Below are 72,089 nucleotides of genomic sequence, written 5' to 3'. Positions count from 1 at the left end.
CTTGGTCACTAGAGGTTTTCTTTGCAAGAGGGCCATGGTTGGTGCTCAACCTTTTATGTAGTGTGAATTTTCAGGTTTTATATAATTCTCTCTCGGTCTATTTCTTATGGTTTTCATTTATGTTTGGTTTTAGATTCATAGGATTCAAATCTATAGGTTTCACGAGCTCTTGGGTGGTAGTCTTAGTTCAGGGTCTAGTATCAATTTTCTTTTGAATTTCGGTCAGTGGTTTGAGTGAAATTCATAAGCCTGGGGTTGGGAGTCCTGAATGAATAAATCCTCAAGTCCTTTGTTGGGTTTGGTGCGGTCCTCAGGGGGATAAGCTATGGTGTATTAAAATTGGTGTGTGGTTGTGCTGATGTAGGTTATGTACTACATTAGTCCCTTATTCATAATTTATGGGTTCAATAGTTAATGGGGAAAAGTTAATGGAGGAGGTAATTTCTCCTATCTTAATTTGTGGACCATATGTTGAGTCGAGGTCAAGTGCTTGGAGTTACTGTGATGAATTAGCTTGTTCATTTCCTTGTTGTGTTGGTTTTGGGTCTAGTTTAGTATTTTTCTCTTTTGCAGGTAGAGGATGTCATAAAAATTGTTGGGATATTAATCTTGATTTAGCCATGCCGCTCAGATAAAGGTGGAGGAGTAGACGGGGGTTTGTGGCCATGCCCAGCAAGGGAAACCTTGTGCTTGTATTTTTTCCCATAACTTGGCTGCCACCTTTTTCAATGTTGTTCTACCATAAACATGTAGAGAAATATGAAATCTTGAGACATAGGCAGGGGTCAAAATATAATCCTTCTCATATTCAGTTCTCATGGAGGATATGTCGACTTGGGTCTCTGAACCTCAACTCACCAAGGGTAGGAAGAAATAATACCTCAACTATGTTTCTCTTCATTAATGAATACCCTTCTAGGCTTGGTCCTGAGGGATAAACAAGTGGAAAAGTAAAATATTTTCGCATTCATAGAAGATTTCAAGAGAATGACCAAGAACCAGTGGTTTTGTTTAGATAGAATTGACTCTATTCTAGCTCATGTAGAAAGCACCATTGTGTGTGAATCTGATGGATCCTCCTGGCTCTATTATGATGGTTCCAACAAACATATTTTCTTCTCACAATGGTTAGAGAACACAATAGGGTGAGGTGCAATTTGATGATTCCTTATGTTGGCTCATGGATCATTTGGTTGGGCATGTGGCATTTATTTTAGCTTCTTGGTTGTAAGGTGGTGTGCAAGATTTTTCCTGACACATGTTGTTTGTTATGTGGAAGTTTCCCTGGTTCACATGCAGTTTGTCCATTAGCTGGCTACAACACTTAGGCCTTCAATGAGGACCTTGGTCTAGGTATTTTGCAATTATGGTTCGATATCTATGTATGGTGTCAAGAATTTTCGGTTGTCCCTTCGCAGTGATAATGCCATGGATGTTGTTGGTTATTTTATGTCTCTATGGGTTGGTGGGGTTTTCTCATAGGCCAGATTTTGTTCGTGGATCTAATGAAGCTTGGATTTTTGTTTTTGAGTTATTAGTGGGATAATGGGATTTGCGACTCCTCTATTTGGGTTGAACGATGGGTTGGTTAAGGATACATGCGTCCTCTATGATTATTTTCGAAATATCTATAACTCCATGGAAGGTGTGGGATGCAATGGCCCTGAGCTCACTGGTATGGTAATTAATCATCTCCTTTATGTTGATGATATCATTTTTCTAGATGTAAGCCATGATGATCTCGACAAACAACTTAAGACACTCCATGATTTCTTCTCCAAGATGGGTATGATAGTTAGTACCGATAAGACTAAAGTCATGATTATTAAATCCAAAAAGACCAACCATGATACTTTCATCTATGATAAAATTACTTCGAGTAGGTTTCTTCGTACAAATATTTAGGTATTTACATTCATCATCACCTGAACTGGAATCATAGCATCAAGAAAAGGATCATTCGAGTCTAGAAAGCCTATTATGCACTTGAAAACAATTGTAAGTATGTTGATGTGTAGATTTGGAGCAAACAAATGTTCCTCTTTGTGAGTGTCGTCACTCTTGTTATTTTATATGCCTTTAAGGTTTGGGGTTGCAGTATATCCAGAGAATCGTGAAGGAATATTTAGACGATTCAAAAGAAATTTATAATCTATAACCTCAAGATTAAAGGAAATATTCCCTATCATTTCTTGTCGATTGAAGCTAGCCTTTCCCCCATTAAAAACATTGCTATGTTTAGGTATTTTATGTACAACATGGAAGGCACAAAGTTTCCCAAAATTTACTCTAAATCTTGCCAAAACCTAGCCCTTGCCTCAACCATGGATGGCATAAGGATGCCTAGTTTTTTCTCAACCATTTGTGTATAAAGGAGGAGATCAACTTGGGGAACAAAGATAATATTAAAAATATTATTACCTCCAAATTTAAGAATAAATTATGGGATGAGAAGGAGATAGAGGGAAAAATGAATCTAAGCTATTATAAGGAGTAATCAACCCCACCCTTTTTAACCAAAATTATCTCTCTTTCTTTACTAGTGTTGAGAAGAAAATGAATAGCAAGAATATGCATTGGTCTATTCCCAGAACACCCTAGGATGAAATAATATAACACCTTTGCGATACTAAGAGGGTTGAAGATGGAACACACTTTCTCTTAGATTGCTTGGCTCTTACTCACATCTGTTCTTGGTTCCAAAATATTTGTCACACTTACAACCTTCTTGACTTGTTAAGTCAACAAAACTATAGTGATCTTGGAGAACTTCTCTCCCTTCTTTTTTATCATAGAAATAAAATATTAAAGAGTCGCAATTAATCTCCTACTTTCTTAAGGTTTGATAGACAACATGAGTCTTAGTAGACATTAATCGTCATCATCATCATCATCGTAATTTCCATGTTAAAGATTTTTAATCAATAAAATGTTATATATATGTGTGTGTGTGTGTGTGTATTTTTATATATAGTATATACATAGATGACATTAAAATATTTTATTTATCATTCACATTCTACACATTAAAATTTCCATACATGCTCCAATCATATTTGGAAGTAGAAAATATATAGTAGAAAACATATATCCATAAGACCCTCTCTTTATATACAGATATTTTTGTTATAGATATTTTTTAACTGTGACATATCAACTCCCTATTAAAAAATGAATAAATTACAAATATATATATATCTATATATATATATATATAAATATATAAAATAGGGTATAAGCATAGTTGATATTAAAATATTAAATATTTTATTTATGATTTCACATTCTATACATTAAAATGCTAATATATGTATATAATCATTTTTGGAAGTAGAAAACACTTTCTCAATAAACATTTTCTATGAAAATATTTTTGTATGGGGATTTTCGCAGTGCATTATATTAGTTATCATTTTTGGGATTCAACTGCGTTAAGTAAGTCATTCAAAGTATGACCATTTCCATGAGAGGTAGTCGTAAAGTGACTAATTTCTCATGATTTTTGAATAGTTCACTTAGCACTCATTGCATCGGGTGATGCTCACAGGGGTGAAGAAGTGGGATTGAAACTAGTGAAATGTGGAGAACGAATCACATAGCATCAATCATCACTTCCGGGGCTTGCACCCGGTAACCAGGACTTCCCAGGAGGTCACCCATCCCAGAACTCCTCTGGCTCAAGCGCGCTTAACTGTGGAGTTTCTCCCCACAATCAAGCCCACTTAGCTTGCTACCCCATTTGCAAAACCTTAGCAAGTATTGTGCCTCATGAACCATTCAGGTAGAGATCCCTTGACTCTTTTTGAATTTAAGTATGGGGGATTTTCGCAGTGCATTATATTAGTTATCATTTTTGGGATTCAACTGTGTTAAGTAAGTCATTCAAAGTATGACCATTTCCATGAGAGGTAGTCTTAAAGTGACTAATTTCTCATGATTTTTGAATAGTTCACTTAGCACTCATTGCATCGGGTGATGCTCACAGGGGTGAAGAAGTGGGATTGAAACTAGTGAAATGTGGAGAACGAATCACATAGCATCAATCATCACTTCTGGGGCTTGCACCCGGTAACCAGGACTTCCCAGGAGGTCACCCATCCCAGAACTCCTCTGGCTCAAGCGCGCTTAACTGTGGAGTTTTTCCCCACAATCAAGCCCACTTAGCTTGCTACCCCATTTGCAAAACCTTAGCAAGTATTGTGCCTCATGAACCATTCAGGTAGAGATCCCTTGACTCTTTTTGAATTTAAGTATGGGGGATTTTCGCAGTGCATTATATTAGTTATCATTTTTGGGATTCAACTGCGTTAAGTAAGTCATTCAAAGTATGACCATTTCCATGAGAGGTAGTCGTAAAGTGACTAATTTCTCATGATTTTTGAATAGTTCACTTAGCACTCATTGCATCGGGTGATGCTCACAAGGGTGAAGAAGTGGGATTGAAACTAGTGAAATGTGGAGAACGAATCACATAGCATCAATCATCACTTCGTTAGCCCCGGAAGTGATGATTGATGCTATGTGATTCGTTCTCCACATTTCACTAGTTTCAATCCCACTTCTTCACCCCTGTGAGCATCACCCGATGCAATGAGTGCTAAGTGAACTATTCAAAAATCATGAGAAATTAGTCACTTTACGACTACCTCTCATGGAAATGGTCATACTTTGAATGACTTACTTAACGCAGTTGAATCCCAAAAATGATAACTAATATAATGCACTGCGAAAATCCCCCATACTTAAATTCAAAAAGAGTCAAGGGATCTCTACCTGAATGGTTCATGAGGCACAATACTTGCTAAGGTTTTGCAAATGGGGTAGCAAGCTAAGTGGGCTTGATTGTGGGGAAAAACTCCACAGTTAAGCGCGCTTGAGCCAGAGGAGTTCTGGGATGGGTGACCTCCTGGGAAGTCCTGGTTACCGGGTGCAAGCCCCGGAAGTGATGATTGATGCTATGTGATTCGTTCTCCACATTTCACTAGTTTCAATCCCACTTCTTCACCCCTGTGAGCATCACCCGATGCAATGAGTGCTAAGTGAACTATTCAAAAATCATGAGAAATTAGTCACTTTACGACTACCTCTCATGGAAATGGTCATACTTTGAATGACTTACTTAACGCAGTTGAATCCCAAAAATGATAACTAATATAATGCACTGCGAAAATCCCCCATACTTAAATTCAAAAAGAGTCAAGGGATCTCTACCTGAATGGTTCATGAGGCACAATACTTGCTAAGGTTTTGCAAATGGGGTAGCAAGCTAAGTGGGCTTGATTGTGGGGAAAAACTCCACAGTTAAGCGCGCTTGAGCCAGAGGAGTTCTGGGATGGGTGACCTCCTGGGAAGTCCTGGTTACCGGGTGCAAGCCCCGGAAGTGATGATTGATGCTATGTGATTCGTTCTCCACATTTCACTAGTTTCAATCCCACTTCTTCACCCCTGTGAGCATCACCCGATGCAATGAGTGCTAAGTGAACTATTCAAAAATCATGAGAAATTAGTCACTTTACGACTACCTTTCATGGAAATGGTCATACTTTGAATGACTTACTTAACGCAGTTGAATCCCAAAAATGATAACTGAAAATATTTTTGTTATAAATTTTTAAATATAATATATATAGATATATTAAAAGTTAAATTTATTAATGAAATGTGAATTCTATCTCTCTTCACACATATACATTTTTTTGTCTTATAAAATTTATTTATATTTCACATTAAAATATGATATTTATGATTCACATTTAAATATTAATACAAAGTCCAATAACATATAGAAATAAAAAAATATGTATTCATAAAACTCGCTCTTTGTACTTATCTTTGTTGTGAAATAAATGTTGTCTTGGGTGGGTAGGGGTAGTAGGATATACCTACCCTCATGTAGATTATTTCGTAATGGGGATTGGCTAGATTTATCTAAATAGGGAGCGTTGATAGAGATATAGTTTCTATCTTTCCCCTTTACTATTCCCTTTATATGAATAGTAAGTGCGTTGGGAATAATTCAAAACTTATAAGAAATCCGAATCATGTTGATCGAATTATTTCTTTCGTTATTTGAAGTATGTATATGTATATGTATATCTATATGTATATCTATATCTATATATATATATATATATATATATATATATATATATATATATATATATAATTTAAAATCTGATGTTATATATGAAGTTTATTTTAAAAATTGAAGAAATTATATTTTTTTTGGTTATTATATTTTTTTTGGTTATTAATAGTTTTGAAATTTTGTATATTAATTTCTTATTAATAAATAAAAAATTATGTGATTTATATGAATTATGTGATTTATTTTTACATATAAAACTATTTTATTTAATATAGATATTGAAATATTTTATTCATTGTTAAGAATAAAGCACTTTTTTGTTATTAGTATATTTTTATTTTAACTATAACATGTTAACTAAACATTGAATAAATTGCATATCATATAATATAAATTATTTTTTTATATAGCACATGTCAAATTCATATTTAGTAAAGGAATTACACATCTCTTTAATATTAAAATGGTAAATTCATTTTATTTCTTTACTTTCAAGTATTGTATCTCTATATAAAGTTGATGTAAAACTAAGTTGGAAATTGAAGTATTTTATTTATGGCTTGACTTTTTTTTTGCTATTACTATTTTTTAAAAATTGATATTGTTGTATTATTATTATTTTTTAAATGTAATGTTATGTGAAAACATCTCCCTCATACTAAGATTTAGAGAACCTCTCAGTGCAATAATATAACAAGACCGGATGGGACAAGACAACATCTCTTCCATACTAGGCTGGAGAGTGCCTCTTGATGCAATAATATAGTTTCCTTAATTAAAACAATATTATTTTCCTTAAATAATAGCATCCTTAATTAAAATAGTATGATTTTCATTAAATAATGGTATATCCTTGCACTTGTATTGATGCTTTCTAACTCATTATGGCATAGATGTTGTAATATTCCTTCCTCCCCTGTAGGCAAAGTTAATCTAGATAAAAAAATCTGCAACAACATTCTCCTTGCTAAGATTATCAATAATAGTTAGATCAAACTGTTGTAATAAAAGTAACCATCTAATAATCTGGGAATTTACATCAGGTTTATTCATGAAGTATTTATTTGCAACATGGTCAGTATGTACAAATGTTTGGTAACCTATAATGTAATGCTTAAATTTTTTCAATGAATGCAAAACAGCTAGCAGCTCCTTCTCAATCACTGTATAGTTCAATTCAGCCTTTGAAATATTCTTACTCATGAAGTAAATGGCATAAGGTAACTTGTCATCCATCTGGCCTAGAGCTACTCCTATTGATTTGTGAGAGGCATCAACATGTATATGGAAAGGAAGGTCCCAATTTGGGCCTTGGAGAATAGGTGCAGTGGTCAACATGTCCTTCAAGGTGTCCAGGGCCTCTTGACAGCTTTCTGACCATACAAATTCAGAGTCTTCGGCCATTAACCAAAGAAAAGGAGAAGCTAACTTGCTGAAGTCTTCTATAAATATCTTATAGTATCCATCTAAACCTAGAAAACTTTTGACATCCCTCTGTTTTTGCGGAGGTGGGACCCTTTGGATTATAGGTATTTTATTTGGGTCCACTTGTAGTCCTTTCTTGGATATTTAATGACCTAGAATAGTCCATGCAGTCATCAAGAACTCACATTTTTCGGGACAAAGGGACAAGTTCATTTAAATTCATTTGTTCAACACCTTACCCAAGTTGGACAGAGCCTCCTGGAAATCACACCAATAGGGTATAAAATCATCCATATAAATTTCTACTACATCATGGACTAGCCCAGCAAAGATACTTAGGACTTCCCTCTAGAAAGTGGCAGGGGAATTGCATAGGCCAAAAGGAAGGACCCTATAAGCGAAAGTACCCCAAGTACAGGTGAAGGTGGTTTTATCCTGGTCTTCTAGGTTGACCTAGACTTGATTGTACCCAGTGAACCCATCTAGGAAAGAGAAAAACTTCTTCCCTGCTAGGCCATCTAGCACTTGGTCAATGAAAGGTGGACGGAAATGGTCCTTCTTTGTTTCTTTGTTTAACTCTCTATAATCGACACAAATCCTCTACTTCCCATTTTTCTTTGGAACCAACACCAAAGGATAAACCCAGTCACTGTCCGAGATGAGGTAGATGAATCCTTTGTCCTTTGTAAAACCAACTGTGCAACCACCAAGGAAATCAACAGACTATAAAAAGATTGAGTTTCAGGTATTGGCAAGGGATATTCATCCCTTAGACCAAATTGAATTCCATAAACAGGCTAGAGAAATGATTTACTCCACCCTTACAGGTAAAGCCATAGTTTCCCATCAGTTGCAGAACTCATTGAACAATATCTCAGCCCAATATTAGCTGGATAAGGCCTCCTTACATGCCAAGGATACTATAATTAAGTCTTTGGACGACTTAATGATTGAATTGGGACATGATCCCAAAAACATCAAAGCCACTGAGCAACTAATTAAGAAAAAGAATTATGAGATTGCAACACTTAAAAATAAATTAAAGATACCTTAGCTGCAACATCCGCATACACAGGAAGTCTTGGAGAACCAAACCAGGCATGAAGAGTTGATGGACTTAGTCTTCAAACTCAATGATCAGTTAAGGGAAACATAGAAGGAATTGGACACTTTAATTCAATCGAAGCAATGTGATATTCCCACTACATCTGTAAATGCCATCCCAACAATCTCAACTATTGTTCCTTCTACATTAGCAGCCTCATTTGCTCCCACAACTCCTATGGCCACAACAGAACATATTTCAACACAATCTACATCAACAACAGGTACATCAGGGGAAGAGGCAGCAAAATTGGTTAGAGCTATGGAAGAAATGTCCATACATGCTCCAAAAATGAATAAGCTAAAAGAAAAGGTGACAAGATTGGAAATTGATTGCAGGCTTTCCAAAATCATGCACAAGGAAGAAGTGCAAAAGGCTACCAAAATGACTGAAAGAATAAAAGCCATGGAAAATGACCTAACACTCAAAGAACCTCTTTAACAAGCTAAGGAACTGCTATGGGCCAATATCATTGACTCTATCAATGATATTTTTCCATCTATTCAGGTAATTTTTGAGCAGATAGATCTACTAAAGATGGCTACAGATGCCATCCAAAAGGTAAAAGAGGAATTAGGAGAGATGCCCAAAGATGCCACTAGAATCATCCAATTTCTTAACATTAAAAATAGATATGAGGTTCAGGAATTAGAAATTGAGGACAGAACTGAAACAATTTTGGAAGTAAGGAAGGTCCTTTCCAAGAAAAACTTGATGTTAAACATGGAGGACAAATTCTAGAATATGCAGGTAGCCATTGCTAGATTTACGGCTAAGTTTCAAATTTTGAGAGAGAAAGGGTTACCGAGTCCCTTAGTCATAAATGACAAGCTCGTGACACAACAGGATTACAACAACAAACTCAGAGATCCTGAAAAAGACCAAGTGAGCACATCTTCAATGAGGGCATTACCAACAAGCAAAGTACTTTACTAGACATTTGAAAACTTGTTTGACCTGCAGCATGAGGTAAGACACTTGCTTGTCAATAAGCCTACTTTTTCCAAGTACAGTGAGGCAGATGAAATATACAAAAGGATGTTGAAGATCTAATTACTTGATGCTGAGACATGGGAGAAATTGACTGATTTACTGTGAGAAATATGTAGTAAAAAGGTTAGTGTACAGTAAAAGTAAAACAACCAGGTGAAAAGATGAAGACAGGTTAGCAGATTCAAAGAGTATTAGATGAAAGCCAAAAGTAAATGAAGATTCCAATGTGAAATATCAAATAGCAAAGCATCACAAAGGGCTAAAATCAAACCATAAAGGCCAGCAGTACCAAAAAAATGGGATAGCATGAAAGCAGTTCAATAGTTGTCCTTAATAATTTTTGTATAAATACTTCACCATTCAAAGTATGTAGGGTGGATTCTTAGACATATCTATAGAATTTTGATCAAAATACTATAAAGATATGGTATCATTGACTGAGCCAGCAAGCTGGATTGATGAATAAAGACAAGATATTTCACAGGATTCATGTGTTGAGTGAAGTGTAGACAAGTATTTTCATATGATATTGTTATCCATCTTAAAGTTTTTCCACAATCTTTAATGTAGTTCCTAATATAAATGCTATAACTGGAACAATATCTCAGAATTTGTTTAATTACACTATGTTTTAACAGTTATGCATATGAATGTTTTCAACTGATATCTAAGTTAAGGAATTCTTAATTGCTCCTTAGTTTAGGTTGTTTCTTGCTGATCCAGATCAAAGGATTCTTAATTTCCCTTTGCTTTTTATTACCCTCTATTCCTCGTTTATATCCTGGTATGATAACCCTTAATTGCTCTCTCATCATGATTAAAACCATTCCACCCCACTGTCCCAAAGACCTGCACTTTACTCTGCTAGCTTTCCCTTTGAACATTCCCTTTAGTGAGTTGATATAGTTCTGTTTCCCTTCTGTTGAATCCATAGCACAATGGCCTAAATACATCATTCTATCCATCTGTTTCAAGGATCCCACCACTCAAACTTGAATATAAATAAAAAACCCCCAGAACATTCATAACTAGCCTAAATTCCCAGCAAGCAAAGCTAAATCATATAGAGAGAGCCCTCTCTGAGCCTAGGTTGGCTAGAGCCTATGCTCCAAAGTTGGTTTGTGGTTAACTCGGTCAATTTCTTTCTTCTAATAACTTCTAGAGAAATCTCTGAGTGATAACATGCTCAAAAGATAGTTAATGAGAGACTCATGGACTATTTAGAAATTAGTATTAGCATATGAAAATGATTGAAAAAACGCCCAAAGAGTCCATAGGGACATATGTTTTTGAAAGTAATTATTTTTTTATGATTTTAGATTATGAAGGTAATAAATATGGACATTCACTAGATTTCCCTAAAGGTTGAATAATATGGAAGTATGCTTGCAAAAGGTATAGATGAAGAACATAATCAAAGTTATGTTATAAAAGAAGATGAAGAAAAACCATTAAAATATGTTACAAAAAAATAAAGATGAAAGATTGGCTCATGAAAACAACCATATGAAGGATGTAAGACAATATTTAGATGCAATGCCGTCAAAATTTTAGGAAGAATTGGAATTGCTGGAAGAAATACTAAGAGAATCTGAGTTAGAACAAGTGATTACAACCAATCTTGAATAATGTTTAGTAGTATTTAACAAGAAAGAGATGTTCAAAAACATCTAAGGAGATAGAAGAGTCTTCTAGTTTTCAAATTAATTATATGATTATAGGTCCAAATGAGGATGATGAGAATGATGTTTTAATTAGGGTGATAGAGCCTAAACTATATCTGAAATATGAAATTAGAATTCAAGGAGAACATCACGGTGTAGAAAAGAGAATTTTCTTGAGGACAAATGAAAGATTGAATATTAAAGAGATTAATGAAATGAGAGGAAAAAATTCAAAGTTAATGTTGGAAAATTTTGATGAAGAGAAGAAACTACTAGAAGAGTGGTTGGTAAATCCAAATAATAATGAGTGTTTCACAAAGATTGAAGATGGTAGAAATATAAAAGAAAATATTCTTACAAAATCTAATGAAATGAATCTTTTGAAAAATATTCATGTGTAGGTACGAAGGAAGATGAAATATCTCATAGGAATAAAATTGTATTTAATTTAGAGTAAGAGGTTACATGAAAAGAACTAGAGGTTAAATGGAATAATAATGCACACGAAGACTCGATGGAAGACTCATGCATAGGAAGAAGTAGCAAAATATATGTCTTCATCATTTTATGCATATGTAACATAAAGAAATGGAAACAAGAGAGATATGTTAGTTTTCATCTTTTATTGATGATGGTTTTCAGAACTCGAACAGGAAAAATATTTGTTGTAATGAAACTATTTAGTCTATAGATGCAAATAAAAGAAAGAAATTGGAACATGGAAGTGAATATTTCATAGAATCGCCATAGAGGAGGCAGATAAATTCCTTAAACATTTTCTTAAAAGTATCTGATGTAGAATGGAATATGGATTTTCAAACTCTTGTATATGAAGAAATGAACCAATAAAATTGTAGCAACCATATGCAGGGTAACTACTTGCAGTGACCAAAGACACATTTGGATTGTGAAATTCATAAGTTATTGGAATTTATGAGAAGTATTCCCAAGTGGAGATATAATGGGAAAATGAAGACAATCCTTAGTAGAGTGTAGATGACTGAAAATAATTATTAAGACGAGGAAAATGGATAGTAATAAAGTAAAATATGGGATCCTAGAAAACTTAACATAGTAGTAAAGTTGCAAAGCATTAAAATAAATGCACAACAACAATAACATAAGGTTTGGGATCCTGGAAGCTTCCAAGTAACAACATTAAAAAAATAGAGCATACACGCAAGTGGAAAACAACAAAATTGAGATTGGGATCTAGAAGGACCTTAATTGACATACACAATCAGGAGGTCATGCAATTTTTTATACCTTAGGATTCTGATGTAGGAATGTAGTCTCTCAAAATCAACATTGCTGACTAGACCTAAGGGGATCTTAGAATTTACCAAAGAGAATTTTTTTCCCTTAATAAAAATTAGGATAAGTTAGGAAATTTATATTTCTCATGTCCTTATAAAAGAATATATATTTGTTATGGAGGTTTTACTAAGATAGCATTTTCTTTCCATATAATATTTCTATTTATAAATATTATTAAAGAGGTTACCTAATTAATTGGGTTTAAGGGTGATTACCCCAAAAATGGAAGATTTGATTCAATCCATTGGGAAGAAAATTAGTTCTCTTAGAAATTTTATAGATGATTATGTAAAGACATACTTAGAGATAGAGAATAGACCACGAAAGATAAGAAAGTAAACAAAATACCCAAGAGAGGTCTAAGAGATGGGGAAGAGCCAATTATTTGTCTAGTCATGCAAAATTTGTAAAAATTTTACTAATGAAGATAGTGCGAATATTCTGCATGATCTGTTCATAGATTTTTGTGGTTTTGAGTTAATATGTGGTGATGTTAAATGTTTGAACTAGGTTTTGGAAGCATTAATTATGCAATCAAGTGATGCACAACTTTGAAGTTAGAGTTCCAACTTCATAACCTAACCTTTGGCTTTATTCATCTATCAGAGTTCATGCTAAGTCTATTTAAAAACATAATGAGTATTTAGCTAATCTATGAACTAGTCATGGGTCCATGAAACATTCTAATTTGGGGTTCACATGTTTCAAATTAAGGATACAGTCGATATAGAAAAAGGGAATCCATATTTGGATAATCCCATATAGGATACAAACTCATATAATGCATTTCTCCCACAAACATCATCTTTTTGGAGTGTCATTAGTTGATGGAAATAAGAATTATCCATCAAATTTTGTCACCTATCAGATTGTTGAAGCTCAGATTATGTGTTCCTTTATTTAAATTCGATATCATTATGATTTGATAATGTATAAACTCCAACAAAAAGTTGTTAATTACCAAAGCACTTGACAAAATCCTTATCGTCATCTGTATTTAATATTATTGGGTCATATATTCTCATACCCAGTGTCATTGTCCCATCCATTCATGGTTGCACCTTAGTCTTGTTGTGTATGAATTAATCCTTTGTATCAAGTTTCAACCAATAGCCAATATCTTGATATTGATTAAGACCTCACATCTTGTTTGTTGAAATCTATCACTTTCCTGTGATAGAAAAATGGGATGCATTAAATGTTATAAACATTTTTTATGGGAAAATCACCAAATTAGGTTTTGTTCATGGTTAAAGTGAAATACACATATTTTTTTGAGTGCTATGACACCTGATGTTACTTGACACCATTTTCAATTTACTCTCAGTCGTGACCTTTGTTACATGCACTACAAAATAACAGAAGAACCTAGTGTGTTAGATATTACGTTTGATAATTTTTGTTTTAATATGGAAGCACTGATCGACCAAGGTTTGATAGGCCTTATTTCATTTGGGGTTAAGCTGGGATTCATGTTTTAATATGGTTAAGCCCTATTGTTAAGGGTTGTTGAATTTGGGGATTTTTCGTAGTTTTGCTTTGTTGATTGTCTTGCATACGAGAATTGGGAAAGGACTAATAACACCATATAAATTTGAACATCAATCCATATTCATGATTAAACAAGGATTGAAGGGATCCTCCAAAAGGATATAAAAGCACAATCAAGAGAAAGTGATCAAATTTTTTATTTGGGACACCATGTAATGAAAGTGGGATATGTTGACATCAATCCTCCTATTCAAAGGTTTAAAACTGAAGTATGCAAGATTATTATCCAAGATGGAGTTACTATCATTGAATTTACATTTATTATTTTTCATCTCATTCATGCATTGTAGGATATGTAAATGTTTAAGTAAAACTTTACCCTTGATGGTATTTAGTTGCCAGTAAATATCTAGTTTCCACATATATATAGTTCTATAGTACATAATGTTTCTTGTGTCAAGGATCCAACCTCCAATCTCCTCCTCCACCTTAGCATCTATGATGAATCTTATCTTTATCTTGGTCTTCCTTTAGCATCATGTATCTCTTACCTAATTTCAGGTGGGGTAGAATGCACATAGACAATTATTGAGCATTTTATAGAGAGTTCATCCTAAGAGAAAAAGGGAGGATGATGCACTTTTCTTCCTACAACCCATGAATCAATTTGGGAAAACCATATTAATAGGGGATAAAAATGAAAATTGCTAGGCTTGAAACCTAGTATGATGTAAGGATTACAATGTTTGCTAGGTGACTATGCATGAGATAAGGAAGAGTCAAGTTCGCTTAGGAAATCTAAGAATAAAAAATAAAAAATGAAGACCACATGGATCCAAGGAAATGAAGGCCAAAAATATCCCCCCCCCCCCCCCCCCCCCCCTCCCCCACCATACCTAAGCTCAATCATAGTTCTATCAAATCTAGTCACCATGTAGATAGAAAAATATAGTAACCAAGGAAAAATTTTAAACGAAGATTTTAAAGGGAAGGTAGATTCATTGAAAGAAAAAAGCCCATATATAACTAGAACCCCTTTTAAAATATAAACTAAACAACATAAATTCAAGGAAACAACTATAACACATAGACCCACTTTTTATGGTATATATAGAAAGAACAAACATAAGACTTGGAGATTGATGGAGATTTTGTTGTCACCAAATATCTCAAAACCAAATTAGTGTCACCAAGAACCACTATCGAATCTTCCACTGACCCTACTAAATAGTCTTCCCATTTGTAGAAATGAGGTACCAAACTTAGTTCTAGCCAATGCCCAGACCTATTAAAGCTTAAAAAATAATCAACCAAGGAGAACCAAGATAGATTGAAAACGAATTAGAAACAAAAAATGAATAGTTCCTAATTCCAAAATTCCTGAAATATACATATAGCTAACAATCAAATTCATCAGGTGACATTACCACTTTCTTGTAGTAAATTCCATTTCCTTTTATTTTCACCCCTTCTTCTACCATGAAAACACTTTTAACATATGTTCGCATGTCAATATTATGGTGCATTGATGGATATGTCATTGTCTTAACCCACTACCATGTTCCTACTATCTCCCTTTTCCTTCCCTCAAATTCATGGGAACCACTTACTTACCATTTCCAACTAGGAGGTGGCATAGATCTCCACCACCTCTAATCTTCTGGTCACATCAATACCCCATGTAATTACTCCATGATCGCTTGCCATGGGTAATATGCTCTATTGGATTGTTGGGGCTTGACCCAGGTTCAAATTTTAATTAACCAAACAAATCCCTGTACTACTAGCCCTTTCGGCAACAGTCTGCAGGGTGCGGACTGAGGTCTCACTCGAAGTAGTATGGGAGGGTGCTAGAACTGGGTTTCCACACCCTTGAGATGTCTGAGAGGTTCTATTGGTCCCACTGTTTGTCCCTACGCACAAGTCACTTCACGCATTTCTCTGTTCCTCACGCCCTCATACACTGCCTTCGCACAGCCGTAACTAGGGGTTGTGGAGCTCTGCACTGCTAGAGCCATGCTCTACGCTATTACCCGAGATCTTACTTATCTTCCTATACCAGTTAACTACCTTCGTGTACTTGGATGTCTTATGTTATAATTAGTTATGAAAAACATTCATATAAGTTCACGCAGAAAATAAATAGTATACTTGCAAATTATACCCAATCATATATTAAAACAGGAAAATATGCACAAAAATATGGTAAAATTCTCTTTATTGATTCTTCCAACGGTTACAAACTCAACCTGCCCTGCGCACTCAGTTGTATGGGTCCGCGCACTTAGCTGCAGACTACTATGCCTTTGCGCATTCAGCGATAGAGCCTTTCCCTATTCTACGACCCAAAGACACACTTTACACTTTTACTCAATCACTTTGACTTCTCATGCTCTTCTCCTATTCTCCATTAGTTATCTTATACACTTAGAGCCTCGCTCTATTTATACAATCCCATGGTCTGCGGACCATGGGTAGGTCTATCTGGCTGACATTACATTACAAAAAATAGGGCGGACAACCCTGTGACTCTATTATGATTTCGCACTCCATGCCCGCAATTCGCGAAGCTTTAAAAAAAGGATTTTGTCAAAACTTTGGCTTTAAGCCCCAAAACATGCCTTGGGGGGATTCCATGCCCAACATGGTCCTACATTACAATGTATATTGAGAGGCTCTTTAATTATATCATTCCACCTGTAATCTCAAGGTAGATTGCTAAATTTATTTTCATCATTCACCATCTTGTTAGCTAGCTTTTCACATGTACGTCTTACATGCTCCATTATAGGTAGTTATACCATAAAAGTTGGACTAGCACAACTTGCTTCTTCTAACAAACCCTTTACCTTGTTGGTATATGTGCCACAAAGTGTAGGAGATAAGGGACAACCTTTCTCTCCTTTTATCTAAAGGAGTCAATAATCTGGTTAGTCTCATTTACATGTCGCATACGGCCGACTAGAACTGCTACCACTATAATCTCTACGAGAACCCATACACGCCTAACACATGGAATACATGGTATATCAGGGGGGATTTTAACCTCAAACCACATACTTAACAGAAAATTCATATCACACCCATCAACAATCAAGTTGTCCCCTAAGGATAAGGGAAAACCTTACTTAAATTCTATATTACAATTAATTCCTTTCAACCAACCTTTACTGTTATTAAACTTGGAAACATTGATTTGTATAAACTTCTTTGATATCCTTACCTTTCCTTTTCCAATGAACTTAACCCCAAATAGTTTTAATTTTTTCTACTCCATGAGTGAATTAATAAAGAATTTTAAGGTAGGAATTCTAATTCCTTGAGAAAATGATATTGTTTTTCTTTACTTTTAAGAGTTGGAATTTTCCTCCAACTTTTCTTAAGATTTAACTTACATAGCCCAACCACTAATGAATTTTTTAGCAATCTTACACCCTTTATGTTATAAAATAATATTATATTTTAACATATTAATAGGTTAACGTACTCAATTATTTCATTTACAATAAATAATATATCATAATCAATATCTATATCAAACTTTATATTGTTTAGATTTAATAATTGCATCATAGTAATATCATTTATAGTTTATTATAATAATTGTAAGAAACAAATGCTTTTAACCATTAGGCCCACTTATTAATAAAATATAATAGAATATTAAAGTTTGAAAATTGATTTAGCTTACATTTAGTATAACTTCAATAAAAGTTTAAATGTGAATGTTAATTTAATCTTCACTTGGTAATAGAGTAATTCATATAACTTTGATTCTTGCATTTAGTATGACTTCAACTGATTGTTTCCTATTTGGTAACCCATGATCTTTTTTATGGTGTTTGAAGTGATGAAGAAAAAAATGAACTTAGGCTATTTAAGAATACAAAATCACATTATCTAAAAATATGTAGAATCAAAGACTATCTCTTTTATGGTCAATGGTGAATAGAGCATTATTTTCCCATTTCCAATATCTAAAAATATATACGTCTAATAACATATTTTATCAAATTAATTTAAACATTATAAAAAAATAAATTATTTCATATATAACATTTAATAGAAAAATATTTGAAGTCAAAGACTAACCAATTTATAGTCATTGATGAATTGAATGCTATATACACTACTTTGTAGCAAGGATAAAGAGAACATAGTAATAATACCCATCATAATGAAGTTTAGAAATTGATTTTGTTTTCATATTTGAACTAGGTAATATTGGTTTAATCTTAACTCACTAAAAAAATTAATTAATATAATTTTGATTTTGTTATTGACGAGTTTAGCATTGTTAATTTAGGATTTTTAGACCCATAATATTAGTTATCCCGTGATATTGGATATGATAAAGTCAAACCTTATCCATAAAAATTCAAACCTATTAACTAACTTATTTAATAAAGTTTGTTTATATATATATATATATATATATATATATATTATATTATATTTATTTATTTTTATTTACATCATATTTAAAATCAATTTTGATTATTTAGTCTTATTATATAAATATTATTTCTTACTAGCAATTGCATTAAATGTTGTAAAGGAAACACCATAAGTTCATAGCATATGAAAAAAAAGTATAGATCAAGAGTGATGTGATAGGTTATAGACCCTTATAAACACATGCAACATAACACATTGTAATACACTTAAGTTGTAAGTCATAGCATATGAAAAAAGAGCATAGATGAAGAGTGATGTGATATGTTATAGACCCTTATAAACACATGCAACATAACACATTGTAATACACTTACTGATAGCATATAAAAAATATCATAGATGAAGAGATGTGATATGTTATAGATCCTTATTATCAGATGCAACAGAACACATTGTAATACACTTATTCATTTATCAGAATTATATTATTTGAGATTGTTAATAATGTAAGTGTTTCACATTCAAGTAAAGGAAGAGTGTTGTGTTAGATTGTTATTACTGTACTTGTTTTGTTTTTTATCACCTCTCTATCATTCACACTTTTACTTTAAAGTTATTAGTAGGCTCAATTTATGCATAGATAAATGCAACCACCGTCTATACATAAGAACCACAGAGCTATCCATTATATTTCACTATAGATCCCTACTTTTTCTTACAAGAAAGTAGTTAGTGTATTACTCGTTTATGTTCCAAGATATATGTAAAAATGCATTGACAAAGCTTCAAAATATGCAAAGGAAATGGATATTCTCATTTCCACTTTCTATGGCGCCAAAATTTCTAGTTAACAAAGGGGCTAGGTAGATGTTAATGTTCTAATTGTGTTATGTTTCTATAAACATACTTGGAAAAACTAGGTGTGGCCATTTTAATGGGTGTTCTCATTTTAACTATTCATGGCATCAAAATTTCTAACTAAGAAAGAGGTAAGGTTGATGGTAAGAGCCTAATTGTGTTGATGGAAACATCCTAATTGAAATGGATATTGCATGGTGGTTTCTTAATCAGATTTAGGGTATTGGAGTGAGTTTGATCTAAATTGTTTAAATAAACCTTTTGATAAATAATCATTCATAAGGTATTGAAGTGAGTTTGATCTAAATTTTTTAAATCAATCTTTTGATAACTACTCATTCATATTTTTCTTTTTCCTATTTTGAAAAAACAATTGTACCAAATTTATTAATGAAAATAAATCCTCTTTTTAATTTTATGCAATTTCTAATTCTAAACTTCTTTCCACTTTTCAATCCAATCCTTAAACTATACTATACCACTGATTAGAACCATTTTAATCAATATAAAAATGCCACTTAATGTAATAACTATAATATTAAATGAATAAATAAATTATTAACATAATATGATCCCAAATTTCAAATTTACCAGCATGACAAATCTAACTCTCAACTTCTTTCCACTTCTGAATCCAATCTTAAAACTATGCCACTAGTTAAAACCATTTTAATCAATATAAAAATGCCACTTATTGTAGTAGATATAATATTAAATGAATTATTAATATGATATCAACCTAAATGCCAAATTTAGCAGATGAAGGTAATGTTCTGTCCACGCGACAAATCTCATTCTGAGACATGAACGATGATCGACTATGCCCGGATAAAACCAGCATTGTTCCAGAAATAATACTTAGTGAGGCCAATTGTATCCTATAATAATAAATGATTGGGACCACAGTTGAAATATACTTCACTTAAAAAAAATATTGGGCTACTAATTTTGATGCAGGAGCATCCAGCTCCGAGGAGACGAATGGCAGTTGACTGTCTCATGGAAGGAGAACAGAAACAGGACAAAGATTACATGCTTAGGTGGACAGGTCATTAGGCTTGTTGTTGTTTTCTTTTTAATTATTGTTTATTTCATTTTCCCAGAAGGTCGTTAGAGACCATAGCATTATAATTGTAAGTTGTTTTAGCTTAGGAGATAAATAGCATTTAGTTAACTTTTTATTAAAAGAAACTGGATGGCAGTTATAAAATTCTGGTTGAACAGTTCAACTGAAAAAGGGGAAGCAGTTATGCTCTCCATGTATTTAAAACAGAGAAAAAGGCAATGAAGAAAAACTCTCCAGCACAAGAGAAACAGACAGCAAAACAAAACCTCTGTAATACAAATAATGAGATATATTATTTTTGCCAACGAAATAACCTACTGTTAATAATTTCACATGTATGCATAAATTCTTTCTGTATGTTCTAAGAACGCAATTGGAACGACCAGCCATTAACTGTAACAGGAATCGAGACAACAAAAGGAGTTCTACAGACATACATTTCCAGCAAGCAAAAGTACAGAACCTTTCAGCTATTGCAATGACAACCAGGTACCAAGAAATACGAACTATTGTTTCATTTCATTTATAAATTAACATAAGCACTGTATGCAGAAAGGAAGGATAACTTAACATGATTCACCACATAATTGTGGTTGTTACAAGCAAAATAAATTACAAACTTTCTGAGCACTTGCCAAATACCAAACGCCTTCAAAAACAAGACCATACAAATTATTACATTAGAGCAGGGACATACGAGTCACTAAACGCCGGAAGAAGCACGACCGACACATTGCAACCACAACAGAACTAGCACCAAAATACCAAACCCTCCATAGCCTACAGTTACACTAAGGTCGGAGCAAACCCTACCAGTTTGCGAGATTAGCCGGGTTCGAGTGGTAACCGAAGGTTGAATGTGGACAAACCCTCGACAGCCAAGCCACCAAGGCAACCTGCACACAAAACAGAGCAAGGGTTAGAGCAGAGCTTGGAGCAACAAAAGGTAAGTTAACACAAAAAGAAATGGAAATGTGGAATAATGGAAACTCACGGCACTTACAGACAAGTTGACAAGGAGACCGGCGGAACCAAACCTGATAACCCAAGCTGAGACAAGGAACAGAAACCGTGAGAAGTTACAACAGGAGCAGGGATAGAGTAAAACAGAGAACCATAGGTTACCTTTGGAGGCGAGGACGAACACAGCCAACCGGTGCTAAGGTTGTGGATAATCTGTACAATGCAAACAACTAATTAACAGAACAAGAAGAAACCAGGTGACAGAGAGCGCCCATAAAAACAATAACTTACCATTACACACAGGAGAAGACCAGCAAGGTAACGCGCGCCCAAGAAACTCATTATCAAAGCAGAGAAAGCCCGAAGGCACAGCAAACCATCAGGAACTGCAACGGAGTAACACTCAGGACATGGGTATAGTGAATCGCCAGTAAAAACCACCGTGGAGCAGAACCAGGACCGAGCCCGGAGAATCGCCAACAAAACTCATAGAGCAGAGCTCGAGTTGAGCACGAGAGGAAGTAAAGTGACCCGAAAAACAAAGACTAGGGTTTAACAAAAGGCGGGAGGCGGATAGACCGGGAGAACCGGCAGGTGGCAACCCTCAACCGGGGAGGAGGGACAACAATTAAGACATACAGATTGCAATCAAGTCGAGCCTACGGAGAGTTGATATCAACACCCTTAGAAGTGACAGTTAGCCTACCCAAGTTGATTACCGAAGGGTCGAGAGGCCTGTAAAGTGCTAGCATGGGTCAAGTTATCCACGTCACGTTTTCCACACGTTGGTTAACGTTGGGTTGGGCCATCAAAAGTGGTATCAGAGCAGGTTTGTTGAGTAGGAGCAAATGGAGGTTGGCAGAAGAGGAAGAGGAAGAGGAAGAGCGGTCCGGAGGATAGCAGAAGAGGAACTCCGTGAGGAGATTCGCGCTTTGCGTGAGAGATTGGCAGTGGTGGAAGCTGGGGGAAGGAGAGACCCAGCAGATGATAGTGACGAAGATGTAGCAGAACCAGAAGATGAGTTTGAAGGGGTGACACCGGAATTTCGGTTATTAAAGTCAGTTTTGCTGTCTAGTCATAAGCCAAAGCATGAGCTACCCACTTATGACGGAAGTCTGTCTACAGACGTGTTACTGGATTGGTTAAGTGAAGTAAAAAAATATTTTGAATTTGAGGAAACTAGTGAGGACAAACAGGTGAAGTTCGCCGCCACCAAGCTGAAAGGACATGCGTCCTTGTGGCGGGACAACGTTCAGGCTGAAAGGAAGAGGCTACGCAAACAGCCTATAAGGAAGTGGGCCAGAATGGAGGCAAAACTGAAGGAAAAGTTTCTGCCGAAAGATTATCAGATTATGTTGTATAGACAGGTGCAGAACTTAAAACAGAGAGGGATGACTGTTAAAGAATTTACAGAGGAATTTTATAAATTGAATTTGCGAGCAGGTTATGTGGAAGATACCCCAGAAAAAACAGCCAGATATGTGAATGGTTTGAGGGGGGAAATACTGGATGAAATCGGTATCCTCTCACCCAGAACTTTGGATGAAGCATACCAGTTTGCACTGAAGGCAGAGGAGAAAATTAACCGGAAGCAAAATGCCAGGAGAGGAGGTGGAACTGGCAGAGGCAAGGGTAAGGCTTTTGGTAGAGGTAGAGGTACAGGTTCAAGTGAAGAAGGCAGCAGTTCTAAGTCTGCTGGTACAGCAGAAAAGGACAATAGCACTAGAGGAGGATGACCAGCTCAGCGAGGACGAGGAAATGGTCGGGGCAGGGGAACTGTCCAGTGTTATCGTTGCCACAAGTTGGGACACAAGTCGTATGACTGTCCTGAAGGTGAACCGGTAGGTGGAAGAGGAGCTTATGTTGCTCAGCCAGAGGATGCTGAGACAACACCTCAAGAAGTAGAGAACGCACCAGAAACAGGTGAAGCTTCGGTGTTGAATAAGGTGTTGTTAAAACCAGCAAAAGGAGTTGCAGAGCCTGATCAGCGAAAGGCTTTGTTCCGAATTGTTTGCAAGTAACAGGGTAAGTGCTGCAAACTGATCATCGACAGTGGAAGTACTGACAATTTAGTGGCTGTAGAGATGGTGGAGAAACTGGGATTGAAAAAGTTGAAGCACCCCACCCCCTACAAAGTGTCATGGCTGCAGAAAGGACATCAACTGTTAGTTGATGAACAGTGTGAGGTAGAGTTTCAGATAGGCAGGTATAAGGATAAAATTATCTGCGATGTTGTGCCAATGGATGTCTGTCATATATTGCTAGGACGACCCTGGTAGTTTGACAGAAGCGCAGTTCTTGACAAAAAAACCAATTTTTATAAGTTTGTCAAAGATGTGATCAAGCACACGCTTGTACCCATTAAGGAGGAAAGTACAGCAGAAACCAGTGGAGTGAAAGCATTGCTGATGGGCGGAAAGGAATTTATAAAACAAATTGAGGACAGTGATGTAAATTTTGCTGTCATACGAAGACCAAAACCAGTGATATTGCATACACAGATTTTAGATTTTCCCGAGGAAATCCAAAAGATGCTGCAGGAATTTGGAGACATCGTGGTGGATGACCTTCCAGATGAACTACCACCCAGGAGAGGTATTAGTCACTGTATTGACTTTATACCAGGGGCAAGTCTGCCAAATAAAGCAGCTTATCGTATGAGTCCTAAGGACCATGAAGAAATCAGGAAACAGGTCCAGGAGTTGTTGGACAAAGGGTTGATTAGAGAAAGCATGAGCCCCTGTGCAGTACCAACCGTTCTGGCTCCAAAGAAGGGAGGAGAATGGCGAATGTGCACAGATTCCAGAGCCATAAACAAAATTACTGTTAGGTACAGGTTTCCCTTACCAAGAATGGACGATATGATGGACTGTCTGAGCGGGGCGGCTTATTTCTCGAAGATTGACTTGAAGAGTGGATATCACCAGATTCGAATTCGGGAAGGAGATGAGTGGAAGACAACTTTCAAGACGAATGAAGGCTTATATGAGTGGCTGGTAATGCCATTTGGGTTGAGCAATGCTCCCAGCACGTTCATGCGCCTGATGAATGAGGTGCTGAAGGAATTCATTGGGAAGTTCGTAATAGTTTATCTGGATGATATTCTGATTTTTAGTAAAACTAGGGAAGAACATTTCAAGCATGTTCGGAGTGTGTTGAGGAAGCTGCAGCAAAACAAGCTGCTGATCAATCTGAAAAAGTGTACTTTTTTTCAGCGGGAGTTAGTATACCTGGGTTTCGTAATTGCAGAAAATGAATTGAAGATGGACCCAGAAAAGGTGGCAGCTATAGTTAGCTGGCCCTCTCCAAAAAGTTTATTTGAAGTCCGAAGTTTCCACGGACTAGCAAGTTTTTACAGGAAATTCATCAGGAATTTCAGCGAGATCTGCGCACCTATGCTGGATACAATCAAGAAAGCAAATCAGCCTTTTCACTGGACTGAGGCAGCGGAAGGTGGTTTTCAGAATTTGAAAAAGAAGATCACCGAAAGACCGATATTGAGGCTACCTGACTTCAACAAACTCTTTCAAGTTCGTTGTGATGCCAGTGGAACAGCCATTGGGGCAGTACTTAGTCAGGAGGACAGACCAGTCGCGTATTTCAGTGAAAAGCTGAACGAGAGTAGGCAGAAATACTCAACCTACGACAAAGAGTTTTACGCAATTATACAAGCGTTGAAGCATTGGAGGCATTATCTGTTAGGTAATGAGTTTGTTTTATTTACGGATAACTCTGCGTTACAGTACATTATGCAGCAACATAAATTGAACCATAAGCATGCAGCATGGGTTGAGTACCTACAGAATTTCACATTTGTACTAAAACATATTAGTGGTCAAGCAAATAAGGTGGCAGATGCATTAAGTAGGAGGACCCTACTCTTACAGGAGAGTACGATGCAGGTTTTGGGCTTTGAGCACCTGAGGGAACTATATCAAACAGATGCAGAATTTAAGGAGGCCTATGAGGCTTGCCAAAACCCTCTGTTGAGGAACAATAGCCTATGGTTAGACTACAATTTACAAGAAGGATTGATGTTTAAAGGGGGACAATTATGTATTCCCAACTGCTCTATGCGAGAGAACATTATTCAGGAAAAACACAGTGGGGGTCTGGCTGGACACTTTGGTATAGACAAGACGATTGCTCAGGTACGACATTTCTATTTTTGGCCAAAATTGCAGCGGGATGTGCAGAGGTACGTGAGTAGATGCAAAGTTTGTCAACTGGCAAAGGGTCACAGTCAGAACACTGGTCTTTATTTACCATTACCTATTCCAAGCCGACCATGGGACTCCGTCAGCATGGATTTTGTTCTGGGTTTGCCTAAGACACAACGGGGCTTCGATTCAGTAATGGTTGTGGTAGATCGATTTTCAAAGATGGCACACTTTGTACCTTGCAAGAAAACCAGTGATGCTACTTATATAGCACATCTGTTTTTTACTGAGATCGTTCGATTGCATGGACTTCCAAGGTCCATTATCTCTGACAGGGATGTCAAGTTCACCGATCATTTTTGGCGAACTCTGTGGAAAACGTTGAATACCCAGTTACAGTTCAGCTCCGCTTATCATCCGCAGACTGATGCTCAGACGGAAGTTGTAAACAGGAGTCTGGGAAACTTACTTCGGAGTTTAATAGGTGAAAACTCCCAGACGTGGGACCGTGCACTCGCTCAGGCGGAATTCGCATATAACGATTCACCTAATCGCAGCACTGGTTATAGTCCTTTTCAGATTTTGTATGGCATGCATCCACGTGGAGTGCATGAATTACGAGATTTGGGGAAGCTCAAAAAACGAAGTGCTGATGGAGAAGATTTCGCTCAAGCAATGAGTAATTTACATGAGCAGGTCAAGCTGAAATTACAGGACAACAGTCAAAGGTATAAACAGCGAGCTGATTCAAGGCGTCGGGAATTTCAGTTCAACGTTGGGGATGAAGTCCTTGCGTATTTACGTAAGGAGCGGTTTCCAAAATGGGAGTACAACAAGTTAAAATTTAAGAAGATCGATCCCTGTAAAATCATTTGCAAATTTTCTGCGAACGCCTATGAGCTACAGTTGCCACCAAGGATTGGTATTTCTCCCATTTTTAACGTGGCAGATCTGTTCCCTTATGTCACTGATTCGGAAGACGATACAACAACAAGACCACCGTGGGACACCAGTTATTAAGAAAGTTCATGGATGAGACAGATGCCAACGGCACCACCCCTTGAGATCGAAAGGATTCTGGACACACAGGTAGCTAGGCGCACACATAGAAAGAAATATATGCTGTATTTGGTCAAGTGGAAGAACCGTCCGATAGAGGACAGTTCTTGGCTTAACGCAACGCAGAGTCAGAAATCCGGCTATTCTGTCGACGACCTCATGGAACGGAGCCATGACTTTTTGCCATGACTTAGTGAGGTCTATCGTAGGTATAATAAAAAATGATCAGGATTACACTTAAACATATTTTATTTGAAAAAGAGAAATATTGACCTACTATTTTCATATATAGATAAAATTTAATTTTTTTAACGTTTTCTTTTAATTACCAGAATATTATAATCAGCATGATTTTTTTTAATAATGTTAATGAATGAAATTACATTTGAGAATGAAAATTAGTGATAACTCTCAATATTATTAATTTGACAATTCAAATATGATTTTAACAGCTGAATTACCATAAATTTTCCTACCATAAACAAAAATCCATCTTTATATCAAAATTAAATAAATAATTGGAAAACAAACCCAACTATATCAACAGATTCGGAAGTCCCATTCGTTGACAATTTTCCATTCTCAATATTTGTCACGATGCACGCAAACTACTCACTAGCAAGGGATACAACATGACCGAGTAAACGGCCTGTCAGGCCAGGGTAACTCCACATTGAACGAGCGAAAACACTGATTGATTTTATTCATTAGCTAACACATTATTTATACATATACAAAATGGATCAGTTCATCTTCTAGATGACTGTCCAGCTTCACCTCATCCGTTTCGGATTAGGTGTCAACATTCCCCCCTTAATCTGAAGGGATGTTGGTGAGTCCAAGCATCATTTTGAATCTTTCAAGCTTTTCTCTTCCAAGCGCTTTGGTGAAGATGTCTGCAATTTGCTCGTTTGTGGAACAATGATGGAGATGGATTTTTTTGGCCTCAACATGATGTCGGATCAGATGATATTTAGTATTGATGTGCTTAGTATGATCATGGAACTTTGGGTTCTTGGCCAACTTTATTGCAGATGTGTTATCAATCATGAGTGGAGTTGATTGTATTTGTTTTACCTGCAAATCTTCAAGAATTTTCCTGAGCCACACAATTTCTTTCGTTGCTTCAGCTCCTGCCACATATTCTGCTTCTGTTGTGGAATCTGCTGGTACTGATTGTTTGCGTGATCTCCAGGAGACAGCTCCTGATCCAAGACTCATAGCATATCCTGAAGTAGATACCCCAGTTTCTTTGTCTCCATCGAAGTCTGAATCAGAGTATCCAATCAAGTTGAAGTCGTCCACCTGTGTATACTTGATTCCAAGGTCTTGAGTTCCCTTCAAGTACCTTAGAACTCTTTTTGCAGCAGACCAATGTCCTTCACAAGGCTTTTGCATAAACCTGGAGAGGAGTCCAACAACAAATGAAATGTCTGGTCTGGTAGTAGTGAGGTAGATGAGACTTCCTACAAGCTGTCTATACTTTGTTGCATCCTCAAATTCTTTTCCTTCAATAGATGTGAGCTTCAAGTTTTGTTCCATTGGAGTAGAAATGGGATTGCACTCTGTCATCCCAAATCTGTTTAAAAAATCTCCAATGTATTTCTTTTGAGAAAGAAATATGGACTTTGGATGTTGGGTTACTTCAATGCCAAGATAGTAATGAACATAGCCCAAATCAGTCATTTCAAAAAATTTCCTAATTCTTTCTTTATGGATGCAATATAGCTTTCATTGTTCCCTGTCATTAAAATATCATCTACATATACCACAAGATATACAACTGTTTTGCCAACTTTCTTGACAAATAAAGTTGCATCATCAAGATCAAAATGTTTGAAGTTGAGTTTCAGAAGATGCTCAGTTAGTTTTTCATACCAGGCTCGTGGTGCTTGTTTGAGGCCATACAAGGACTTCACAAGTTTGCATACTTTGTGTTCATGTCCTTTTACAGCAAATCCTTCAGGCTGGGACATAAAAACATTCTCTTTTAGATCTCCATTCAAGAATGCAGTTTTTACATCCATTTGATGGACTTTCCAACCGTTATGAGCAGCTAGTCCAAAGAGTGTCCGGATGGTGGCCCATTTTGCTGTGGGAGCAAAAGTTTCCTCATAATCGACCCCTTCCTTCTGTGCAAAACCTTTTGCCACAAGCCTGGCTTTGTGCTTGTCAAGTGAGCCATCAGCTTTGTACTTGTTCTTGTAGACCCACTTGCAGCCAATTGGTTTGGTTCCAAATGGAGGATCAACCAGCTTCCAAGTGCCATTCTTTATGAGGGCATCATATTCCTTCTGCATCGCTTCTTTCCATTCATCATGAGAAGCAGCTTCTTTGAAGGAATTTGGTTCAAAATCTGTAGACAAGTTCAATTCACAATCATAAGTAACATCCATATCAACAGGTGAATTAGAGTTATCTACATCACCTCCATCTTGTCGGTTTGAATTTCTGGTTCCTGTTTTTCCAATTTCACTAGGATGAACACTTTCAAGTGTCTTTTTCATCCACTTTGGGGGACCTTTCTGAGATGGTCCAGGCTATTCTGTTGATTGAGTTGGGCCTGAATCAAGATTGAGTCTCCCAATTCTATCAATTACATCACTTAAAGCATCATCCGTTGTTGGAGTGTCATGCAGGGGAGATTGTTCTTCAGAAGAAGATTCCACATGTTGATCTAGTATAGGAATCCCCCCTTCAAGATGTGGAATCTGATTATCAAACTCTTGAAATGATTTCGGTTTTGTGAATCTATCCAAGCGATCAAGTTGCCGCTCAACAACACTGTCAGATTTGGACGATTCAAGAAAGATGACATCTCTAGATAAAACAAACTTTGTATTTACTTCATCATAAAGGCGGTATGCTTTAGATGTGTTTGAATACCCAGGAAGATACACTTACGACTTCTAGCACCAAGTTTGTTTCTATGTACCTTTGGTATTAAAGCATAACAGGTGGAACCAAATATCCTGAGATGTTTTACCGAAGGAACATGTCCATACCATAATTCATAAGGAGTCTTGTTTCTTATAGCACTAGATGGACATCTATTCTTTATATATGCAGCACATAGAACAACATCAGCCCAAAACATTGTCTTTACATTTTTGAAGAAAAGCATGGATCGTACCATATTCAAAATTGTTCTCTTCATTCTTTCAGCTACACCATTCTGTTGAGGATTATAAGGCACAATTGTTTGATGTTTAATCCCATGTTGGCGAAGATAGTGTTCAAATTCATTTGATGTATATTCTTTTCCATTATCAGTGCGAATAGACCCAATATGAGATTGTGCATCATTTTCAATCCACTTATGAAAATTCTTGAATGTTTGAAAAGCATCAGATTTGTTCTTCAATAAGTAAACCCAACACGTTCTGGTGTAATCATCAATAAATGTCATGATATATTTATTTCCATTTGCAGAAGAAACAGGCATTGGACCACATAAATCTGAATGAATAAGTTCAAGCTTCCTATGTGCTCTTGAATGTGAATCATGAAAAGATTGTTTGCTGTGCTTTCCTAGAATGCAAGCATCACATTGTTTATGTTTTCTAGGAATTGTAGGCAAACCAGCAACACCATTTTTCTTCAACAAGCGGAGACTATCATAGTTTAAATGTCCAAATCTAGCATGCCATAATAAACTTGATGGAAGTGCACCTTCTTCATGATGAGAAATATATGAGAAATGCTGTGCATGAGCAGAGGTTCCTTGCAGTTTAAGGAGTCTTTCTTCTTCTATACCCCTCATGACAAGTGAGTGGTCAGATGCCTTTCTTACCTAAAGCTTGCCATCAAACATGTGAATGGAGTGACCTTGCTGGCGGACGTGGACCAGGGACATCAAGTTTCTCTTCAGCTGTGGGAGATATAGAACATGATCCAGAAGAAAGTCTGGAAGACTAGGTAGTTTAAGCCTGATTGTGCCAAGCCCTGATGGCTTGATTTTTGACTGATCTGCAAAGTATACTGCTCCATCAACATTGTCAGTGAAATCTTCAAAGAAATCTCTCCTATAAGTCATATGACAGGTTGCTCCCGAATCAAGCAACCAATCATTTTTCGAAGAAGCAAGTGAAGCATTAAACAAATCTTCATTTACTCCAACGTTACATTGTGCCTCAATATAGTGAGCGGATTCAGGTGCTTTACCTTTGTCTGAGTCATCAGTTTTACCTTTCTGCTGATTTCTTCTCTGCTCAACTTTGTCCCATGGTAGCTTGCATGTAGAAGCATCATGTGATCCATTTCGTTTGCAGCGAATGCAATGCAGATCTGCCTTTTCTGCTTGAGGATGTCTGCCCCCCCTGCCTCTGAAGTATCTTCCTCTTCCTCTTCGTCCACCTCTTCCTCTTGTAGAATCTTGAGCAGGATCTTTTTCTTTATGAGCAAGGCAAACAGTCTCTTCAGAAGATTCAGGGACTGTTTTCTTTCCAAAGGCTTTCTCTCTTTCAGCAAACTTTTTCACAAGAGTGTCAAAGGTTATATCTTTAAGATTTCCATTTGCTTGTAAAGACTCAAGATAGTTAGAGTAGGTAGGATAGAGTGCTTTGAGAAATGCAATAAGAGAGATATCCAGCTCAACCTTAGTGGATTTAATATCATGCACTATAGACTTTATTTCAGATGCAAGAGTAAGAGGATCATTATTTTTCAGTTCAAGAGTGAAGAGTTTAATCATAACAACTTCAAGTGCAGAATGTGTATCATAGAGTTCTTTCAGCTTTTGTAAAGCTTCAAAGGCAGTGGAATAGGATGAAATAGGACGACTTACTTCCTCACTTACGGATGCTGCGATCAATGCAAAGGCTTTGCTGTTCTTGTTTTCCCAAATGGCGAGTTCTTTGTCTGATGTGGGCTGCACAGGGTCTCTGTCTTCTTCTCCGACACACACACCTTTCCACAGCTCATTGTAGATGAGGGTGTGTTTTACCATCCGAGACCATTCAGAATAGTTCTCCTTGCCAGTGAGAACTATTCCGACCATTGAAATGATTCAATGCATTCTGTAAAAATATCTCTGCTAAAAAAAAACTTCTGTTGATAAAAGACTTCTGCTGGAGAAAAAAAAATTTCTTATGCCACAGCAAGACTTTTGCTGGAAAAAAAATCTTATGTCATAGCCTTATGCATTCTATAAAAAAAATATATATCTCTTCCAAAAACGCTTCTGTTGAGAGAGAAAAAAAATCCTTATATGATAGCCTTATGCGTTTTATTTTTCTTCTAACATTCCATAGCATATATATATCACTGCTCACATATATATCACTGTTTTATAAAACGAGGGCACTCACTGCTTACATATATCACTGTTCAACAAAAAAAAATGGTGCTCATATATATATGACTGCTTACATATATCATTGTTCAACAAAAAATGGGCGCTCATATATATATCACTGCTTACATATATCACTGCTCAACAAAAAAAGGGCGCTCATATATATATGTCACTGCTTACATATATCACTGCTCAACAAAAAAAGGGCGCTCATATATATATGTCACTGCTTACATATATCACTGCTCAACAAAAAAAGGGCGCTCATATATATATGACTGCTTACATAATCACATGAAAACGTTGTCACCATACCAAGAGTCTTCAATAAAAAAACCGCAGTCACCATTAAACGCAGTCAACCATATACTACTCTCAATAGCAGATACCATGTATCAGTGTTCAATAAAGAAAACACAATCACCATTAAAAAGCAACAATATATCAATACGTAGTCTTCTTGCATCAATACGCAGTCAACCATTAAAATACATCAACGCAGTCTTCTTGCATAAATACGCAGTCAACCATTAAAAACGCAGTCTTTCATTAGAAACGCAGTCACCATTAACACACCATTAACGTAGTCATGAAGGCGCAGTCATGAAGAAGGCACGTGGAGGCACCATTAACGCAGTCATGAAGATGGCATCAAAACGCAGTGGTCATTAGAATAAGGATGCACGCAACCAGCATTAAAAAAAACGCAGTCTTCATAATAACTCAGCCACCATTACAAGGAACACAGTCGCATTTTTTTTCTTTTTCTATACAAACGCAGTCTTTATTAAAATACAGTCATGGTTATGACAACCTCAATACAACAACGAAGTCATAAGAAAAACGCAGTCACCATCAGTTTTGTTTGAATGGAAGGAGATAGGTTTTTACCAACAGCAGAAAACGCATCAACGCATAGTTCCACGGACAAAGGGCGCAGTCTCCATGTCAGAGGGCGCAGTCCTCAGCAGTGTCAGGAATCCCTTAGGATGATGCAGCACTCAGCAGGAGTTACACTATTTTGGGACCTGCGCTCTGATACCATGTGAGGCCAGGATAACTCCACATTGAACGAGAATGATTGATTTTATTCATTAGCTAACACATTATTTATACATATACAAAACGGATCAGTTCATCTTCTAGATGACTGTCCAGCTTCACCTCATCCGTTTCGGATTAGGTGTCAACACGGCCAAATAAATTAAAATTGCCATTCCGCGTTAAACATGAACCATGAAGTATTTTAGCCGCACCGAAAATTCTGTTCAGACAGTCTGATAATCATGACTGATAACATTCATTGGAATTTTGGATTTTGGCATTGGCTTATTGGTTCCGAAGACTGTAAAACCAATAGATTGTAGAAAAAGGAGACGTGCATTCCTCTCCTACCACGGCAGATCCCGACGTTCTTTGTGGAGGAAGTCCTCCTACAGTCGAAACTCTTTGCATGTATTTCACGTTTTGAAGTAATCCATTTCTGCACGACGGAACAAAAGTGAAATTGAGTCATTATCGCAGCAGTAGAACAAAAAATACTATGGTGTCATGACAGCAATAGAATAAAGAACAGGACGATATCAAAATGTGAAAACAATAGGGTTCGACCACTTACTTGTTTCCACCGTGACTGGTAGCCTCCATTTCAGTCCAATCAATACTGTCAGAATCCACTGTAACTGCACTCAGAACCTTAACGGTCACTCGACTGAAAGGCATGAAAAGTTCCCATGTTGGTTGTCCTCCATTTTGATCAGGTTTTGTAGAAAAATAGTGCCGACCCACAACCTCTTGGCCCGGAGAATTGTATAAATATGTTGATACATTGAAATTATCCCAAGAAGACCCATTAAATCTGTAATACTGGATTCCTTCAGAGTATAAGCTGAGAAGAGGACTAAAATTCTTTGAAACACTTATTTCTGCAGGAATTCCCATTGGGAGGGATCGAACCTGCTGCCAGAATCGATATTGTGCAGCGTATGGAATTTTAACCTGCTTTCCAACCACATTGCATTGAGAAGATGGAGGAACTCCGCCCTTGGAATTCCTTCGTTGTATATAAGATACCCTGCTCGCAGTGCCATGCCCACTGTGCGAAACGGCTTTGAGTAGCAGATCAGCCACATCTTCATTATTAATTTTTTTCATAGAAAGTGTAGTGCCTGTGTCAAAGCAAACCAATTAAATTTTAAAATCTTTTCTAGGGTTTCAAATAATATGACAATAAACGGTAAATATCATTATGCAAGATTAAGGATTGAAAACAAATATTTAGACCTATGTTTCATGTAACCGAAACAAAGTATTGGCTTACCTGTTACAGTTGATTCAGGGATGGCCGAGATGGGTTCTCCTGCCTCCATGCTGAACGCAAAGGTGGGCTTCCCACCTTGAGCGAGAGGGTCAGACAGGAAATAATGATAACCCACTGAATTATTCCCATTAACACTGGTAACATCAGGAGGGTAGAGCGTCGCCATTGCCCCAATCGAAATATATTCGAGCCCTGTTACATTTGATATCTTTTGACATTCATAAATTTGGACTCCATATGCATCCACCTTTCGCTTAAGCCTGAAAAAACAAACGTTGACTTATTATACAGATTGATAGAAAGTGCAACGCATTCTCAAAGACCATGTCTCAATAAACCTAAACAGATGGCATTAGTATTGGAGAATTATTGGTACCAGTTCCCAAACGGAGGTTCGATTGAATTTTTTGTGAGAAACGTTGCTACAGCAGCTTCTGCTTCTGGATTATTATGTAAAATACCAAACACGATCAATAATATCGTAAAAAGGAGGCAGCGGTTTATATTCAACAAAGCCATTCTAGACCAGTGACTATCTTTTCTAAAGTTGTCAATATAAAGCAGAGGAGATGGGGTTTTCATATTTATAACTTTTGATATGCAAGATAACTTTAACAAACTTTGACCAGTTCATGTATCGAACAATTCAATACGTACTGAACTAAACGTGTAAGATAGAGACATTTATGTGCAACTTTTGTTTGGTATTATGCAATAATCAGGCTGCTGGCAACGTTAAGGTATATAATTGAAAAATAATGAACACATGTTATAATTGGCAGGGAGTTTCCTTGCCAACGTAGACTTCTTCAATCCACATAATTCGTCAACGAAATTCTATTTTGCAATAAATATAGATAAGTCGGCAGGTTCGTGACATTTAAATGAGATATCAGAATGCGCAGATGACGGATGTGTTGAGGTGGTCAACGTACACAACTTGACAAAGTCATATACAAAAGACCGCGCAGATGACGGATGTGTTGAGGTGGTCAACGTACACAACTTGGCAAAGTCATATACAAAAGACCGTGTCGTTTTTGAACTCGGGAATTGTGGAGGATGAAATTGTCCTAGACTCCCCAGGCTTAAGCATCCGGTACAATTCTCATAAATGCCTAAAACAAGCTTTTATTCTCCGACGTTGTAAAACATGAAGGTTTCATGGGCAACTCTTATACGGTATTTCAGTTTGTCAACGAGATAGTGAATTGGTATTGTGAAAAGACATTTTGACTTTTTCTTTGCTTTTTAAAATTTAAAATTTTAATTTTTATAATATGTATAACTTTGAACGTTAATTGAAAAGAAATAGGGTAATGGTGTAAACACAAGAAACATTTCGTTAAACGTAGACCTAGTAGTTGAAGTGGCTTGTTAAATCCATCACCACATTTTTCCATATTTTATAAAAATGGAGATTTTGAATTACTTTATTTTATTAAGTGGGTAATTCTAGATACCAAATTATATCTATTTTAATTTTGGATGGATTGGCTTATTTGATGGAGTCAAAATGATTTTATTAATAATTATTAAGTCTTACTATTACTAGTTAAGGATAGGTTCAATACGACCCTAAAACTTCAAGGGGGTGGTTGTGCCTTGTGCTAGGGGAAGAGACATGCTAAAAAATCCAGTGAGCTAAGGGCTGGTATGGCCCATGGCAAGTGCATCCACGGGTGACTTTGACGGCTTATATAGACTTGGGTCACGGTTACTCAAGCCGTAGGTCAAGCCTAGAAGATCACCCACAACTTGACAAACAAAAAAAATTATTATTATTATTATTTATTTTATATTATTTTTAAATTTTATTTCTATTTTTGACTTGGAATTATGTGGAGCATCTCAACACTTTATTCTTTTGTTAGATCAAATCCTCCATCCCTGCTGCCTTAATGATAAACCACAATAGAGAGTTTGAAAGCTTTACAACAAAAATCATGTGATTAATGTGAAAAAAAACATTCATCTCATTATTATGAATCACAAGAGTTAATTGAAACCTTTTGTTTATGGTTAACATTCTACACATAAAAATGTTAATACATATCTCAATCAACACACACATATAAATATATATAAAAAAACATTTCAAAAAATAGTTATAACAAAAATCGTTATAAATAGAAACTATATATATATATATATATATATATATTAATTATTTTTGTTTCTAATGTTCAAAATATTACATGTTAACTTCATATTAAAAAATGAATGAATTACAAATCTCCTTAAAAAAATCTATTACTGGAATAGGATTTCCCTCTCTCTTTATATATATATTCATGGATTTAATGGGGCCCTCGAAGGTTGCACTTGGCATGCCATAGTTCCATCATGCATTTATCGAGGTAAGTCACATCCTCCCTTTGAATGCATGCACATGCAAGTAATAGATGGCAAAGTGTGTATATTTAATGGAGTGGATGGGCGTGATACTAGATGATGAAGAAAGAAAAGGCGCCAAGGAACAATCCTAGACCTCTTGGTTCTCCTTTCAACAACAATTGAGTGTGTAATCCTCTTTGCCCTATGGTTGGTGTATAGTTTGGAAAGACCCGAAGGCGGATATGCTCATTTCTGCAAGCCTACTTAGGGGGCAGGTGTCAGAATTCTTGGTTGGTTGTTCATGTGCCTGGTCGCTAGAGTTTTGCTTTGAAGGAGGGTCATGGTTGGTGCTCAACCTTTTATGTAGAGTGAATTTTTAGGATTTATATCAATCTGTCCTAGTCTATTTCTTATGGTTGTCACTTGTGTTTGCTTTGACAATCATAGGATTCAAAGCTCTAGGTTTCACGAGCTCTTGGGTGGTAGTATTAGTTTAGGGTCTAGTATCAATTTTCTTTTGAATTTCGGTCAGTGGTTTGAGTGAAATTCACAAGCCTTGTTTTACAAACCCTGCATGAATAAATCTTATGGTACTTTGTTGGATTTGGTGTGGTCCTTGGGGGATAAGCTCTCGTGTATTAGAATTGGTCAGTGCTTGTGTTGATGTAGGTTGTGTACTGCATTAGTCCCCGCTTCATCATTTTTGGGTTCAATAGTTACTGGGTAAAAGTTAATGGGGGAGGTAATTGCTCCTATCTTAATTTTTGGGCCATATGTTGAGTCAAGGTTAAGTGCTTGGATTTGTTGTGACGAATTAGCCTATTCATTTCATGGTTGTGTTTATTTTGGGTCTAGTCTAGTATTTTGTTCTTTTGTAGGTAGAGGTTATCGTTGAAATTCTTGGGATTTTAATCTTGATTCAGCCATGCCGCTGAGATAGAGCAGGAGGAATGGATGGGGGGTGGTAGCCATGCCAAACAAGGGAAAAATGGTGCTTGTCATTTTCCCCATAATTCAACTGTCGCCTTTTTCAATTTGTTTTTCTAGAAACACGTAGAGAAACATGAAAGCTTGAGCCATAAGCGGGGGTCAAAATACAATCCCTCTCATATTCAGTTCTCATGGAGGATATGTCGACTTGGGTCTCTGAACCTAGACTTACCAAGGGTAAGAAGAAATAATACCTCAACTATGTGTCTCTTCATTACTAAATGAATACCCTTCTAGGCCTAGTTGTGAGGGATAAACAAGTAGAAAATCACAATAGTTTCACATTCCTAGAAGATGTCAGGAGAATGACTAGGAACTAGTGGTTTTGTTTCGATAGAATTGACTCTCTTCTGGCTCATGTAGAAATCAACATTGTGTGTGAATCTGATGGGGGGGGACCTGATGGATTGTCCTAGCTCTAGTGTGAGGGCTCCAACAAACATCACTTCTTCTGACAATGATTAGAGAACACAATGAGGTGAGGTGCGATTTGATGGTTCATTGTTTTGGTTCATGTATCGTTTGGTTGGTCGTGTGGCATTTATTTTAGCTTCTTGATTGCATGGTGGTGTGCAAGATTTTTCCTGACCCACGTTATTTGTTATGTGGAAGTTTCCTTGGTTAATGTGCAATTTGTCTGTTAGTTGGTTACAACACTTAAACCTTTGATGAGGACCTTGTTCTAGATATTCTGTAATTAGGGTTTGATATCTATGTATGGTGTCATGAATTTTAGGTTGTCCCTTTGCAACTTAACCCCAACTTCTTTGTCTTCTATTAAAACATCATCTTCCTCTATACAAATAGTTTCAATCTTGTATACACCATGATAGAATTAATAAAAAAATTAACATAGGGATTCTAATCCCTTAGGAAAATGATATTGCTTTTCTTTAGTTTTAAGAGTTGGAATGTTCCTCCAACTTTTCTTAAGATTTAACTTACATAGACCAACCACTAATGACTATTTTAGTAATCTTACACCTTTTATGTTATAAAATAATATTATATTTTAACATATTAATAGGTTAACATACTCAATTATTTCATTTATAATAAATAATATATCATAATCAATATCAATATCAAACTTTATATTGTATAGATTTAATTATTACATCATAGTAATATCATTTATATCATTTATAGTTTATTAAAATAATTCTAGGAAGCAAATGCTTTTAATCATTAGGCCCATTCCCCTGGATGCGGGTGTATAATCCAGCCTTAAATGTGAAGGGACAGGGGTGGGGCGAGGTGGATCGACACCTGCCTACCCAGTACAGAAAGGTTAATAGATGCATGGAAGATGGATCTCGGCATTTGCGAAGAGCAGGGCTCATCTTCTTCCACTCCAGAGGCTCTGGTTCTCCCATCATGTCCACCGCGCTGGTTAATTCCTACACACGCTCCTGCCTACCTCAGAACACGACATTCTTCAATCCAACAGTTATGGAGGGTGCTTCTCGATGCGCGCAAGAGGATGATAAATTAAGGCTCAGCCATGGGCTTGTTGTGGAATCACCTTCGTCAATTCCCTCGCATCATTTTTTCACCTCTAGCCTCAACTTTGATTTTTGTCTGTTTGATGTTGGTTCAGCCATCCGTAAGGCCTCTCGTGACTTGAAAGGGGCGGATAATTCAGAGCTTTTCTTTGTTCTTTTGGCGGAGCAGCCTCAGTCAATCCTCTCACTCTTCTCTTGGGCCTCTGGCCATTGTTTCAAAGTCTATCTGATTTGCTCTGACCCTGTTAATGCTGCTGCTTAGCCTTACTTCTATCACGCTGCTGCTATCTCCCTCATGCCTCGCTTGCGACATAGAATGTAGTGCCGAAGAGGCCAGCCCCGGCACGCACCTTCCAGCCCTTCCTCCGAGTCGCCCTCCCCTTCTAGTGAGTTGTTTGCAGGCCATAACCTGAGCACTCGCAGTGGGAGAGGGCAACTTCATTCTTCCAACCACCACCCAGGGCGACCTCCCACATCTGGCTCCGCAATTTTCACCTTCAACAACTCTCTGAATCTCCCAAGGATAACAACTCATATCTAAGTGGTTTTCCATGAGGCAGGTCAGTCAAAGGATTCTAGCTCTCATCTGGAGGGATTTGGGTCTGTCTCTATTCCATCTTCGACCCTCCAGCTGGGGATTGGCAGTGCGTCTTTGCAGGCTCTTGATGCTCAAGTTCGCAGTGCTCAGGATGTGGTGATGGCGCCAGTTGATCCTGGTCCTTCCGAGCTTGATGCTGCTCATGCAAGGGATCTACCTGATTTCGTATGGTGCTACATTGTGGAAGAGCCTCCAGATGACTAGTATGCTCACTTTTGCTTTGTTTACATGCCATGCGGCCCATACAACTGGGCAAGTTTCTTTGTGAAAACAACTATGTGGAATTCTGGTGTATTTTTTAATTTTTGTTTATCCTGCAACATCAAGAGGATCCTAACCTGTTCCCCTGCATGGGTCCTGATTACTGGTTCAAGAATGAGTTCACTGCCTATGGGCAGTCTTCTTATAAGCTTATCTTGACAGTTTTGCCTCTCTTCAGAGCAGAGCTTTTGACTATGGTCACGTTGTAATTTTACCCCCTTTCTTTAATAATAGATTAATCTTATTTAGAAAAAAAAGTCATTAGGCCCATTCATTAATTAAATATCATAAAATATTGGAGTTTGAAAATTTATTTCACTTGCATTTAGTATAACTTCAACTAAAGTTTAAATATTAATATTAATTTAATCTTCAATTGTTAATGGAGTAATTCATATAACTTTGATTCTCTCATTAATAGGTTCAACATTAACTATTTCCTATTTGGTAACCTAGGGTATTTTCGATGGTGTTTGAAGTGATGAAGACAAAATTTCATAATAAGAATGAACCGAGATTATTTAAGAATACAAAATCACGTTATCTAAAAATATGTAGAATGAAAGACTATCTATTTTATGGTTGATGATGAATACAGTGTTATTTTCCCATTTCAAACCTCTAAAAATATAAACTTCTATTAACATATTTTAAAAAATTAATTTAAATATGATAAAAAATAAATTATTTCATTTTCTTTGTCTATAAAATTTAATAGAAAAATATTTGAAGTCAAAGACTAAGTAATTGATGGTCATTGATGAATCGAATGTGATATAAACTACTTGGTAGCAAGGATAGAGAGAACATAGTAATAATACCCATTATAATGAAGTTTAGAAATTGATTTAGTTTGCATATTTTAATGAGGTAATTGTTGGGAGTGGGATCCGCCAAGGGCAGTTTTGCGGCTAAACCCCATGTTTTAGTCAAGCTTTTGTAATATTATTGTAAAGACTTCGCATTTTGTGGTCATGGAGCGCGAAGGTGTTATATGTCACAAACGGTATGCTGCCCTTAGTTTTGTAAAGTAAAGTCGACTGTAAGAGATCTACCCATGGTCTGCAGACCATGGGATTGTATAAAAGGAGATAAGCTCTAAGTAGTTAGGAGGATAACACAAGGAAGAGAGTCATAGCTTTAGAGAGAGAAGTCTAAGTCATGGGTTGTAGTGTAGGTAAAGGCTCTGCAGCTGAGTGCGCAGAGGCCTAGGGTAGAAGTCCGCAGCTGAGTGCGCAAACCCCTGCAGTTGTGTGCGAAGGGTGAATAGAGTATGTAATACTTGGAAGATATTAATCAAAGGAGTTATTCTGCAATTTTTGTGTATTTGTTCTATTAATGGATTTGGATATGTTGTGTATGAATTTCCTTTATTATGCTTATATGATGCATGAATGAATGCAATTACATTGAATAATTGAATGCAATCATGAATATCTACTTACGTGGTGATAACTTTAAGTATTTAACAAGATAAGAAAATCACTTAGGATAATTGAGGAATCTGAATGGCACGTTGCTATAGCAGCGTGAAAGTACCTGAGCTATAGGTTAGAGCTGCGTGAAGGTCGATCGTGTACTTTCGCGAAGGTATTGAAAGACGGAACAAAGGGTTTGTCTTACAAGGCCTAGAGTGAGATCACTTGCGCGAAGGCATGGATAGAAGAGATCAAATGACATTACAACCATCTGAAGGGTGAGGAAACTTGGTTCCATCATCCCCCCATACTGCTTTGGGTGAGACTTCAGTCCATGCTCCATGGGCTGATGCCGAAAGGTCCAGCAGTGTAGGGATTTGTTTGGCTAAATAACACTGAACCTGGGTCAGGCCCCCTCAAGCCAACAAATGGTTCTGTTATCGGAACTAGAATCTACATAAGAGATGTGTGATGTCGTACCACTGGAATCCAACCAAGAAGGATATTAGAGACTGGTTGGATAGAAAATACACAAATTCGCGGCACAAGAGAACATAAACCCTTGATTGTCAAAAAAATAGTGGTTGGACTGATACCTGTATACAGAGATCCATGAAATATTTTTATGCTTTTTCCCTATTGAGCTATACAAGTGGATCGCGAAGCTAGCAGACAGCCAAGGAGGGTGGAAACTTGACTGTCCTATTGTGTGGACCCCAAAGCTAGTGCAAAGGTTGGAAGCATCAAAGGATAAGATCGCTCGCGTTGTCGATCATTGGCTTGATCATGTCATAGGAGGATTTGTGACTGAATTCACGGTTGACACCTTAGTTAGCTATAAAGAGGCGGAGCAACGCTTTTTGAAAGGACCGCAAGGTAAGTACGTAAAATATTTGAATACTTTGATTAGAATGTTGTTGTGTGAAAAATGGGTTATGCAACTACCTTGATGTCAGGGCTATGCGAAGTGGAGAAACTTATAGGAACGAAGGAAATAAAGGTCCGGAGTATAGCCCCTTGATTTCACCTCCACGAAGAGATGAAGAAGGGATAGCAAAGCTTTCTCCACGAAGTGTTATCCAATTAATAAGACAAGGATTCCCGCGAATACCACCTCCACCCACACCACCTCCGACTTCACCACCATCGCCTCCAACTTTGCCCGTACCACCTCCACCTCCACCCCGGTTCCGTATGGCAAACAAAGTGAAGTTACCTTTGTTCAAAGGCTTGGGAAATGAGGACACAAACCAATTCTGGTTTGTTGTGAGGGTTGTATGGGAAGCTCAGGGTGTTATAGATGATCATATAAAGAAGGTGACACTGGTTAGTGCTTTGCAAGATCGCCCGCTAATCTGGTATTTTAAGTACTCTAACGATAACCTAAATGCTAGAGTAGTGGACATCCAGGCAGCAATAAATAGGGAATTTAGTAGGCCTAAATCTGAGGCACAATCAATTGTGGGATTCAAAGAGATCATGATTCAACCAGGCGAGACACCTTGGGAACTAGATTAGAGGCTAAAATGTACAATCCGCAAAACCAACATGAGTTTGACAGATGGACAACATCGTGAGTGGTTTGTGGCTTTGCTACTACCACACTTAAGGAGTGCGTTGTCGCAACAGAAGATAACAACTCAGGTAGAGGTCTTAGAGATTTCCATGAGACTACATGAGACTATAATGCTAGATCCTAATCTAGGAGTTTAGCAGATCCATGCACAATTGAAGAACCTATTCCTTGAGATGCAAAGTCTGAAGCAGGACAAGACGGTTCGGCGAGAGGTACGCGAGGAGGTATTGTGCTTGAAATGCAAAAGTCAGGGTCATGACAAAGACCATTGCCTGGTCTTTGCAAATTACCTTGCAGGAGGAGGATCGATGCCTTAAGGCCAGAAGCTCAAGCAGGACATAGCGTGGGGCCTGCCTTATGGTGCGCTATCTGTTAGGTAGCCGTAAAACATTCCACGGATAACTGTCACTTGCTATAGAAGTATGTGTAAACACCACAATAGTTGTTTTGCAACTTTTGTAGGTTAGTAGGACATGACGAGAGTACTTGTAGGACCTATGAATTGATGATGGATACAACTCCTGCCTACATGGTTTAGGTCAAAACGTGGCCCCTTGACCAAAATGCAGGGATGGTGTGGACAGGATTTCAGGGGCGCGAACAAGGCCGAGGCGGAGGAGGACCTGGTAGAGGTTGACGACAGTTGATTTACTACAATTGCGAAGGACCATGACACTATGCCCGTGATTGCACTAATCCAACGCGTTCGTCGTGCAAGTATTGCACATTGTTTGATCATGAAACGGAAGATTGTCCTACGTTGATAGCTAGGATAAGTGACAAAGGGGCGCTACCACCTCCATCAACTTAGAACCTATAGATGATGAGATACTAGCCGTGCGAGGAAGATCCAAACGTAAATACAGTACTCGAAAGTGGAATCGCGATAGGAGATGACAAAGGGAAATAGCCAGAAGATAGTACATGGGTTCGTAACGCCCCAGAAAAAGAGGTTGAGTTCAATTTAGAGCACACTTGTGAAACCTTCATGGAAGCTAAGAAGAGCTTCGCTGAGGCCTCCACCTCAGGAAGCAAGGATAAGCCTGAGCCTGAGATGGAACCCTCTATGCTCACAACTTTCCTAGAAACCTGTATGAAGTTACTATGCAACAATAAGGTTGTGAAAGGGTTACAAGAACTAATCAATAGATGTGCTGGAACTGTGCCAGGTGAACCACGCGTAGTACGAAAAATTGGCAAGCATAAAATAAGGATAAGATGGGAGATGAGACTGACCACACAAATAGGAGAGTATGAAATGGATCAGGTCATTTTGGACCTGAGGTCAGATGTGAATGTCCTACCAAAACAGACTTAGGAGCGAATGTGGAGACCTACGTTGCAATGGTCTCTGATTCAGCTAAGGATGGTGAATCAACAAAAAATCATCCCCATGGGGCGGCTGTAGGGGGTGATCGTGGATATTGAGGGAGCAAGCACACTGGCTGATTTTGAAGTAATAGAGATAGTGGATGATAGAAATCCCTATCTTGTGCTCCTAGGAATTGACTAGGCTACTAATATGAATGCGGTAATCAATCTGAAGAAGTGAAAGATGATCTTTGAGAAGAAATTGTTGCGTGTAATAATGCCCATCGATCCTGCTGAAGGATTGCACTATACTGAACCTGTCCGTGATTATGAGAGTGATGACGGCCTAGACTCTATCTATAAGATAACAGTGCGAGACCAAGATTGGGTGAATCCCACCATGGAAGGAAGGATTACGTGGGATCATGAGAGTTCTTGCACTTCGAACTCCGACAAAGAAATAGAACATTAGCAGAATCAGTTACATGAAGTAACTATGCTAAATTGCAACATGATGACCCAGTCACTGTGATGTGTGTCATCAGAGGTAAGAAATATACCTATTTATGATGGTCTAAATGAGGTAGATATCTTCTTGGATGCATTTGAAAGGGAGGTACCAGAAAAGCAGCATTTCTAGGCCTTGGACTAGGCACAGTGTTCTACGCCCACAAGATGGTGGGGTACGCACAAGGGAAGCTTTGATGATTGGTGCAAATGTAGGAATATGATGAGAACACAATTTTGGAAGCATAATATGTGACTAATAGACAAGTATGATGGGCAGAATGATCCGCACCTGTTCTTTCATACCCTGGATATTATCCCAATGAATTGGTATATATAAACAGAGCTCCATCATGGGATAGGCGAATGGGATATCCTACATGAAGGATTCATGATGACATTCAATTTTGAGGATGGATTTGACAGTATTGATGAAGCGCTACAAGAGGTGAAAGCAGCCATCTTTAGGATACAACAGGATCCTTGAGACCTGATTCAGCCTGAATGGGCTACTCAACTGAGTCACGTGCTCAAATGTTATAATATAATTGCTGAAGCAGAGGACGAGGATTTGTGAAAGATTAACATTCCAGAAATAGAAGGTCACCATGAGGTTCAAGGACTACTGATTGAGAACCCTGATATAACCGCACTGGTGAAAATAAAACAAGTGAACATTGGTATAGAGGCAGAGCCCAAATTCGTGAAGATTGGAGACTAATGGGATGACACGATAGTGGATAAGATTGCTGAATTGCTCCGTGAATATGAGGACTTATTCCCTACCAATTTTATGGATTTGAAAGGAATAATTAGAGACCTAGGAGTGATGAAGACCACGTTAAATTCCAACGTGAAGCTAGTTAAGCAGAGGCCTTACCGCCTCAATCTGAAATACAAAGAGAAGGTCCACTTAGAGCTAGACAAAATGCTAGCGGTAGGCATCCTTGAGCTTGTGGAAGAATACGATTGGGTAAGCACAATGGTGGTGCAAGAGAAGAAGTAGAAGGATGAGACAAGGATATGCATGGATCTCAAAAAACTTAATGATGCTTGTGTGCATGATCCTTTCCCAACTCTATTCACGGATGAAGTGTTGGACAATGTAGGCAATGAGGAAGCATATTCCTTCACTCATGGGTTCTCTGGGTACCACCAAAAAAAAATCGCGCCGAAGGACAGGAGAAAGACAACCTTCACGACTGAGTGAAGTTGTTTTCAATACACTATAATGTCAATTTCATTGAAGAATGTGCCTGTAATCTTTTCTTGTGTAGTTATTGCGGCATTCAAGGAATTTATTCATAGTTCCTAGAGGTGTATTTTGATGACTAGACTGTATTTAGGCTGGTTAAGCGCCACGTAGCGAGCTTGCGCTTGATGCTGGATACCTGTCTAAGATACCAGATCACACTCAATCTCAAGAAGTGTCTGTTCTGCATTCCTTTTATGAACCTATTGGGGCATGTGGTTTGCAAACAAGGACTGATGGTAGACCCCATGAAGATCACAGTGATACTAAACTTGGAAGCACCGAGGAGTGTGAAATAGTTGCACGCTACTCTGGGACATACAACATATTACATAAAGTTTATCAAGAACTATGCCCAGATCACTGCGCGAATGGAAAAATTATTGAAGAACAATGTCACGTTCTGCTAGAATGATGACTGTAAGAAAATCTTGGATATATTGAAAGAAACGATGGTTACCCTACCGATTCTAGTCTTCCCAAACTGGAAGAAAGAGTTTCATGTACATGTCAACACGTCATGTATAGCACTGGGGGCAGTACTAACAAAGGATGGAAGAGAAGGCTTGGACCATCCTATCGTGTTCGCAAGCCATAGATTATCCAAAGAAGAGAAGAACTATTCTACCACTGAACGAAAGGGGCTAGCTATGGTGTATGCGCTCTAGAAGTACTAGCACTACTTGCTAGGCAAGGATAATTTTAGGGGTGAATGTTCGCCCTTTGGCGAAATTAAGGGGTTTTAAATTTTTAGTGGGCGAATATTTTGTATCATAGTACATTTTTACAAATAATCTCAAATAGCCCACCTTATTTTAAGGGAGAGGGTAAAAAAGGTAAATTTAGCCCTTGAAATTAGGACTTACAACCTTCCATTCGCCCGTTTTCAAGAATAGGTTTTATTTAAGTGAATCCATTCGCCCATTTTCAAGAATAGGTTTTATTTAAGTGAATCCTATGGGCCAAATACCATATTTATAAAAGAGGTATGGTAAATTAATAAAAATATAAATAAATGAGAGGTATGGTAAATAAATAAAACATTTTTTATATTTACTCCATAAGTCACCTTATATACATGTAAGGGTATAAACAAATAAAAGTATAAGTAAAGTGGAGGTATGGTAAATAAATAAAACGTCTTTTTATACTTACTCAAAAGGTATGGTAAATAAATAAAAATATAAATAAATTAGACGTATCGTAAATAAATAAAACCTCTTTTTATATTTAGTCCATAACCCTTGTTCTATTTATGAAGGCTCAAGAAAGAGGTTTTATTTAAGTGAATCCTATGGGACAAATACCATATTTGTAAAAGAGGTATGGTAAATTAATAAAAAATATAAATAAACGAGAGGTATGGTAAACAAATAAAACATTTTTTTATATTTACTCCATAAGTCACCTTATATTTACGAACACTCACCAAAATGGCACATGGTATTGACCCATGGTATTCACCTGGAATGTAGCCTATTTAAATGGGGGAATTAAACCAGCATGTAGCCTATGCTAAGATTCACTAGGACTTTACAAAGTTTTATTATTTAGTGAAAGACTCGCCAAGATCTTACAAGATTTTATAATTGAGTAAAATATTCTAATAAAAATAAAAATGGCACATGGTATTGACCCATGGTATTCACCAAAATGGCACATGGTATTGACCTGGAATGTAGCCTATTTAAATGGGGGAATTAAACCAACATGTAGCATATGCTAAGATTCACTAGGACTTTACAAAGTTTTATTATTTAGTGAAAGACTCGCCAAGATCTTACAAGATTTTATAATTGAGTAAAATATTCTCCATGCTTGGTGAGAGATTCGCCAAAAAATTATATATACATATTATATTATTGATAAAATTGCCTTCCATTTTTCCAATATACCATGGAGATTCGCCCATTTATTATATTTATAAATTTAGGGGGGTTCTTAAAATTTTCCCTGTTGCTAGGAGGCCATTTTCAAATGTATACGCATCACTCTGTGCTGAAGTACCTGGTTAATAAGCCTGTGTTGGGGGGGGGGGGGATCTGTAGATGGCTATTATTGTTCCAAGAGTATGATTTTGAAGTTGTTGTAAAGCTTGGATGATTGAACGCAGGACCAGACCATCTGTCGCCCAAAAAAATAGGGGAGGAACCTACTAACTTGGAAGAAGGATTGCCTGACACACAACTATTTGTAGTGCATGTCATGGATGGTCATTTCGAGGATATAATACACTTCCTTAACAACGGGAACTACACCAGAAGGATACTCTATCCAACAAAAGAAGGAATTAGCGGTGCACGCGACATATTTCTCTGTCATTGTTGGGAATTTATACAAGATGGGGACTGATGAGATATTGGGACGGTATGTACCTGAGTTCAAACGAATCAACATCGTCGCGGATGCTCATGGTAGCGCTGCGGGAGGACACTATGCAGGGAGAGCAACCACACAGAATATTCTACGCGCAGGGTTGTGGTGGCCAACCCTTCATTAGGAATCAAAAGCATATTGCAAGGCATGTGATGTATGTTAAAGAATAGGGAAGCCATCGTGGAGGGATGAAATGCTTTTGAATCCACAAATATCTTTGCAACCCTTTGAGAAGTGGGCAATAGATTTTGTAGGAGCCATTCAGTCACAAGGGAAGACAGGAGCAGGTACATTATCACTACGACAAAGTATTTGATGGGACAAACCCCTTTTAGGCTTGTTTATGGTGTGGAAGCTGTAATGCCTATGGAATACATCATGCCTAGTTTGCACATAGCAGTGCTCACAGGTATGATGGAACACGGAATCCTAGAAGAGAGGCTTGCATAGCTGGATGAGCTCGAAGAACAAAGATTTTTGGCTGGATTTCACGAGCTTGTCGAAAAGCAGCGTGAAAATGCATGGCATGATCAACACATCAGGCTACGCACATTTAAGGTAAATGATATGGTTTTGTTGTATGATAGTAAGTTTGATAAATTCCCCAAAAAATTCAAGATGCACTGGTTAGGGCCTTTTGTTATTAAGGAGATTACTGACAGAGGAGTGATACAGCTGGTCAAGTTAAATGGTGAACCCTTCCCAGGAAAGGTGAATGGCAGTCACTTGAATCCATACACTCGTGGTCCAGTCAAGTGACTAAATGAAAGTAGCACAGTCTTAGCACTCTAGGCAGCTGAAAGGAGGCACGGGACTATAAACTACACTACCCAAGTTGGGGAGCTACGCAATTGGAAGATGGTGCGAAGCAAGGACGTGTCACTAGGTCCATGACAACGCGAATGGAGTTGCGCTACCAAGGGAGAAATCTTGCAGGTTGGCTGGAAAGTGACCGTTAAGGTCACTGTTCATGAAAAGACGACAGAAGTGAGGCCAAATGGAGTGGGTGGCTGACATTTAAGACAAAATTTATGGCTTATATCCTTGAAAATCTGCCACCAATCCGGTATTAACGAACCGAGTTCGGGGGGAATGGTTGGATTTGAATTCAAATTGCCCTATAAATTATAAGTGGTTATCTAGCAAGAAACACTTGGCATTTTTAGTATTCAGCTATTAAGCTCTCAAATGCCTATGGACCCAGAATTTTTCGCAGCTCTCAAATAGACCCTTGTATTTGCAAACTTGCCTGAGATGTCATGAGTACTAATAGAGAGTTTTATGCCATCACCCCTAGAATTTAGCAATACACAGAAAGTGGTAAAAGAGACGGCATAAGAGATGGAGAAATAGGCCAAAGAAGTAGCCCCAGAAGTAGTCGAAGTACTAGCGGAGTTCCTTAAATCTCCAAGAGTGCTGTTACTGAAGAAAAACCCAACTAAGGAGACCTTGAAAGATAAGAAGGGCAAGCAGCCTTCCATCCTGGTGCACGCGTTGCTGAGACGAAACCCAACAAAGACCACTGCCCAGGAGAAAGGTAAGGCTATAAACCTAGAGACAGAAGAGGAGGATAACAAAGACATCCCCATGGATGATGAGGATGTGGGAGTGGAAATAGAGGAGGTTGAAGCCCACAGTGTGGACCTTATTACACGGTTGTCGTAGTATGTCCCTCCATAGAAGCCTAAGTCCAAGGTCCCCAAGGATATTGATGAAAGTAAGACTCATGTGCAAACCCCATTGCTACCAAACGAGATCACTTTTGATGGTTCGCGTCTGTAACGGGTGCCGGTTTTGAAGCTCAAAGACTGGGACTTGGAGGACCATGAGAAGTTCTCGCACCTAGTGACCGAACAGTTGATGTGCCACATCATAGACACAAAAATGGGAATGATTGCACTGGATCCAAGAAAGTGGCTAAGAGGAGTAGTGAAGGCAGGATTACTCAATCTGCTCTGGGTGTCACACTATAACTGCACCCCCATGACAGTTTTAGTCATCAATCAGTTGTTGTGCTTGGTGCATGATGGGTGTCTGTAGCTGGAGGAGCCGATACCCATCACCGATATGTTGATTCACATCACACACCTGCCATATACAGGTGAAGATATAGCGGTTATTTTTGCTAGCAAGGGTGGCAAGCTGGCGCTCGCAGAATCAATGAAAGAGAAGTTCAAATTGTTGAAGAAGTAGCATAGGTATCCAATATCGAGCATTTGCAACCCCGCTGTGAAGGTGGCAGTATAGATCCTTGCAAGGAAGGTGATGCGGAAGTGCGGCACCGGCGAGGTGTCGACACCTGTCATCGCGCTCACACACCAATGTGTGGAAGGATTCCAGTTTAATTGGTTAGACTACCTTCACGACGAGTTCTTGGGCAACTGCCGCGAAGCGCAATAGCAAAGCAAGATGTTCCACTATGTGTGGCTCTTACTATTGATTGTGTTCATAGCGTGGGAGCTACCGGAAGAAAGTCAATTTCGCTCAATCGCGTCAGGACTCCCTGAAGCAGCGAAGTACACTTCGCTGTGGGCAACCAAGGATGCAGAGCGCATTCGAGATAGAAAAATCTTCTGGATCCTGATGGAAATGAATATCAGGATGGCTACTAATCTCAAGCCATGATTGTCGCCCATGGTATATGCTAACCTATAGAGCTATGACAAATTCAAAGCAGATTTCCATTGGATATCAATCAGGGCACAAAAGGACCCTGCGCAGAAGTGGTACGACTTGCCGTACCTAGCCATAGATGATGCCATTGATGCGGTGTTGGATAAATGGTCAGTGGAGTGGCGCACCTCCACGAACTTGGTGGTGGGTGGAAGCAAGTCCGCCACACAAAAGAATAAGGACGAGGCCAAGCTGAAGATGGCGCAGCTGGTCGAGAAGAGGAAGAAGGAGGCCAATGAGAAGGCCAAGGCAGAGCAGACAGGAAAGGAGGCAAGAAGACAAATAGGAGGCACAGAGCATGGCTTTGACAAAAGTGTGCGGTCGCCTTCGCTTGCAACTGAAGAAGAGGACACAGAGCAGCATGAAGTGGACCCTTAGGAGACGTCCAGTTATATTAAGCACCCAAGAAAGCTGGAAAAGGGAGGGTCTAGAAGGAAGTCCAAGGCAACCAAGACCTCGCTGGACCCCATCACACTAATGGAGGGAGATTTATACGACATCATTGACACAGTCAGAGATGTCACCACGGAGGCCCTGCAGTAATTTGAAAAGAAGCAACAAATCGTCCTAGGGGCCATCTACACTGGACTACAGGAGTTGCAGACCTACACATCGCAAGTTGGTACGGTGTCCATCAGATTCACTATCGGCACATCAGAGGCTATTGATATGTTACACACGAAGGCTTCCAGTGTGCTAGTGTTTCCGGATAGAGCACTGACAAGAGAAAATGAGGCTGGCAGGCCCACTATCAGCACCTTGAAGGGAATAGGATTGAACCTAGCAGTGCTCTTGTGCGAAGCACTCGACTCCTTGCCAGATGGAGTAATTTCCATGCTGAGGGCCTGCGAGCACCACGCCCTCCAAGTGATCAGTGAGAAGATAATAAACAATGAGTAGATCACCTTACAGAGGAATGCTTCCATTGGCGTCGAGGCCAAGGTGACCAGCCAAAGTAAGAAGATCATACAAGTCATAGAGGAGGCTTGCAGAATGGTACCAGAATCGGCCATTCTAGAGGAGGAGCCAGTCGTGGTCCACATCCGTAAATTAGCCATATGGGTGCATGAAACTCGGACGGAGATGGTGCGGGTATAGTTGGAGTTGAACTTGCAGATTACAGAGCTCCAATTGGGGGCTCAGCCTTCAATACCACGAGAGGTCAAGTAACAACGGGTGGTCGCTGTCATAGAAATAGTCACGGCAGTGGAGAGTGCAGTAGCAGACTGCACACAGTTATTTGAACAGTCATTTGAGGTCCTGACCGGCATGCAGGAGGACCCAAACATCTAGAGGCTCGAGACAGAAGTGTGTAGAACCTCTATTCTACACCTATTTCTCTATCATTTTCCTTCATTTTTCCCTACCTTTCCTTCTCTTTTGCCTCATTTTCATCATTAAACCTCTCAGATCATTACATTCAGTGTCAATAGGCATGATTAAGTAAGTTTGCTAATGGATGATTATTTGTTTAGTTTTTTTGACATACTTACAGGATCCCGCAGCTATCTGATGATCCCGCAGCTATCTGGAGATCCTGCAGCCATTTTGTTAAACACTATGATCCACGTGTCAGATTGCTAGACGGGCCACATGGGCACCTAGATATCATCATGGTCGAGGTTCCTATCCTATTGTTTCAACCATACACGTCACCTTCAGCCATGGTCAAAGCAGGTTTAACCACGGTCAACTCAAAGTGGTTCAACGGTGTTTGAAGGCTGTTCGGTCACGTCATCTCCAATGGCGATTTGTCCAAGTTCTGAAGGCGACAGGGAACGCAATCCAACCAGGATTTATGATCCATGATGACAGGAACCATCAAACTCGTTTATGCAACCGTGATGTGTCAAAGAGCTACTTAATACGCATAACTGTCTTTCGTTTTTCTGTTAACTAGCTGTACACGTAGATAGGTTAGAAAATCCTATAAATTGATGCGTCTGCGTACGCTCAAGAGACCTTTTGATTTGTAATATTTTGCTGTACTGTGTTGAATTAAGGAGCGGTTGTAAACTCTGTTTTTCCAGCACTCTATTTTGTGACCTGTTTGCAAATGGAGGCATAAATATAAGCATTGTTTTGAAGCTTCCAGATCTTTGAAGTCTTTTATGGTTGAATGGACAGAGGGCCCCTGCCTATCTCAGCCTTTTGTAGAGTATTTCTTGTGCAGTATTTCATCATTTCTTATTTGCTTTCTTCAACATGTATAGTTTTATTTACTTGTCTTCTTTAATTTTCAGCTGATCAGTGTTATCTTTTGCAGGTTCCTTTTTGCCCGGGATTTATTTTTATGTATGTTGTGTTTGCTTTGCAGCTGATGGTATTTTATGTTGACAATCCAAGTGTTGCTTTTGCCTTTATAGTTAGTTTTTAAATTTATTTCTCAAAGAGCTGTTTACATATATGCATGATCTTCATCATAAGCTAACATCTTTCAAGATCAAAATATTACTAACTTGCAGCTTGTTTGGGTACTTTTTGGACTATTTTTAAACTACTTTCTTTCCTTACTTTACACAGTACATGTGCTTTGAAGTATTGAGTTAGAGAGAGTAAATCATTACTACTAGTCTTTAAAGTAGAAATTTTGATTTTAAAGTGTTTCTTAGACTATTTCCTCACTAATTTCTAATCATGCTTCCCATAGTACATATGGCTGAAGTAGAGTATTAGAAATAGCAAATTATTATTAGTCTTTTAAGCATATTTTTCTCACTTTTACAATTCCACTTAAGCTACTTTCTTTCCGTGCTTTACACAGTTCATGTGCTTTGAGGCATTGAGTTAGAAAGAGATAATCTTCATTCTTGGGTTCTAAAAGTGACTCTTTTTCCTTTAATTGGCAACAACTTGAACGGTGTCTAGTGCCATTGGTAGTGGTCATTTACTTTCAAAGTTTATTTCAAGTCATTTCAATTTCATTTATTTCCAAGTATTTCCTTTCAAGCAAATAGTTAGAAATCACTCAACACACACTTCCACTCATTTAGAATTCACTTACACACACACCATCACTCACTTGTTTATAAATTATCATTCCATCTAGGAACATAATTAACCACAACAACACCCCAACGATAAGAAAAACTCTAAGAGGATACTTAAGTACATATAGTACACCTTCACTTCATCAGCTTACGAGCCCCGGGTTGACAATAAATACTAGCAATTTAGATAACACTAAATTGACTAAACATTTTGGCGCCGTTGCCGGGGAAGTGAAATTAAGTAGCCATATTCTTAGAAAGAAAAAAAATATAAAAAAAAAAAAAACAACTTCAAGAAAAGAAGTTAATAACCTACCTAAGTATGCTCTCCTCTTGCACTTTGAAGTGATCTGGAGGATCAGAAAGGAGAAAGTTATTAATCTAATAGTTTCTTAAGTATGCTCTCTTCTTGCACCTAGAGTGAACTGGAAGATCAGAAAAAGAACTATTTAACTTGACTTGAAAATAAAATAAAAATGACATGCATAGAGCTAGAGATTCTAGGGGAAGGTTTTTAGCTAGAACTCGAAGTTCGATTTTTACAAGTCCATCTGCTTCAAGAGATAGACAAGAGACACCTCCCTTATCTCCAACCGAAACTCCTAGTCCTGAAATTCAAGAGCCAAGAGTTGACTCTCCTATACCTTCTATTGAGTTTGAACTAGGAAGAGACTCTTCTCTTTCTCCTACTAGACAACCAATTGTAATTGAGGAAATAAACTCATCTGTAGAAGAAGGAGAAATTTCTTCTCATTCACCCTTTGTAGAAGAACCAGAAGATTTTGAAATCCCTAGGAGAATCATCATGGCAGAAGAAGAAGGAGGCAATAGAGGTAGAGGTAGAGGAGGAGGAGGAAATAACAATAACAATGGAGGAGGTAGAGGTCCCATTGGTGGAAATAGAGATGGAGATAACACATTTGGGTTTCCCATTGTTGATGAGGATTCCCGAGCCACTATGAAAAATATCTCACCATCCGTTCTCCCAAATTTTCATGGATTAAGAACTGAGGACCCTGAAACATTCTTGTTTGAATTTGAAGTTGTGTGTCGAACTTATGACTATCTGGATGATACTCAGAAACTCAAACTGTTCCCATCAACATTAAAAGATCAAGCCTTGAAATGGTTCATGGGGTTACTTACTCAATCCATTAGGACCTGGGATGAAATGAAACAAACCTTTTTGGATAGATATTTGGACTATTGTATGCCTACTAATCATAAGGATGAGGTTTTTAAAATGATGCAAAAAGAAGATGAGAGCTTAGAAGATTTACTTGAGAGATTTCAATATAATTTAAAAAGAGCAAAAATGAACACCCTGGATGAATAGACCTTGAAAGCCCTCTTATTAAAAGCCATTAAGGATGAGTGGATAGATATCTTAAACATGATGGGGAAAGGGGATATTTCTCAACTTCCTCTTAGTGAAATAGCAGAACTATGTACCCATCTCTCAAGAGGCAAATCAAAAACTCAAAAAGGGCCTAGAGATCCTTCTCTCCTGAGGGCAAATAAATCTGCAACAGGATCAGTGAGTAGGGCTGAAATTGGTAATATGCTAGATGAATTTAAAACTGACATCTTAGGGAGTCTTAGTGAACAAATTGATACCCTTAAGATTCAAAATAAACAAAAAGCAGAAGCCGAGGCTATGACCATTTTTTGCCCGAAGTGTAGAAAGAAGCATGCTTTAAGGGAATGTCCCTTGGAAGCACAAGTTGTGGAAACCTGTGTAATTTGCTCGGAAACCCATGAGACCAAGGAATGTCCTTCAATCCCTGGCCTCAAAGCAGTCTTTCAAGAAGATCCAAGTACGCTTGAATCTCTTTGTTTTGTTGCAAGAAGACCTTGGCAGGGGCAGCAAAGTCAAGGGTTTAATAACTCTATGAATTTCCAGCCCCCACCAAATTGGAATCCTTGGCAACAACCTTGGTCACAACCACAAAACCCTTTCCAAGCATGGTTGCAAAGCATGGAAATGCAAAATCCTTATGGGAGATTTTCCCAATTCTATCAGTATCCCCAATCTTTTCAGAATCAGCAAGCTCCCCAACTTCCAAATCAAGGTCAACAATTGTCATTACCATTCCCTCAACAACAACCTCCTCCGCAAAATCAAAATTCTCAACTCTTGTTACAATCTTAGCAGAGGCCAAATCAACTTCCCTCTCAACCTCAACCAAACCCCAATAATAGGAACCCTCAAAATGCTTATGTTATGGAAGGTCAACCACTTATGGAAGGTCAACCATTCCCTACCTACATGGTTGTCCCTCTCAATGAAGTCCAACTTAGATCAGGTAGAATCTTAGACCAACCTTCTACAAGTGCTCAACAACCAAGCATTTCTGAGGGAGAATCTCTCAAAGCCAATAAAGGTTCTGAAGTATCCCTTCAAAACCAAAGCATTAAAGAAAAAGAAAAAGAATCAACTCCTTTAGTAGAGCAACCCACATCTTCATCTATTCCTCCTTTTCCTGAAAGATTGCAAATTGATAAAGGAGTGGAGAAGCAGATTTGGTTGCCCGACTATAGCTTTCTAGATGAATTGAAAAATGTCTGTATCAAGATTCCCTTGCTAATAGCCATTAAGGAGATTCCCATTCTAGCAAAGACAATAAAGGAGATGAGTTTGAAAAAAACAATAAAAAGAACCAGAGACACCAAAAGGATACATTTAGTTGGGAAAATTGCAGACATTATGATGGGTAAAATTACCATGCAAAAATATGTAGATCCCGGTAGCCCTATTGTTAAAACTCATATTAATGGGGTTGAAATCCCAAATACTTTGATTGACTTAGGAGCCGCTATCAACATTATGAGTAGACAGACCATGGATCAGTTAAAACTTCCTAACCTTCTCTTTACACCTACTTTGCTGCAACTTGCAGACAGATCAATCATTAAACCTGATGGTGTATTGGAAGATATTCCAGTCTCACTAGACTCTTGGGAGTATCCAGTTGATTTTATGATTTTAACTCCCAAAAATAATCTAGGAGGACATCCTCTTATTCTAGGAAGACCTTGGCTGGCCGCAGCTGATGCTTTCATAAGTTGTAGGTCAGGAGACATGTATATATCAGATGGTAATTCCACCAAGAAATTCAACTTGTATCCTCCCGCAAAGGCAATAACAGAAATAGGGGAAGATGAGTGGATTGATGATGAGGATACTCTTCAACCTGTTCTAACCATATCTGAAATCAGTGAGGACAGTCAAATTTTAAATACATTAGAAAATTTTGAGGCACCTTTAGAATATGACTCCTCACAATTCCAGTTAGATGCAGATATTGAATATCTCTCCTCTAGACAGATGTCTCTCTTCTCAATGGAAGAGTTTGGTAGTTCTACAGTTGAAATCTTTCCAGGTAAAACATTAAACATTAACAAAAACTTGGAAAGACTACAACAAGAAGAATTAACTAAACTGTTGCAAAAACATTCTACTGCCTTTGCATGGGAATATACCGACATGAAAGGAATCGACCCTAAGACTTGTATTCATCATATTTACATTGAAGAAAACAGCAGACCCATTAGGCAGCCACAAAGAAGGATGAATCCAAATCTTAGGGAAATTGTGAAAGAAGAACTTCAGAAATTGCTCAAGGTAAACTTCATTTACCCCATTTCAGATAGCCAATGGGTTTATCCCTTGGTTATAGTGCCCAAAAAGAATGGTAAATGGAGAGTTTGCATTGACTATCGAGAATTGAACAAAGCAACCTTAAAGGATCATTTTCCTCTACCTTTTATTGATCAGGTATTAGACACTTTAGCAGGTAAAAAGTATTTCTCATTCTTGGATGGTTTTAGTGGTTACAATCAGATTCAGGTAGCACCTGAAGATCAAGACAAAACCACCTTTACTTGTCCTTGGGGGACTTTTGCCTATCGAGTACTCCCTTTTGGTTTGTGCAATGCACCAGCTACATTTCAAAGGGCTGTACTAGGAATCTTTTCAGATCTGATTCATGATTGTGTAGAAGTATACATGGACGATTTCACAGTCTATGGTAATACATTTGAAGAAGCTTTGGCAAATTTGGAAAAAGTACTGGTAAGATGTAAGGAAACAAACCTTTCTTTAAGTCATGAAAAGTGTTTTATGATGTTTACTGAAGGGATTGTTTTAGGACATCATATTTCAGGAGATGGAATCAAAGTTGATAGATCTAAAGTAGAAGTCATCTCTAAGTTACCTGTTCCAAATTGCCAAAGAGATGTTAGAAGTTTTCTTGGGTTTACTGGTTATTACAGAAGGTTTATTGAAAACTTTACTAAAATAGCATCCCCTCTTTTCAAATTACTTACCAAAGATTGTGAATTTAAGTGGGATCCTGAATGTCAAACTGCCTTTGAAGCTTTAAAGACTAGAATATCTGAAGCACCCATTTTAAGGGGTCCAAATTGGAAACTCCCTTTCCATATTTCTACTGATGCTTCAGATACAGCTTTAGGAGCTGTTTTGGGACAAAAAGATTTGATCCCTTATGCCATTTATTACACAAGTAAGAATTTGACTCCTACTGAGTTAAATTATACTGTTACTGAAAAGGAGTTTTTAGCCGTTGTTCATGCTATAAACAAATTTAGACACTATATAACCGGCTATGAAACCTTTGTCCACACTGATCACTCTGCCATTAGATACCTCATGAACAAACCAGTCACTAATGGTAGAGTTACAAGATGGCTTTTGCTTTTACAAGAGTTCAACATAACTGTGTTAGATCGACCAGGTAAACAGAACACAGTAGCTGACTTCTTGTCTAGAATCCAAAACACCAATGAGGACTCTCCGGTAGAGGATAAATTTCTAGATGAGTATTTGTTTGCAGTGACTACCAAAACCCCTTGGTATGCTGATATTGCTAATTATTTAGTTACTGGAAAATTACCTTTACATTTATTTCCTAATGAGAAAAGGAAAATCATTCAGGATAGTTCACTTTATTCTTGGATTTCTAATGAATTGTTCAAAACAGGGCCAGATTTGATGATCAGAAGATGTGTACGAGAGGATGAGATGCCTGACATCCTTAAGGCATGTCATGATGAACCTTGTGGTGGACATTTTTCTGATAAGAGGACTGCCTATAAAATCCTTTCATCAGGATATTATTGGCCTTCTCTCTTTAAGGATGCAAAGCAATACGTTAAAAGGTGTGACAGTTGTCAGAGAACTGGGAGACCAACTCTTTCAAATGAAATGCCATTACAGCCACAGGTATGCATCGAACCCTTCGAGAAATGGGCTCTAGATTTTGTTGGACCAATTAATCCGCCATCCAAGCAAAATAAATATATACTGGTTTGTACTGATTATGTTACCAAGTGGGTAGAAGCTATAGCATTAACTTCTGCTACTGAAAATTCAGTTGTTCAATTTCTTTTCAAGGATATTTTCACTCGTTTTGGTGTCCCAAGAGAAATTGTAACAGATCAGGGAAGCCAATTTACATCAAGGATGGTGGAAAAGCTGATGGAGGAATATAAGATTAAGCATAGAACATCTACTCCATACCATCCGCAAGCGAATGGTCAAGTAGAATCTACAAATAAAGTTCTTGAAAGCATCATCACAAAGACTGTTCATCTTCATAGAAGAGATTGGGCAGAAAGGCTTCCTGAAGCCTTATGGGCCTACAGAACTACATGGAGGAACACTACAGGACATTCTCCCTATGAACTTGTTTATGGGAAGGAAGTCTTGTTCCCCATTGAGTTCCAAATCAAGACCTTCAAGACAACAGTTCAATTGGGGATGAGCTTATCAGAAGCCCAAAAGCACAGATTGGACCAGTTAAATGAACTAGATGAAATGAGACAAGATGCAATTCTAAGGACCGATCTAGTTCAGCACCAAAGAAGTAAATGGCATGATCGACATATCAAGGAAAAGAAGTTTCAAAAGGGTGATTGGACACTCTTGTTTGATTCGAAATTTAAAGACTTCAAAGGGAAATTTCAAACTCATTGGCTTGGGCCATATGAGATTGATGAAGTCTTTAATAACGGAGCAGTTAGAGTGAAGACTATCGATGAACTTCAAACTCCCTTTATTGTGAATGGCCACCGGTTAAAAGTCTACCACAAGCCACTCTCAAAAGAAGAGTTTGTTAAGTTATTTCAAGGCGATTCTGGAATGAGGCTGGTGGAGAAGAATTCTTCTCCTCCGTCAGCCTAAATCTCTGTTTCTTTCAATTTGAAAAAAAAAAAAAAAAGAAGAAAAAAAAAAGAAAAAAAAAAAGAGAAAAAAAAAAAGAATAAGTGTATGAGCCTGAAAACCAATCTCTGATTGGCAGTCTCATACAGAAAACATAAGGTGAAAATCAGGGTCACCTGACACCTCATGTTTTCCAAAAAAAAAAAAAGAGAAAAAAAAAACTCTCTTTCCCTCTTTCATTTCTTCACTCCACCTCACTGTTTTTCACTCATCCATTCATCCATTCATTTCTTCACTCCACCTCACTGTTTTTCACTCATCCATTCATCCATTCATTTCTTCACTCCATTTCACTTCATTAATAAAGTTTTTTTTGGCAACTAAAGTGTTTTCTGCAGTTAAGAAGACTTCACTACAGTTCTGCAGCCGTTTGACAATCCTGCAGCTGATTAGCTTTCCTGCAGCCTTCTGTACCTGCACAAAAAAAAAACACAGTGTGTCTGAAGAAAACATTTACAGCTCAGAAGTATCAAAGACCAGGAGAAAGATCATATGCTAGCAATAAATGTTTACAAAAGGTTAGTAAATCATCAGAGGCCAAATAAAATGTGATTCAAGGTATGCTCAAAGTCCTAAACCTATGGTTATTTCATTATGCGAACTTTTCTTGGATTATGTTTCATTGGCCACTAAATGTAATGATGACCCACTCTCCTTTCTCCCATGCAACTACAAATCTCCGAATCCTCCACGTCTACCAGTTCATAATCACTACGGGTTTTCAAATTACATATGGCTGTTACGGTCATTAAGGTCCTGTACCCTAATGACGTAACCTAACGCACTACGTCTCTCTGCTCTCGTTTCATAGCCATGTGTCACTCCATAATCCGAAATCGAAGAAGGTAGCCGTTCCGTCCATAATTTCAAAACCCTCCATGTTCATCATTCCCTATTCCTTACCATCATCTACCGTGTTTCATTATCACTCACTACGGTTACCATCCTCTGTTTTTCTCCTCTGCCATACAGCCGTAAACCTGAGATACAGTCGTATTGCGACTGTCAGTCACTATTTCTACCATATCCACGCTAACTCCACCGCTCAACTCTCAATTCCATCCGTAAATTCCCGGTATCTAAAGCCGTTTTCGCACCGTATATCCTCTGTTTCACAGAAGTGACTGTGTAAAGTCAAGAAGTTACTGTGTAAAATCCCGAAGTTACTGTGTAGGGTCACCATCAAATTTGTGTATAAACAGAACCGAGGGGTCGATGGGAAAGCTTCTGAGGGCTGAACCGGAAGGTGAGAAGTTTTTGGAGGCATATCCTCAGGTCGAGGAGGCACTACAAAGAGCTAATTGGTTACAATGTATCAGAAAATTTAAGGGCTATCATAAGGAAGTAACCAAAGCTTTTGCCAGATCGTTTAAGGATAAGGAAAGCCAGGCAGAGGTGGGAGATTTAACAATCACAGTCAGCGAAGGAAGTGTAGCAAAGGCTACTTCTCTTCCCCAGACCGGTGAACGATGGTTCAAAAACCGGGCAGTCCAAGATCAGCAATGGAAGAGGATTCTCAAAAATCCAGGTATGGACACAAGTGTTTTTACCAAAGGCATTCCAATTTCCCATGTTAAAGATGAATGGAAAACTTTATTGCTGTTAGTACAAAAGTTTTTCACCTGTGAAGGAAGATTTGGAGTGTTGTATGTCTACCATGGTAAAATTATGATTCAGTTTCAAGGAGAGCATGATGTAAACCTTCCTTATTTCCTATTTCAAAGTCTTAGGAAGATGTGCTCCATGGCTCAACGAAACCCACGGAATGTAGAAGCCTACCTCTGTCACCATGGTCTTGTAAAATTACTAATAGAAGATCAATTAAAAGAAAGACAAGACACTTGGGAAAAATTCCTCATAAGGAATCATTTTGTGGAGCCTGGGGAGTCTTCCATACCTAGAAAAGAGCAGAAAGAAGAGAAGGGAAAGTATCTCTGAAACTGATGTGATAGAAGAACTAGAAATCCATCATCCTGAACCTGATGTTGAACCCACTGAAGACAATGTTCAAGAGGCCATCTCAGAAACCCTTGCTGACCTTGCTAAGGAAGCTGCCAAAAAGAAAAGAGAGGCCAAAAAGAAACAAAAACAAGATAAAGGGAAATCCATAATGCAAGAAACTTACCAGACCACAGAGCATTCTAGTGGTGAAGAAGAGGATAACCAGCCTTTAGCACAGAGGATAACTAAACTTCTTGAGAAAACTGCCCACTCTAAAGAAGTAAAAGTTCAAGAACCAAAGGAGAAAGCACAAAAAGCAAAGGAAAAAGCACAAAAAGAAATGCAAAGTGATGTCATTGTGAGAAGGAGTAGTAGGTTGCAAAGTAAAACAAAAGCCATGAGGACACTCTTTGTTGATCTTAGCACACCTGAGAAGAGTGCTACACAAGTAGACCTTGAGGATAGTCCATCATCACATGAGGCAGCCACTCCTCCAAGAGAAGACAGTCCATTCAAGCCGGAGATGGAAACTGAAATTGAACAAGAACGTAGCCCAAGAAAGTCACCAAGTGTTGATCCAATTCAACAGGAGGTGTACAATTATTATGAGACATTGGAGCAAAGAACTGCTGGGCCTAGTAATGTTATGTCTTATGAGCAGAAAATAGATTCACTTAAACAGGAAATCTATGAACTTGAAGTGTTGAACCGTCACATTAAACAAAGGAATAAAGAGATGAGGCAACAATCTGACATTGCTAAGGCAATTCAAGATAATACCTACCTTCATATGAGCATGTGGCAGAAGAAACACAGCAGATTGAAGAAAAGATGCCAAAGGTTGAACAGAGCCCTAATTAACTTGAAATTCAAATGCATGTTCAAGAAGCCAAAGGTTAATTTTTCTACACAGAGAAAGAGAAGGAGGTTGGATGTCCTAGTTGAGGCATCCCAGCAGATGGACTAAATTGTTTTTTCATTGCATGAGGACATGCAATACCCTCGGAGTGGGGGTATGTAGAACCTCTATTCTACACCTATTTCTCTATCATTTTCCTTCATTTTTCCCTACCTTTCCTTCTCTTTTGCCTCATTTTCATCATTAAACCTCTCAGATCATTACATTCAGTGTCAATAGGCATGATTAAGTAAGTTTGCTAATGGATGATTATTTGTTTAGTTTTTTTGACATACTTACAGGATCCCGCAGCTATCTGATGATCCCGCAGCTATCTGGAGATCCTGCAGCCATTTTGTTAAACACTATGATCCACGTGTCAGATTGCTAGACGGGCCACATGGGCACCTATATATCATCATGGTCGAGGTTCCTATCCTATTGTTTCAACCATACACGTCACCTTCAGCCATGGTCAAAGCAGGTTTAACCACGGTCAACTCAAAGTGGTTCAATGGTGTTTGAAGGCTGTTCGGTCACGTCATCTCCAATGGCGATTTGTCCAAGTTCTGAAGGCGACAGGGAACGCAATCCAACCAGGATTTATGATCCATGATGACAGGAACCATCAAACTCGTTTATGCAACCGTGATGTGTCAAAGAGCTACTTAATACGCATAACTGTCTTTCGTTTTTCTGTTAACTAGCTGTACACGTAGATAGGTTAGAAAATCCTATAAATTGATGCGTCTGTGTACGCTCAAGAGACCTTTTGATTTGTAATATTTTGCTGTACTGTGTTGAATTAAGGAGCGGTTGTAAACTCTGTTTTTCCAGCACTCTATTTTGTGACCTGTTTGCAAATGGAGGCATAAATATAAGCATTGTTTTGAAGCTTCCAGATCTTTGAAGTCTTTTATGGTTGAATGGACAGAGGGCCCCTGCCCATCTCAGCCTTTTGTAGAGTATTTCTTGTGCAGTATTTCATCATTTCTTATTTGCTTTCTTCAACATGTATAGTTTTATTTACTTGTCTTCTTTAATTTTCAGCTGATCAGTGTTATCTTTTGCAGGTTCCTTTTTGCCCGGGATTTATTTTTATGTATGTTGTGTTTGCTTTGCAGCTGATGGTATTTTAAGTTGACAATTCAAGTGTTGCTTTTGCCTTTATAGTTAGTTTTTAAATTTATTTCTCAAAGAGCTGTTTACATATATGCATGATCTTCATCATAAGCTAACATCTTTCAAGATCAAAATATTACTAACTTGCAGCTTGTTTGGGTACTTTTTGGACTATTTTTAAACTACTTTCTTTCCTTACTTTACACAGTACATGTGCTTTGAAGTATTGAGTTAGAGAGAGTAAATCATTACTACTAGTCTTTAAAGTAGAAATTTTGATTTTAAAGTGTTTCTTAGACTATTTCCTCACTAATTTCTAATCATGCTTCCCATAGTACATATGGCTGAAGTAGAGTATTAGAGATAGCAAATTATTATTAGTCTTTTAAGCATATTTTTCTCACTTTTACAATTCCACTTAAGCTACTTTCTTTCCGTGCTTTACACAGTACATGTGCTTTGAGGCATTGAGTTAGAAAGAGATAATCTTCATTCTTGGGTTCTAAAAGTGACTCTTTTTCCTTTAATTGGCAACAACTTGAACGGTGTCTAGTGCCATTGGTAGTGGTCATTTACTTTCAAAGTTTATTTCAAGTCATTTCAATTTCATTTATTTCCAAGTATTTCCTTTCAAGCAAATAGTTAGAAATCACTCAACACACACTTCCACTCATTTAGAATTCACTTACACACACACCATCACTCACTTGTTTATAAATTCTCATTCCATCTAGGAACATAATTAACCACAACAACACCCCAACGATAAGAAAAACTCTAAGAGGATACTTAAGTACATATAGTACACCTTCACTTCATCAGCTTACGAGCCCCGGGTTGACAATAAATACTAGCAATTTAGATAACACTAAATTGACTAAACAAAGTGCGCGAACTCCAACAACACTATGACAAAGTTAAGGGAAAAATGCGAACCGTTGCACTGACACAGAGGTTAGCCAAGCTGTAGGAAGCCTAGTAGTTGAAGGAATAGGTGGATGTAGCACTTCACAAGGAAGTAGTGCTGAAGGCACAACTCAAGCCCTGGCTGGAGGAAGCTAATACAATTACAAGAAACATTGAAGGCAAGCTTGCAACTCTGCAAGCGACGCAACAATAACTTCAGGCCAATAGCACAGGGGTAGTAACTAAGAAGAGAGTTGAATATGAAAAGCAGGCAGCAACTCAGTGCACAGCCAAAGTTGCGGTCATCAAGGTTGCATTGGACGAGCTTCGCATGCCTGCCGAGTGGCTCAAGGGCGAGTCATGATGTTTTTGTTGGGGGCCTGTTGGGAGCGAGATCCCCCAAGGGTAGTTTTGGGGCTTGAAGCTCATGTTTTAGTCAAGCTTTTGTAATATTATTATAAAGACTCTACATTTTGTGGTCGCAGAGCAAAGAGTAGTCTGCCCTTAGTTTTGTAAAGTAAAATCAGCTGTAAGAGATCTACCTGTGGTCTGCAGACCATGGGATTGTATAAAAAGAGTTAAGCTCTAAGTAGTTAAGAGGATAACACAAGGAAGAGACTCATAGCTTTAGAGAAAGAAGTCTAAGTCTTGGGTTGTAGTGTAGGTAAAGGCTCTGAAGCTGAGTGCATAGATACCTAGGGTAGAAGTCCGCAGTTGAGTGCGCGGACCCCTTCAACGGTGGGCGCAGGGTGAACAGAGTCTGTAATACTTGGAAGATATTAATAAAAGGAGTTATTTTGCAATTTCTGTGTATTTTCTTTGTTAACGAGTTTGGATATATTTTGTATGAATTTCCTTTATTATGCTGATATGATGCGCTAATGAATGCAATTACATTGAATAATTGAATGAAATCACGAATATCTTCTTACACAGTGATAACTTTAAGCATTTGACAAGATAAGCAAATCACTTAGGATAATTAAGGAATCTGAACAGCATGCTGCTATTGCAGCATGAAAGTACCTGAGCTACAGGTTAGAGTTGTGCAAAGGTTGATCATGTACTTTTGCGAAGGTATTGAAAGACGAAACAGAGGGTTTGTCTTACAAGGCCTAGAGCAAGATCACCTGCGCGAAGACAGGGATAGAAGAGATCAAACGACATTACAACCATCTCAAGGGTGTGGAAACTTAGTTCCAACATCCCCCCATACTGCTTCGGGTGAGAATTCGGTCCACGCTCCATGGGCTGATGCCGAAAGGGCTAGTAGTGTAGGGATTTGTTTGGCTAAATAATGTTGAACCTGGGTCAGGCCCCCCTGAAGCCAACAATAATATTGGTTTAATCTTGATTGAGTAACAAATTAATTAATGTAATTTTGATTTTGTTATTGACAAGTTTATCATTATTAAGATTTGTAGACCCATAATATTAATTAGCCCATGATATTCGATATGATGAAGTCAAATCTCAACCATAAAAATTTAATAAAATTGGTATATATATATATATATATATAACCAATTTCGACTATCTAATCCAATCATATGAATATTATTTATTATTAATAAAATTATTTATATAAAATTTAAATAATATATTAATAATGGTATAATGGTTATCAACTTATGCCAATGATATAAACGTAGTTGTAATTAGCATGATTAGTTAATCAAGCATCAATATAAAAACTTAGTTTAAAAATTTTAAGTTGTTTATTTTTTTTTATATAGTTTATGAAATTGGATAAATATTTACTTCGATGGTACATTTGGATTCTTAAATAGGTATAGATTCAATGTTTTAATTTAAAATTTTTGTTTAAAAATATATCTCAAAAATAATAATTTTATTAAAAAAAAAATGTATTATTATATTTATTGAAAAAATAAAAATAATTTAAATTAATAGAATTTTAAACATAATTTAATTAATAAATGAAACGATATTTTTTTCATAATTTTTTCTAGTTTCGTAGAATTTTAATGTCTTTAATTTTTCATGCTATGAATTGAAAATTTTATTTAAAAAAACAAAAAATCACAATGCTATTTCAAATTTTATTGTAAAATTCAGGTGAAAAAAACCATTTTATATGTAAATTAGATTAGGCAAAAGATATATCTATCTATATGTGAAAAGAAAATTTTAATATTTATACCAAGTATAAACATCATTCAGAAAAATCTTAATCCTTTGAATGGAAATTTCTCCATATCAGATATAAATATAAATTCGTGCTTATATACATACATATATATATTAAAATATAAAATATATTATTTCATTTTTTTAAATAGTTTTCACATTTAAAAATATGAGATTTTTATAAAATAGGTTTGTATTATGCTTTAAAATTGTTTTTGATGGATTAATAGTTAATTTTTTTCCAATTTGAAAAAAGAGGTTAAAAAGAATAAAAAATCTACCTTTTACTAACTATCAATAAAGTAATTATAATAAGTGCATCTTTTTCTTTCAATAATGAATCAACCTGCATTTACCCATAAAAACTAGTGAATCAACCTGCATTTACCCATAAAAACTAGTGAAGACTCTCACATATATTAATTTGACAACTAAAATATGATTTAACAACCAATAAATTTTCCCATCATAAATAAAAATACATCTTCATTTAGTAATTAATTAAATAATTCAAAAACCAACCAAACTGTATCAACAGATTTGGAAGTCCCCTTCGATGACATTTTTCCATTCACAATATGGAAGTCTCCTTCGATGACATTTTTCCATTCACAATATTTGTCATGAAAGTTGATGCACGCAAAGAACTCACCGGCAAGGGATACAACATGGCCAAGTAAACGGCAAAATAAATTGAAATTGTCATTCCGCGTTAAACATAATTCTGTTCACGCAGTCTGATAATCATGACCGAGAACATTCATTTGACTTTTGGATTTTGGGATTGCCTTATTGGTTGCGAAGACTGTAAAACCTATAGATTGTTGAAAAAGGAGACGTGTATTCCTCTCCTACCACCGCAGATCCCGACGTTATTTGAGGAGGAAGTCCTCCTACAGTAGAAACTATCTGCATGTATTTTACGTTTTGAAGTAATCCATTTCTGCACGACAGAACCAAAGTAATATTGTGTCATTATCGCAGCAGTAGAACAAAAAATAATATGGTGTCATAACGGCAGTAGAATAAAGAAAAGGACAATATCAAAATGTGAAAACAATAGGGTTCAACCACTTACTTGTTTCCACCGTGACTGGTGGCCTCCATTTCAGTCTAATCAATACTGTCAGAATCCACTGTAACTGAACTCAGCCTTAACAGTCACTCGACTGAAAGGCATGAACAGTTCCCATGTGGGTTGTCCTCCATTTGATCAGGTTTTGAGGAGAAATAGTGCCGACCCACAACCTCTTGGCCTGGAGAACTGTATAAATATGTTGAAATATTGAAATTATCCCAAGAAGACCCATTAAATCTGTAATACTGGATTCCTTCCGAGTATAAGCTGAGAAGAGGACTAAAATTCTTTGAAACACTTATTTCTGCAGGAATTCCCATTGGGAGGGATCGAACCTGCTGCCAGAATCGATATTGTGCAGTGTATGGAATTTTAGCCTGCTTTCCAACCACATTGCATTGAGAAGATGGAGGGACTCCGCCCTTGGAATTCCTTCGTTGTACATAAGATACACTGCTCGCAGTGCCTTGCCCGCTGTGCGAAACGGCCTTGAGTAGCAGATCAGCCACATCTTCATTATTAATTTTTTTCATAGAAAGTGTAGTGCCTGTGTCAAAGCAAACCAATTAAATTTTTTATTTTTTTTCTAGGGTTTCAAATTATATCTCAATAAACGGTAAATATCATTATGCAAGTCTAAGGATTGAAAACAAATATTTAGGCCTATGTTTCATGTAACCGAAACAAAATATTGGCTTACCTGTTACAGTTGATTCAGGGATGGCAGAGTTGGGTTCTCCTGCCTTCATGCTGAAGGAAAAAGTAGGCTTCCCACCTTGAGCGAGAGGATCAGACAAGAAATAATGATAACCCACTGAATATCATGTAAAATAACAAACAAGATCAATAATATCGTAAAAAGGAGGCAGCGGTTTATATTGAACAGAGCCATTCTATACCGGTGACTATCTTTTCCAAACTTGTCGATATAAAGCAAAGAGATGGGGTTTTCATATTTGTAACTTTTGATATGCAAGATGACTTTAACAAACATTGACCGGTTCATGTATCGATCAATTCAATACGTATTGAACTAAACTTGTAAGATGGAGACATTTATGTGGAACTTCTGTTAGGTATGATGCAATAATTAGGCTGCTCGCAACGTCGTTAAGGCATATAATTTAAAAATAACGAACACATGTTATTAGGGATTTGGGAGGGAGTTTCCCTGCCAACGTAGACTTCTTCAACCCACATAATTCGTCAACAAAATTATATTTTACAATAAATATAGATAAGTCGGCAGGTCCCTCACATTTGAATGAGATATCAGAATGCGCAGAGAACCCATCTGTTGAGGTGGTCAACGTACACAAATTGGCAGTCATACCCAAAAGACCGTGTCGTTTTTGAACTCGGAAATTGTGGAGGAAATTGCCCTAGACTCCCAAGGCTTAAGCACGCGATAGAATTCTCATAAATGCCCATAACGAGTTTTTATGTTCGGACGTTGTAAAACATGAAGATTTCATGGGCAACTCTTATACGGTATTTCAGTGAATTAGTTTTGCGAATACACTCGGCTTTTTCTTTGCTTCTTTGAATTTGAAATTTTATTTTTTATAATATTTATTTTATAATTGGTATAAAGTTAATAATTATTGTACATTCTTAATTAAGAAAAGAAATAGGTTAATGCTGTAAAATCAAGAAACATTTAGTTAAACTTAGACCTAGTAGTTGAAGTGCTCTATTAAATCTATAACTCAATTTTTTTCTATATTTTATAACTAGCACAACCACATTTATCATTATGATTAATATAGGCCAATAAGTTTATATCACCACATTAATAATTATTATGTGTATTTTTTTAAAAACTAATTATTTATAATTATTAATAACTATATAAATAATAACAAAGATATTCTTATATATTTATGATTATTATTTAATATTACAATAATAATATTAACCCATAATAATATTAGTAATATTAATTATTATTAATAATAATTGATAACAATATAATAATAATAATATTAAATTATTATTATATTGTTATAATATTATAATGATATAGTTATTATTATATTATTATAATAATAATATAATTATTATTATATTAATAATAATTACATTATATTATATTTTTATTATAAAAATATAATATATTATTTTTTGGAAATTCTTAAGAAAAGAAATAGGTTAATGGCGTAAAATCAAAACACATTTCGTTAAAGGTAAACCTAGTAGTTGAAGTTCCTTGTTAAATACATCACCACATATGTTCCATATTTTATAAAAAAATCAATTTTTACTTTTGAATTACTTTATTTTATTAAATGGGTAATTTTATATACTAGATTATATTCATTTTAATTTTGGATTGGCTAATTTGATAGAGTTAAAATGGTTTTATTAAAAATTATAATTATAATTATAATTATTATGATTTTGTCAAGTTTTATTAGTATAATTAGTTACTATGGTGACCCAGGTTCAAACCTCAAGGGGCTGGTTGTGCCATGTGCTAGGGGAGGAGACATGCTAAAAAAATCCAATCAGCTAAGGGTCAGGTGCATCCCCGCATGATTTTGATGACTTAGATGCCTCTGGGTTGCCACTCCTCAAGCCATAGGTCAAGCCTAGAGGATCATAAACAACTTGACCAAAAAAAATTATTATTATTTATTTTATACTATTTTTAAATTTTATTTTAATTTTTATTTTTCAATTCGAATTATCTGGAGCATCTCAACATTTCATTTTTCTTGTTAGATCAAGTCTTTCATCCATGTCCTAATGATAAACCACAATAGAGGGGTTGAAACCTTGACAACAAAAAGAATATGTGATTAATTGGAAAAAAAATGTTCGTCTCATTATTATGAGTCACAAAAGTTAATTGAAATATTTTGTTTATGATTCACATTCTACACACAAAAATGGTAATACATATCTCAATCAACACACACACACACACACACACACACACACACACACACACACACATATATATTGATTTGTTTATTGTTATTAATATTCAAAATATTACATGTTAACTTCATATTAAAAAATGAATGAATTACAAATCTCCTTCAAAAAAAACTATTACTTGAATAGGATTTCCCTCTTTCTTTATCTATATTTCCCTCGATGGGGTGATAACATGGATCTAATGGGCCCCTCGAAGGTTGCACATGGCATGCCATAGTTCGATCATGCATTTATGGAGGTAAGTCACATCCTCCCTTTGCATGCATGCACATGCAAGTAAGAGATGGAAAAGTGTGTCTATTTAATTGAGTGGATGGGTGTCATACTGGAGGATGAAGAAAGGAGATATGTCGAGGAAAAATCCTAGACCTTTTGGTTCTGCTTTTCAACAACAATTGAGTGTCTAATCCTCTTTGAGCTATGGTTGGTGTATGGCTTGGATAGCCCCAGAGGAGGATGTGCTCATTTCTACAAGCATAGTCGGGGGTCAACGGTCAGAATTCTTGGTTGGTTGTTCTTGTGCTTGGTCACTAGAGGTTTTCTTTGCAAGAGGGCGATGGTTGGTGCTCAGCCTTTTATGTAATGTGAATTTTCATGTTTTATATCAATCTCTCCTGGTCTATTTCTTATGGTTGTCATTTATGTTTGGTTTGAGATTCATAGGATTCAAAGCTATAGGTTTCACAAGCTCTTGGGTGGTAGTCTTTGTTCAGGGTCTAGTATTAATTTTCTTTTGAATTTCGGTTACTGGTTTGAGTGAAATTCATAAGCCTGGGGTTGGGAGTCCTGAATGAATAAATCCTCCAGTC

General features: G+C 37.3%; 1 protein-coding gene across 1 annotated transcript; it reads right to left on the bottom strand.

Moving 5' to 3' along the window:
* Window positions 1–33,105: 33,105 nt before the first annotated feature.
* LOC149259846 (uncharacterized) lies at window positions 33,106–34,731 on the bottom strand. Its single transcript, XM_089377684.1, has 4 exons — window positions 34,580–34,731; window positions 34,204–34,463; window positions 33,502–34,051; window positions 33,106–33,366 (listed from the first exon to the last, which is right to left on the bottom strand). The coding sequence occupies exons 1-4, from the start codon at window positions 34,720–34,722 to the stop codon at window positions 33,213–33,215; spliced, it is 1,107 nt and encodes a 368-aa protein (XP_089233810.1). The 5' UTR covers window positions 34,723–34,731; the 3' UTR covers window positions 33,106–33,212.
* Window positions 34,732–72,089: the final 37,358 nt, after the last annotated feature.

The sequence above is a fragment of the Pinus tabuliformis genome, chromosome 6 (genome assembly GCF_031772625.1).
Source record: "Pinus tabuliformis cultivar Carrire ecotype Pingquan chromosome 6, CPIR1, whole genome shotgun sequence".
NCBI lineage: Eukaryota > Viridiplantae > Streptophyta > Pinopsida > Pinales > Pinaceae > Pinus > Pinus tabuliformis.
This window is presented reverse-complemented; position numbering and strand designations above follow the sequence as displayed.

Bases quoted from the DNA above. Each gene is read 5' to 3' on its own strand.
- LOC149259846 (XM_089377684.1), bottom strand. From the start codon at position 34,722: ATGGCTTTGTTGAATATAAACCGCTGCCTCCTTTTTACGATATTATTG. The intron at 34,464-34,579 runs GTACCAATAATT...TTGTTTTTTCAG, and splicing joins GAACCTCCGTTTGGGAACTG to GCTTAAGCGAAAGGTGGATG. The intron at 34,052-34,203 runs GTAAGCCAATAC...GCTTTGACACAG, and splicing joins CCCTGAATCAACTGTAACAG to GCACTACACTTTCTATGAAA.